The 72,089-nt window shown below is 42.5% G+C and overlaps 1 protein-coding gene across 1 annotated transcript; it reads left to right on the forward strand.

Annotated features, from left to right (window-relative positions):
- Positions 1-28,794: 28,794 nt before the first annotated feature.
- fgf8b (fibroblast growth factor 8 b) lies at positions 28,795-54,796 on the forward strand. The gene is made up of 5 exons (XM_041209967.1): positions 28,795-28,826; positions 28,978-29,014; positions 30,034-30,211; positions 50,109-50,215; positions 54,515-54,796. The coding sequence occupies exons 1-5, from the start codon at positions 28,795-28,797 to the stop codon at positions 54,794-54,796; spliced, it is 636 nt and encodes a 211-aa protein (XP_041065901.1).
- The last annotated feature ends 17,293 nt before the right edge of the window (positions 54,797-72,089 follow it).

Genomic DNA, 72,089 nt, shown 5'->3' on the forward strand with positions numbered 1-72,089 from the left:
CTGCCATCAGGCAAGGAAACCACAAGGGCAGAGAGTATTTCAACAAAGTTAGATGATAATCTGATGGTTTGACATGTGGGAGAGTCTCAGAATTTTGACTTGGCATGTTGGTGTGTGGCTCTTGGCGTCTCAGGAACATTCCGGAGTAAACATTTTACTCACATTCTCCGGAATGTTGGCTCTGTTTTGTCTCATGGATCATCGGACCGAAATTTTAAAAAAAATTTCCAGAGCTTTTCAAAGGGGGATATTCTGGCCACCCAACATGTTGGAGCTCAGCACAAGCACCTGCTCGCATGGGCTCAGTCTGAAGATTGCCACCTTCCTTCCAATAAACATTGGCTACGCTTAGTCAGTTTTTATTTGAGTTGTTTTCAGAGGGGAAAGATATTTTCCATTTATATAGTCAATGCTTTTGTTCAACGACAACAATATATTATATTTGTATAGCATGTTTAATGTAGAGAAACATCCCAAGTTGCTTGACAGAGCAATTAGGACAACTGGACACTGAACCAGGGGGAAGGGTAACCAAAAGCTTAGACCAAGAGGTGGATTTTAAGAAGGGTCTGAAAGGAAGACAGAGAAGTGGAAAGGTTTTGGGGTTTATGGAGGGAATACTAGAGTCTGGAGTCTAGATGGCTTGGAAAGGAATGCTCAAAAGGCAGGGTTCAGGTTAATGGAGAGTTCAGGGGTATGGATGAAGTTATAGAAATTGGGAGGGATGAGGCCATGGAGGGATTTAAACACCAGGATGAGGATTTTAAGGCTGAGGCATTGGGTGAATAAGAGCCAATTCTCTTTCCCTACTGAAGATGTCAACTCCTTGCTGAGTGTGGTTTCACTTATTGATCCCTAAACAGACATCCTTCATCCGTAGACAGAGTCCTGGAAGGAGGGGAGAGCCCAACATTGTCACATAGACAGACAGATACACACACACACACAAACAGACACACACTTAGACACACAAACACACACACACACAGACACACTCACAAACATATAAACACACACATATAAACACACACACACATACAGACAGTCACACTCACAGATATACAAACACACTCACAGATACACTCAAATACAGACATACTCACACATATACACAAACACACACCCACTCACAAACACAGACATTCTTACGAACACACACACACAGACAGGCACACAGACACACAGACATGCTTACAAGCACACACAGGCAGAAAAACAGACACACTCACAGACACACATACTCAGACAAACTCACAGGCACAATCAGACATACACACACAAACAGACAAAAACACACATACTCAGACATACTGTCTCACACACACAGACATGCTCACTGACACACACAGACATATATATATACACACACACTCACGGACACATGCACACACAGACATGCTCACAGACACACAAAGGCAGAAAGACAGACACACTCAGACACACACACACACTCAGACACACTCACAGGCACAGTCATACTTACACACACAAACAGACACACACACACGCAGACATGCTCACAGACACACAAAGGTAGAAAGACAGACAGACACACATACACACACCACAGCACCACAGACACACAGACATGCATTCACATTCACAACACACACACATATAGACTCACATGGACACATTCACACACACAGTCACACACAGACACGATCACACATACACACTCATCATACATACACAGGCACACATGTCCATCACTCACACAAGGACACGCAGACACAGATAAATACACATAGTTACAATCAAATACATACTCATGATGGATATACAGATGGATACAAATGTCCATGACACACGCACACACATACAGACACACTCATATGCACTCAAACCCACACACACACACACGCGCACACAGACACACACACACACACAAACACAGACTCATACAGACGTTTACAAGCATATTCAAATATATACCGTGCACAAAGACACACGGGACAACACACAAGTTACATCGAGTCACTGGACAATGAACAAGAGAAGGAACCTGGTTGTTTTTTCTCCTTCCTAACTTATGGGGTTGAGACCAATTGTAGCACAACCCCACCCTCGCTACCGCCCTTCCAGCCCTTACCTTGCCCAACCTATCATGAGCTACCTCAGGACAGACCAGGGAAGTAAGTCAGGATCATTCCTACTTCTTAGCATACAGTGACAATCTGGGAGGTGCATTTAACCCAAGGAGACACAGAGGGAGTTTGAAGTCTAGAAACTAAATGCAGTTTGGAAATTTATAGCTGGAATATAAAGGGCCATTGAGAGCAGGGGAATCAGAGCAACATTTAATGAACAATTGTCTGCTCTGCATGTAGCGCAACGGGAATAGACAGTCTGGAACTTCAATCGGTGTCTATTTTCCCTTTATTGAAAGAGAGAGAGTGAAAGAGACGTGAAAAGTGGGCCAGCACTAGGCACGAGCACTAGGTCTAATCTGACTCTCATGAACTGAAGAAACATTCATTACAGGCTCAGAGGTGACTCCTCAGTGACCTCCACCTCTCTCTGGGGACAGTTTTACTATCACAGAGGGCATAGCTGAAATTTTCCTCTCACTCTTCCATCTCGCTCCAGTGTTCGGCTAACCTCAAAGGAAACCGGGAGGCTAGTGGTTAATTTTAGATGCCATGGAGTGTGCATGGGGGGGAAGTGGGGAGGGATTCAGACATAGAATGTGTCCCATCCTTGTGTGTACTGCCCATAAAGTGAAGGGAGAAGGGTTGACTAGGTGTTGGGAGTTGGCAGGAGGTTTGTGTGGGGGGAGAGAAGGCTGGTTGTGATTTTTTCAGTCCCATACCTGAGTTAAAGCTGACATTCCCCTATTTCTGTCTCGATCACTCTACAATTTGTTTGTTATTCCTGACTTTTTTTTTCAAACTTTGCACAGAATGGACTTGTATCTGTGAGCCATTGTAGATTCTTTTACATTTCTTCCCCTCATTCTGTGAATTTGTATTCATTTAAAGCCCATCTGCTTACTAATTGGTTAGCCATGGCTCAGTGTGGGAAGCACTTTGTCAGAAACTTGAACACACAATCCAAACTGGCACTCCAATATTGTACGAAGGGAGTATTGCACTGTCTTTTGAATACAGTTTTAAATCAAAGTCCCATCAAGAGTCATACAGACTCGAAACATTAACTCTGTCTTTCTCTCCACAGATGCTGTCAGACCTGCTGAGTTTTTCCAGCGTTTTCGGTTTTTGTTTCAGATTTCCAGCATCCGCAGTATTTTGTTTTTACCCATCTGCCTGTTGACAGGCAGGGTAAAAGATCCCCAAAGCTCTATTTGAAGAAGAACAGGGGAGTTCTCCCAGGTGTCCAGGGGTCAATATCTATCCCTCAACGAATGTCACTGAAACAGATTATCTGGTCATAATCACGTTGCTGTCCGTGGGAGCTTGTTGTGCGCAGGTTTGCTGCCACTTCCCAAGCATTACAACAGCGTCCGCGCTTCAAAATCAAATCTTTGGCTGTACAACACTTTGGGACGTCCTGAGGCCAGGAAAGGTGCTATAGAAATGCAAGTTCTTTATTTCTCTTTTCACTGCACTCAGGTAAAATGTTTTTCTTGCAAATTTGTCGAACTGACAATGCTTGTCTAAAAGTCACAGATACCTTTGCCTGGGGGCGCTTCTGCCTCGGTGTGTGAGTGTGAACTGAAACTCCCACAGAACTGACCCCGCGTAGGCAGGGAGCCCGCCGCTGAAGCCAGCCAGCCAGCCCTACTCACTGAGGGACACCGAGGGAGTTTGGGCGTTGGAGACTGTTAAATGGACCATTAACGCAAGGGGTCGGGTTTTGTCGTTAAAAAAAATAATAATAATTTGCTGGGGAAAGAAGCACAAGCGATCTGAGAAAGATCAAAAAAGCTGGAGAATCAATTAAAAACCGCAACAAGAAAAGTGGGCCCATGTTTTGTTTTAGTGTTATAAACAAAATGTTATTTACAGGAGCTGCATTTTTAATTGACTCTTTTAAATACAATTTCCCTCCAAATGATCAGGGCATTGCTTAACATGCATAAAACGATCCAGTTATATAGAGCATGGGGACACTTAAAGTGATTGCGGGGCTGTCTCTTATATACGGGTTTCCTGCAGAATGATGACCACCCAGCTTCTGAGCAGCAACAGCCTCAAGAATGTGAACAATTCAGATGCCTTTTAAACTATTCTGTTTGTCTCTGCACACCTCGTACCGCGAGAGCTGATGTAACAGCTAATAGCCCAGCTGTGCGATGGGCTTACAAACATTTAGCACATTCTACTGAAATGTCTGCTATTTTCACCAAGACATTGCCTCATTTAACCATAGACAGTCGATTCTCTCTGTCTCAAACTAATATCATACTCAGGTGTTTGTACATCAAAGATCACAGAGCAAGAGATCAAAGATGTATTATTCATTGTGTAAAAAAGATCTGTTATTTATTTTTTCTCTGCCGCTGCCACGTGCTGGAGTTTGGGTTCCACAAATGTTTTTTGCTGCCTCACCCAAGGGGCATTGAGCCCAGACAGTGACCTTGAAAGGGTTCCCTACCATAGGAAAAGTTGCTTTCAAGCTCTTAGCCAATGTTCACATACAGCCGCATTTCATCCACCAGCAGGTGTGGGGAACTCTGGCTGAAATCTGCTCAGTCAGCAAAGGCTCTGAATTGAAGTGAAGCCCCTTCCAAGTTCACCTGGCTCAGTACCGACCTGGTCAACACATTGCCAATCAGAATTTGGGACAAACAAAACAAATGAATGAGGGGAGCTGGTACCTCTACAATCCATTAGGAGACTTGGGAATTAAGCTATGAATAGGAGAGTTGGTAAAGTTACGATCATGGAGAAAAGACAGTGGCCATTCAGCCCATCGTCCCTGTGCCAGCTCTTTGGTAGAGTTATCCAATTAATCCAGTTCCCCTGCTCTTTCCCCATCACATTACACATTTTTTCCTTCAAATATTTTATCCATTTCCTTTTTGAAAACTAATATTGAATGTGCTTCTACTGTTTTTTCAGGCAGCATATTCCAGATCCCAATAACTCACTACGTAAAAAAAATTTCCTCATGCCACCTTAGGTAGTTTACCTTAAATCTGTGTTCTCTGGTGTCTATCAAAACTATTCATGATCTTGAACAAGCCCATCAAATATCTCCTTAAACTTATCTGCTGTAAGGAAAATAATCCCAGATGCTCCAATTTCTCCACAATGAACTCACTCATCCTTGTTGCCATTCTTGTGAATCTTTTTGCACCCTGTCTAATGCCTTCGTATCAACCTAAAGTGTGGTGCTCAGAACTGGACATGATATTCCAGCTGTGACCTAACCAGTGTTTTATAAAGGTTTAGCACAACTTCCTTGCTTTTGTACTTTGTGCATCTATTTATAAAGCCAAGAATCCCAGATGCTTTTCAACAGCCTTTCCAACTTGCCTTGCCATTGAGTCATAGAATGATTATAACACAGGAAGATATTCGACCCATCGTGTTCATGCCAGCTCCTGCAAGTTAAACTCACCCAATCCCAAAACAGCCAGTTAATAACTAGTGACCTCTGGTCTGTAAGGTTCATCATCTCTCTACAGCTTTAGGCATTCGGTTTCATGGATCATCCCTGATACAGATATAGATTCCAAAATGTAACTCATGTGGCGCAGGTGACTGAGAAAGGATGTGGAAGAGTGGGACTCAGATACAGCTCACATCTTCTGATCACTCCATACCACAGTCATTCATTATATTGGCAGCATTGTCAAATGTCCTGAGTAATTTGATAAGATGCATAACTGCAAATTCTCCTGTATCTCTGAACTCAACTACATCAGAGTGCGCTAACTCCAGATCCAGAGAGACAGGGATGGACTCACCATTCTGTGCAAGATTCCAATTAAGGCAACTGTTTTTAAATTTTAGGGAAAATATAGGCAAGATCACAGTTTAACTGCAAAAGCACCAGAAAATCAAGCACTTTATGTAATAAAGACAGCAGTACAGAAGCAGCTGGTATTAGTTCCAGATTCTTATCCAGAGCTACTGATACCAGATCTGGATTTATATAAGGGGCTGCTGATACCAGATCCAGACTCATGTCCAGATTTCCTGGTACTAGATTCGGATTCATATCCAGAATTTCTGGTGCTACAAGTATTAGATCCATCTTCATATCCAGAATTGTTTTTACTTGATCTGGATTTATATATGGAGTATCTGGTACTAGATCCAGGTTCATATCCAGAGTTGCTGGTGCTAGATGCAGATTCAGATCTGGAGCTGCAGGCACTAGATCCAGATATACACCCAGAGTTGTTGGTACTAGATCCCGATTTATATCCAGAGATATTGGTACTGGATCCAGATTCATGTCCCGAATTGCTGGTGGTGGGGGTTGTTGGTACTAGTTCCAGATTCATATCTGGGGTTGTTGGTACTATATCCAGATTTACATCCAGAGTTGCTGGTACTAAATCCAGATTCATATCAGAATTTCTGGTGCTGGATCCAGATTCATACCCAGAGTATTTTTTTTATTCATTCATGGGATGTGGGCATTGCTGGCTAGGCCAATATTTAGTGCCCATCCCTAATTGCTCTTGTTCATAGGGTATTTAAGAGTCAACCGCATTGTTGTGGATTTGGAGTCACATGTAGGCCAGACTAGGTAAGGGTGGCAGATTTCCTTCCCTAAAGGGCATTAGGGAAGGAAAACCATATGGGTTTTTATAACAATCAACAATGGTTTCATGGTCATCATTAGACTTTTAATTCAAGATTTTTATTGAATTCAAATTCCACTGGGATTCAAACCTGGGTCCCCAGAGCATGACTTTGGGTCTCTGGATTACTAGTCCAGCCACAATACTACTGTGCCATAGCCTCCCCTAAGTTGCTGGTGCTAGATCTGGATTCATATCTGGCAATGCTGGTGCTGGATCTGGATTCATATTTGGAGTTGCTGATACCAGATACAAAAACACCAGGAAAAAAATCAAGTACTGTTGTAATAAAGGCAGCAGCACAGAAACAGCTGGTACTAGTTCCAGATTCCTGTCCAGAGCTACTGATACTGGATCTGGATTTACATATAGAGCCACTGGTACCAGATCCAGACTCATGTCCAGAGTTGTTGCCACTAGATCCAGATTAATATCCAGAATTGCTACTGCTGTATCCAGACTCATACCCAGAGTTGCTGGTACTAGAACTGGATTCATACCTGGAGTTGCTGGTGCTAGATCCAGATTCATACCTGGAGCTGCAGGTATTAGATCCATGGAGCTGCTGTTGTTGCACCTCAACATTCTACACCAACTATACAGAGCTATATAGAAATCAAGTATCACACAATGTCTCTCCGAGTTTAGAACTCTCTCCATGTTTCTTTTGGAAAAGGGGGAAATCAGCTAGACCCCATTTCGATATCTATACAAAAATCCTTCCCTCCTTTCTCTCCACGCCCCCTCCCCCGCCCCCCAGTCTGCTAGTAGGTGCAGGAGTTGGCATCGGCCAGGAGCAGGATGCAGATCAACTGCTGCAGCCACCATGGTCGAATTGCCTACTAAAATTTGCTGTGTGGAGCCGGAGATGAAGAATGGAGGAAGGGGTGCTGATCAGGACAGAAAGGGACATGGATGAGCAGAACGTTTATTTGAAAATTGGCTTGCAGATGATTTGAATTAAGTCACATCTGCCAGGTTTCCAGATGCCAATGTAGGGCTATGCCAGAACCCAGTGTCGCCCTCTTGTGGGCCGTGCGCGTGCTGCATTTAACCTTCTGTTCCATTTTCGTGTTTCAATTAATTACATTCATTCAGCAAAAACATCCCAGAATTGTTGAACCGGATTCAAATTCCTTTCTCAATTAAAAAAAAACAAAATATGCTGCCGACAAACTGTTACTTATTTTGTTCCAGCATAAAAGATAAAAGTGTTAATAAATAATTAACTCTGAATAAAATAATTCGATTTTCAGTTTGTTTATTTGATAAACTAATTCTCTGATTTAGTCCGTATCGCTTTACCTCGGTTTATTTGAGTGGTTTAGACCTGAGTGATTTCAGAATCAGATCGTTTCAAAAGTTAGCAAACGGGAAGGTTACTTAATCTTCTTGTCTATGGATTATTTGCATATTTTAGCTAGGTTAGTTTTATAATTTAGCATTTCGGAGTCAATATTCACTGTTTCAGAAGCTGGTTCGCAATCTGTCAGATAACTGACAGATTGCATGGTTATTTTGAATTACAATGGTGGTAATTTTAGAAATAACTGGTGAATTCCCCTTTTGACTGAGGCGATTACGAATCCTATATTCAGGTATTAAGATCTGATAATAATATTAAATATTTACAGTATCGAAACCAGCAGTCCCCCACACCACCCCCCCCACCCCCGCCCCCGTGACACATTTCGCTATCTGAATCGGTGGTGTCTGTCTGAAGAGGTCGGATCCTCCTAAACTAGCTCTGGGAGTGTCACGCTTAAAGAGTTTTTACTTTGAAGAGCAGGGCATTTCTCAATGGTCATTCACAGATTGGTGAGAACATGTAGAGGTGGGGTCCTTACACTGAAATTTTTTCTCTCTCCCTCTCTCTCTCTCTCCCGGCGTGTTTTCATTTTCCCCTCTCGCTCTCTTACCCTGTCTCTCTTTTTTCTTTCTCACTATCTGTCTTTTCTCAGTTATTTTTCTCCTCTTCATCTGTCCATCTCTCTCACTTGCTTCTCTATCTCACACAAATACTTATTTCTCTACATCTATGTCTATTTCTCCATACCTATGTTTATCCTCTCAGGTTTTTGTTTCTCTCTCTTTCCTCTCTATTGCTGTCTTTTTCTCTCATGCCATTTATTAATTTTTTTCTCTATATATCATTGTCTACCTTTCTCCATCTCCCTCAGTCTTCCTCTCTTTCTTCCTCTCTCTTTCTCTCCATCTCTTCCTTTGTATCTCAGGTTCGTATTCAAGGGAGCTTTGTGGCCTACCTTGTCTGGGGTATTTTGGTACCTTTCCAAGGTTCAGTTCCTGGGACAGTCAATCAGACTCTGTCTGAATTTTAAACAGGGATAGTCAGCCACAGATAGGGTCACTCCTCTGTAACACTGAGCTAGTAAACACCATTAAATACTGACCACATTAATATTAAGTTTCAGAAACTCTATAATTCTTTCATTCAATTAATCTTTAGTGATGGTAGAATGTAATGTTATTAATACAGCTTTTCCCCTTTGTATAATAATGATAAATATTAATAACCAGACCCTAGGCTCTGCATTATGCCAGTTGCCTAAAGGAGTGACCAAGGTTTGACAGAGTAGATGTTGGGAGGATGTTTCACTTGGCAGGGGAGTCAAGAACTGGGCATCAGACTCTGAGTAAATGGTAAGCCGTTTAGGACTGAGATGATGAGAATTTTTTTCATTCAGAGGATTGTGAATATTTGGAATTCTCTACCCCAGAGGGCTGTGGATGTTCAATTATTGAGTATATTCAAGACTGAGATCTCTAGATTTTTGGATATTAAGAGAATCAATGCATATGATGGAAAGGTGGCTTTGAGGTAGAAGGTCAATCATGATCATACTGAAGGGCAGATGTATCTGTACCTGAATATATCTGTGGCAGTGTGTTACATAGCACTCAGAGAGTCTAAGTTGCTGTGGCAAAATGTACTTTTAAATGCATGTTGTAGTTTGGAGCTAATGGATAGTGATGGTAGAGACTCTAAGGTTCTTTCCATCGCATGGCTAACCAGGAATCTCTCCCACTCTTTTTGCCTACCATTGGCATGTGTTGGAAGGATTTACATGTAGATACTCAATCTGTTTAGCTGTGTTATGAACGCAACTTCCTTGGTCATCAAGTCCTGGGGTGGGACACGAACCCAGACCTTCTACTTCAGAGGAAGGGACACTATCCACTGCATCATAAGACCCCCTTGCGTATATCTGGACCTGAATGTACCTATACCTGAGTGTACCTCCGCTGAATATATCTGTTTCTGAATATATGTGCACCTGAGTGCATCTCTACCTGAATGCAACTGTACCAGAGTTTATCTGTACCAGAGTATATCTCTGCCTGAGTGTATCTCTACCTGAATGTATCTGTACCTGAGCATGTCTGTACCTGAGTATATCTCTACTGAGTATATCCGTACCTGAGTATATATCTACCTGAATGTATCTAACCTGAGTATATCTCTACCTGAGTATATTTCCACCCGAATGTATCCATACCTGAATGTGTCAGTACCTCAGTGTATTTGTACCTGAGCATACCTATCTGAGCATATCTCTACCTGAGTGTATATGTTTTTAAAATATTCATTTTTGGGATATGGGTGTAGGCCAGCATTTATTGTCCATCCCTAACTGATCTTGAGAAGGTGATGGTGAAGCAGTTCAGAGAAGGTTCACTCAACAGATAGACTGATACTTCAGATGGTAGGGTTATGAGGAAAGGTTAGACAGGCTGGGCCTGTATCCATTGGAGTTTGAAGATTGAGAGGTGATCTTATTGAAACATTTAAGATTCTGAGGGGACTTGACAGGGTGGGTGCTGAAAGGATGTTTCCCCTTGTGGGAGACTAGGGGACACAGTTTAAAAATAAGAGGTCTCCCATTTAAGATGGCGATGGGGAGAAATGTTTTCTCTCAGAGGGTCGTGAGTCTTTGGCATTTTCTTCCCCAGAGAGCAGTGGAGGCAGGGTCAGTGCATATTTTTAAGGCTGAGGTAGATAGAGGAAAGTTGAGAGGTAGGTAGATTCCTGACTAACAAGGGAATTCAAGGTTATCAGGGATAGGTGGAATTTGGAGTTGAGACCACAATCAGATCAGCCAAGATCTTATTGAATGATGGATCAGGCTCGAGGGGCTGAATGGCCTATCCTGCTCCCAATTTGTGTGTTCGTAAGTACTTCATGTATGTAGGTACACTGACAGTAATGTTTGGGAGGGAGTTCCAGGACAGTGACAGTGACAGTGAAGAAACTGCGGTATATTTCCAAGTCAGGATGTTGTGCAACTTGGGGGGATCTTTCAGGTGGTGGTGTTCCCATGCACCTAATGCCCTTGTTCTTCTAGATAGTAGAAATCACAGGTTTGGAAAGGTGCTGTCAAAGGAGTCTTGGTGAGTTGCTACAATGTGTTTTGAAGATGGTACACACTGCTGCCAACATGCGCCAGTGATGGAGGTAGTTTAAACTAGTAGATGGGGTGCCAGTCAAGCAGGTTGCTTTGCCCTGGATAGTGTCGAACTTCTTGAGTGTTGTGGGAGCTGCACTCAACCAGGCAAGTGGGAAGATTTCCATCACACTCCTGACTTGTGCCTTGTAAATGGTGAACAGGCTTTGGAAAGTCAGGAGGTGAGTTACTCATCACCAAATTCCCAGCCTCTCACTTGCTCTTGTAGCCACAGTATTTATGTAGCTGGTCCAGATCAGTTTCTAGTCAATGGTAACCCACAGGATGTTGATGGTGGGGGAATCATCGGTGGTAATGGCATTTAAGGGAAGACGGTTAGATTCCCTCTTGTTGGAGGTGATCATTGCCTGGCATGTATGGCGTAATTGTTATTTGCCACTTAGCGGCCCAAGTCTTAAGGTTGTCTCGGTCTTGCTGTTTGCGGGCACGGATGCTTCAGTATCTGAGGAGTTGTGAATGATACTGAACATTGTGCAATCATCAGTGAAGCCCAATGCAAACTGGAGGAACAATACCTCATCTTCCGACTAGGCACTTTACAGCCTTCCGGACTGAATATTGAATTCAACAACTTTAGATCTTGAACTCCCTCCTCCATCCCCACCCCCTATCCGTTTCTTCCCCCTTCCTTTTGTTTTTTCCAATAATTTATATAGATTTTTCATTTCCCACCTATTTCCATTATTTTTAAATCTTGTATGCCCTGCTAGTCTTTCCACCCCACCCCCACTAGAGCTGAACCTTGAATGCCCTGCCATCCATTCTTAATTAGCACATTCGTTTAGATAATATCACCACCTTCAACACCTCTTTGTTCTTTTGTCTGTGACATCTTTTGATTATCTGCTCCTATCACTGCTTGCTTGTCCCTACAACCACACCCGCTCCCACTTCTCTCCCCCCACCACCCCCCCAACCTTAAACCAGCTTATATTTCACCCCGCTCCTAATATTCACTCAGTTCTGTTGAAGGGTCATGAGGACTGGAAACGTCAATTCTTTTCTTCTCCGGTGATGCTGCCAGACCTGCTGAGTTCTTCCAGGTAATTCTGTTTTTGTTTTGGATTTCCAGCATCCGCAGTTTTTTTGTTTTTATCATTGTGCAATCATCAGTGAATATCCCAATGCTGACCTTATGATGGAAGGAAGGTCATTGATGAAGCGGCTGAAGATGGTTGGACCGAGGACACTACCATGAGGACCTTCTGCAGTGATATCCTGGGGCTGGGATGGCTGGCCTCCAACAATCACAGCTATCTTCCTCTGTGGTAGGTATGACTCCAAACAGCGGAGAGTTTTCCTCCTGATTCCCATAGACTTCAGTTTCATTAAGGCTCCTCGATGCCACTCTCGGTCAAATGCTGCCCCGATGTCAAGGGCAGTCATTCTCACCTCTGGAATTCAGCTCCTTTGTCCATCTTTGGACAAAGGCTGTAATGAAGTCTGGAGCTGAGTGATCTTGATGAAACCCAAACTAAGCACCTGTGAGCAAGTTATTGGTGAGTAATGCCCCTTGATAGCACTATCAACAAACCTTTCCATCACTTTGCTGATGCCTGAGAATGGGCTAATGGGGCGATAATTGACCAAATTGGATTTGTCCTGCTTTTTGTGGACAAGACTTATCTGGGCAATTTTCCACATTGTAGGGTAGATGTCAGTGTTGCAGCTGTACTGGAATAGCTTAGCTAGAGGCACAGCTAGTTCTGGAGCACAAGTCTTTAAAAATATATCCTGGATATTAACAGGGTCAATAGCTTTTCCTGTAATCAGTGACTTCAGGCATTTCTTGATATCACTTGGAGCGAATCGAAATGGCTGAAGGCTGGCACCTGTGATGCTGGGAACTTCAGGAGGAGGTTGAGATGAATCACTTGGCACTTTGGGCTGAAGATTGTTGCAAATGCTTAAGTCTTGATGTTTGTACAGATGTGCTGGGCTCCTCCATCATTGAGGATGGTGATATTTGTGCAGCCTCTTCTTCAGGTTAGTTCTTTAGTTACCCACCACCATTCATGACTGGATGTGGCAGGACCACATAGCTTAGATCTGAGCTGTTGGCTGTGGGATTGTTTGGCTCTATCTAAATCATGTTGCTTCCATCGTTTAGCATGCAAGTAGTCCTGTGTTGTCGCTTCACCAAGTTGACACCTTATTTTTAGGTATGCCTGGCCTTGTTCCTAAAATGCTATCCTGCACTCCTCATTGAATCAGGGTTAATCTCCTGGTTTATTGGTAATGGTAGAATAAGGAACATGTCAGGCCATGAGGTTAAAGATTGTGGTTGAGTACAATTCTGCTGCTGCTGATGGCCCACTGTATCTCATGGATGCCCAGTTTTGAGTTGCTAGATCTGCTCTAAATCTATCCCATTTAGCACGGTAGCAGCGCCACACAACATGGTGGACAGTATCTTGAGTGTGAAAACAGGACTTTGTCTCCACAAGGACTGTGCGGTGATCACTCTTACCAATACTGTCAAGGACAGATGCATCTTTTTAAAAATGTATTCTTTCATGGGATGTGGGCATCATTGGCAAGGCCAGCATTTATAGCCCATCCCTAATTGCCCTTGAACTGAGTGGCTTGCTCGGCCATTTCAGAGGGTAGTTAAGAGTTAACCACACTGCTGTGGGATTGGAGTCATATGTAGGCCAGACCAGGTAAGAACAGCAGATTTCCATCCTGAAAGGAATTTTTTTTTTGTATTCATTTATGGGATATGGGCATCGCTGGCTAGGCCAGCATTTATTGCCCACACCTAATTGCCCTTGAGAAGGTGGTGGTGAGCTGCCTTCTTGAACTGCTGTAGTCCACATGATGTAGGTACACCCACAGTGCATTTAAGGAAGGATTTCCAGGATTTTGACCCAATGATAGTGAAGGGACGACAATATATTTCTATGGTGAGTGGCTTGGAGGGGAACTTTCAGGTGGTGGTGTTCCCATGTGTCTGCTGCTCTTGTCCTTCTAGATGGTAGTGGTCGTGGGTTTGGAAGGTGCTGCCTAAGGACCCTTGTTGAGTTTCTGCAGTGCATCTTGTAGATGGTACAAACTGCTGCCACTGTGCATCAGTGGTGGAGGGAGTGAATATTTGTGGAAGGGGTGCCAATCAACCAGGCTGCTTTGTCCTGGACAGTGTCAAGCTTCTGGAGTGTTGTTGGAGCTGCATTCATCCAGGCAAAGTATTCCATCACACTCCTGACTTATGTCTTGTAGATGGTGGACAGGCTTTGGGGAGAAGACAAAAACAGAAGAATACATTAGAAGGAATACATTAGAATAAACCAGAGCGAAGGTTGAAGTGAATGGTGTCGCACTGGAACAAGTAGGTAAGTTTGTCTATTTAGGACAAATGACAACAGAAGATGGCAGATGTGATGCTGGAGTTAGAAGAAGGATAGAGATAGCCAGAAGCAATTTTGTGAAGATGAAGAATGTGTTAACAACAAGAAATCTCAAGCTTGTAACAAGGAAAAAACTCACAAGATGCTGCATTCTATCCACTTTCCTATGCTTCAGAAACCTGGACAATAAATAAAGATCTGTGGAAGAAAATAGAGGTCTTTGAAATGTGGACGTTAAGACATCCGCTAAAAATTCTACCTATAGACCATAAGGCAGATGAAGGGGTGCTTGAAATTACAACAGCAAAAAGAACCCTAAAAAGTGACATCACAAAAGAAAATGCCTTGGTTGATTCTGGGCAGTCCATCCAGTTTTATTATTTGATACAACTGAATGGCTTTCTAGGCCATTTTGGAGGTCAGTTAAGAGTCAACCACATTGCTGTGGATTTGGGGTCACAAATAGACCAGATCAGGTAAGGAAGGCAGGTTTCCTTCTCTAAAGAACATTAGTAAAGCAGATGAGTTTTTATGACAATCCAGTAGTTTGATGGTCATCATTACTGAGACAAGTTTTTAAATCCATATATTATTAATTCAATTTAACTTCCAGCAGCTGCCATGGTGGGGATTCAAGCGTATGTCCCTGGAGTATTAGTTCTGACCTCTGAATTACTAGTCCAGCAACATCACCACTACAATACCATCTCCTGAGTGTCTCTGCCTATATCTTACCTGCATGTTCCTGTACCTGAATGTACCTGCACCTGGATATATTGTAGATGAATATATCTCTACCTGAGTATATATGTGTATCTGAACACATCTCCACCAGAATGTAACTCTAGCAGAAAGTGTATCTGTAACCTGAGTGCATCTCAGGGAAAGTAGGGGTTGGTAATAAATGCTGGCCTTGTCAGTGCACTCAGACCCCAGGAACAAATAAAAAAATCCATATCTGAGTACATATCTACCTAGGTGAATCTGTACGTGATCATTACTTCAGTATATCTATAAATGAGTATATCTAACATCGTAACCCTCCTAATCCCTTCTCCCTCTTATGCTTGAATAGCTCCCCCTTAAATGTATCCATCATAATTGCTTCAACCATTCCCTATGCAGGCGAGTTCCACATTCTTACCACTCTTTGAATAAAGAAGTTTTTCCTGAATTCCCGATTGGATTTCTCTGTGACTATCTTATATTGATGACCTCTGGTTGTGCTCTTCCCCACAAGAGGAAACATTCTTTTTGTATCCACTCTATCAAAACGTTTCATCATTTTAAATATCTTTATTAATTCACTCCTCAGCCTCATATTTTCAAGAGAAAAGAGACCCCAGCCTGACTATCCTTTATACCCATATATTTCTGGCATCGTCCTTGTAAATCATCTCTGCTCCCTCTCTAGTGCCCCTATATCCTTTCTATCACATAGCAACTAGAATTGTATGCAGTACTCTGTAAGTGTGGTGTAACCAAAGCTCAATGCAGGTTTAGCCTAACTTTCTAACTTTTCAATTCTATCCCTCTAAAAATAAAACCTAAGGCTTGATTTACTTTGTTTATGGCCTTGCTAATCTGTGGCACAACTTTTAGTGATTGTTGTATTTGTGCTCTGAGATCCCTTTGATACTCTACCCCAACTAGACTTACACCTTCCAAGTAATAAGTGACCTCCCTATTCCTCCTACCAAAATGTACTACCTCACACTTATCTGTGCTGAACTTCATTTACCAATTAATGGCCAATTCTACAAGTTTAATAATGCCCTCCTGTAATTTGTTGCAATCCTTCTCAGTATTGACTATTCCCCAATTTGGTGTCCTCTGCAAATTTACAAATTGTGTTTTTGATTCCAAATCGTAAATGCAAATTGTGAACAACAATGGTCCCAGCATTGATCCTTGTGGAACCACTTCCCATCTTCTGCCACTCTGAATAACTGGCAGCAACACAACAATGTGGAATATTGCCCAGATATGTCCAATTGACAAAAAGCAAGACAAATCCAATCCACCAATTACCACCCCTCCCAACCTACTCTCGGTCATCAGCAAGGTGATGGAAGGGGTCATCGACAATGGAATCAAGCAACACTTACACAGCAAAAACCTGCTCACTGATGCTCAATTTGGGTCCCTCCAGCTCCTGACCTCATTACAGACTTGGTCCAACGTGGATAAAAGAGCTGAACTCAGGGAGGAAGGTGAGAGTGACTGCCCTTGACATCAAGGCAGCATTTGACCGAATGTGGCATCAAGGAGCCCCAGCAAAACTGGAGTCAATAGGAATCAGGGAGAAAACTCGCTGCTGGTGGAATCACACCTAGCTCTAAGGTTTTGGTTGTTGGAGGCCAATCATCTCAGTTCCAGGACATTTCTGCAGGAGTTCCTTAGAGTAGTGTCCTAGGCCCGACCATCTGCAGTTGCTTCAACAATGATCTTCTCTCCATCGTAAGATGAGAAGTGGAATGTTCACTGATGATTGCACAATGTTCTGCACCATTCACAATTCCTCAGATACCGAAACAATCTGTGCCCATATGCAGCAAGACCTAGACAACATTCAGACATGGGCTGATAAGTGACAAGTAACATTCAGAGCACACAAGTGCCAGGCAATGACCATCTCCAATCAGAGAGAATCTAACCATCTCCCCTTGTCATTCAATGGAATTACCATCGCTGAAGCCCCCATTATCAACACCCTGAGTGGATTAACATTGACCAGAAAACGAACTGGACCAGCCATATACAAGAGCAGTTCAGAGACTGGGAATTCTGTGGTGAGTAACTCACCTCCTGACTCCCCAAAGCCTGTCCACCATCTGCAAGGCACAAGTCAGGAGTGTGATGGAATACTCTCTACTTGCCTGGATGAGTGCAGCTCCAATAACACTCAAAAAGCTTGGCACTGTCAAGGACAAAGCAGCCCCTTGATTGGCACTGCATCCACCACCTTCAAAATTCACTCTCTCCACCACCAACGCACAATGGTAGCAATGTGTACCATCTACAAGATGCAGTGCATTCACCAAGGCTCCTTCATCAACACCTTCCCAAACCAGCAACCGCTACTACCTAGAGGGATAAGGGCAGCAGACACATGGGAACATGATCACTTGCAACTTCCCCTCCAACTGACACACCATCCTAACTTGGAGCTATATCACAGTCGCAAGATCAAAATCCTGAAACTCCCTCCCTAACAGCACTGTAGCTGTACCTATACCATGTGGACTGCAGCGGTTCAAGAAGGAAGCTCATTACCACCTTCTCAAGGGCAATTAGAGATGGGCAATAAATGCTGGCCTTGCCAGTGATACCCACATCCAACGAAATAAAAAAGGAAGACTACCTTTTACTCTCTCTCTCTGCTTTCTGTCTTAAAGCCAAATGGCAATCCATTCTGCCACTTGTTCCCTGACTCCAGTTTCATTAACCTTATTCATTAGTCTATTATGGGGCAATTTCTTGAAGATCTTTTGAAAATCCAGATACACTGACTGCATTACCTTTGTCTAATCCCTCTGTTGCTTCCTTAATAAGCTTGGTCAAGCAAGATTTTCCCTTTTGAAATTGAAAGTGATGTTGACTATTCATTATTATATTTCTCATTTTTAGATGTTCTTCTATTCTCTCCTTCATTAAGGATTCCACTATGTTTTTCTACTACTGACATTAAGCTCACCGGTCTATATTTCCATGGACATGTCCTGCTCCTTAAATATAGGAATTACATTCGCTATCTGCCAGTCCTCTGACACTACACCTTTCTCTAACAAATTATTAAATATGTGCAGTACTGCCGCTATCTCTTCCCTAGGTTCTTTTAAAATACATGAATGCGATCCATCCAGACCAGGGGCTTTATCTTCTTTGAGTTTGTAGATCCCCTTTTTACTTTAAATAGACTTATCTCATTGCTCATCTCATCATTCAAAGTCATGGTTACCCATTCTATCTTCCTGGTATCGTCACCTGTGTGATTATCCCGTCATTCCCTTAATGGCGCTATTCCTATCACAGCCTTCCTATTTTTTTTATCAATTTTGCTTGTAAAATATTTTACTATTTTGTTTTACCAGAGTGTATCTGTACCTTATTGCATCTTGCCTGCACATTCCTGTACCTGCATGTATCTGCATCTGGACGTATCTGTAGGTGAGTATATCCATAGCTGAATATAAGTAAATTTGTACCAGTGTACATACCTACCACAATGTATCTCTGACAGAATATATTTGTACTCTAACTGAGCATTCAATAACAACTAGAGATGAGCAATAGATGTTGGCTTTGCTAGTACGTTCACATCTCAGGAACAAGTTTCAAAAAATCTGCACCTGAGTGCATCTCTACCGAGTGCATCTCTTGCTGAGTAACTGTGTATACCTTTACCAGAGTGTAGTTTTACAGGAGTCTACCTTTACCTGAGTGTATCTGTAGCTGAGTATATCTTTACTGAGTTTTTATTGACTTATGAGTATTTGTAGCTGAGAGTGTCCATGCCTGATTATATCTATACCTGAGTGTATCTGTACCTGTGTATATCTCTACTGAGTTTATGTGTCCCTGAGTTTATCTCTACCTGTGTGAGTTTGTGCCTGAGAATATCTTCCCTAAAAAATCTTGTCTGCATGTTCCTGTACCAGAACGTACCTCTACCTGCGTGTATTTCTACCTGAGTTTATTACTACCTGAGTTTATTCCTACCTGAGTTTATTCATTTATGGGATGACATAGTCACTGGAAAAACCAGCATTTATTACCCATCCCTAAGTGCTTGAGCCAGCTGCTTGACCTGCTGCAGTCCCTCTCATGTATCTCTACCTGAGTGCATCTGTATGTGAGTGTATCTGGCCAGCATGTTCCTGTACCTGAATGTATATACACCTGGATGTATCTGTAGATGAATATATCTCCACCTGAGTATATCTGTACCTGAGCACATCTCTACCAGACTGTATCTCTAGCTGATAATATTTGTACCTGAGTGCGTCTTTACCTGGCTGTATCTGTACCTAACTGTATCTTGCCTGCATGTTTGTGTATCTGAATGTATCTGTACCTGAATGTATTTTCATCTGTATGTCTGTTGCTGAATATATCTCCCTGAGTATCTCTCTACAAGAGTGTCTCTGTACCTGAGTGTATCTATTGCTGAGAAGCAACTAAAGATGAACAGTAAATGCTGGCCTTGCGAGTGATGTTCACATCCTAGGAATAAATTTTAAAAATACATAATAAATGTATCTCTACCAAAGTATCTGCACCTGAGCATATCTTTAACAGAGTGTACCTTTACCTGAGTGTATTCTTACATGGTTGTATCCTTACCTGAGTATATCCCTACCTTAGTGTGTGTATGCCTGAGCATATTTGTACCAGAGTGTATTGCTACCTGAGGGTATCTCTGCCAAAATATACCTGTAGCTGACTGTATCTGTGCCTGAGTTTATCTGTACCTGGGTGTAGCTGTACCTGGGTGTAACTGTAATTGAGCAAATTTGAAAGTGAGTAGATCTAAACCTGAATGTACCTCTATCTGGGTGTATCTGTACCTGATTATATCTGTACGTGAGGAAATTTGTACCTGATGGAATCTGTAACTGAAGTTATCAAGGTTTGGTTGAGTACAGCATAACTGTGAGTGTTGCTGGAAGGGTTGTATTTCCTGGTATGAGTTATGTGTTATTAATTTCCATCTGGTCTTACTCCCCAGCAGCTGATTCACTGCTCTCCAACAATAATGTGTCGAGGTTTAGTTTTCACCTTTACCAGTGATGATTTCCGTGGATTCCAGCCTCAAGGAACTGGGACCCTCAACTTTCAAGATGCATTTACCTGCTGGGGGCAGGTTTCAAATTACGGAGATTGGATTCAGGGCCAGTGGGCTGTCAAAGCAGGGCAGCCAGGATAAGGCACTGTTTGTTGTGGGAACGATTTGTATAGTGATTTGGGTAAATAAAGCTTTAGGGCCTCTAAGTGCCTTCATTTGCTACCAAAAATCCTGGATTGTTTCAACAGTTTAATGTCCAGGTATTTGGAGAGTTGGCAGCAGTTGCCTGCTGACAGAGAACGGGTCTCACAGAATAATCTTTGGATCCAGGAGATCAGTGCAGCTGCAGAGCATCTAAGTGTGATTGTGTGTTTAAGTGTGAATGCATGAACGTGTATATGTAAGAGTGATTATGTGCGTGTGTAAACAGATTGTATATGTGTGTTAGTCTGACTGCGTGTGTATCTCTACTTTGTAGTGTTTGTGCCTTTTGGAGTGTGAGTAGGTACTAATATGTCTCCTCGTCAGCGTGTATTTTATTGTTTGCAAGTGTAAATGTATGTGTATTTGTGGATTTTATTAAGTAAGGGTGAGTGCGTCTTGATATATGCATGTTTTAGTATCTGGGTGAAAATGTACAGTGAATCTCCCTGGCCAGTAAATTTGTAGTGAATATTCCTCCCCCTGTAAAATGTACAGTGAATATATCTGTGAGGAGGAATGATATGCTAGAAGGATCAGCAAATGGGAACACATGGGTTGAACTGAGGAATAAAAAGGGGGCAATCACACTACTGGTAGTATATAATAGAGCCCCAAAAAGTCAGAGGAAGATGAATAGCAAATATGTAGGTAAATTGATGAGAATTGCAGCAACAAGAGGGAAGTAATAGCAGGGATTTCAATTACCCCAACAATAACTGGGATAAATTCATGTGAAAGGTTTAGAGGGCACCGAATTCTTAAAATGCAATCAGAGCTTTTTTTTAGCCAATATATAACAATCCCAACAAGAGAAGGGACAGTTCTTGACTTAGTTTTAGGGAATGAATCTGGATAGATGAAAGGGGTACCAGTGGGATAACATTGGTGGCAGTGGTCAAAATTCAGTTAGATTTAGAATAATTATGGAAAAGGACAAAGTTAGAACAGGATTAAAGGTTTTAAATTGGGGAGAAGCTAATACTACTAAGCTGAAATGTGACTTGGAAAAAGTGGGCTTGAAACAGTTACTAGAAGGTAAATTGGTGCCAGAGCAGTGGGAGGTATTCAAGGAGCAGGTAAGAGGCTTCAGAACAAATATGTTCCCAGAAATAAAAAAGGTGGGACCCCCAAATGTAGTCTTCCCCTGGATGTCAAAGAGCAGAGGGGTAGGATAAGGTAAAAAGGAAGCTTATATCAAATACCAAGAGCTCAGTACTGCAGAAAGCCTTGAAGAGTATAGAAAGTGCATGATTGAAATTAAAAAGGAAACTAGGGGAGCAAAGAGAGGGCATGAGAAAATATTAGTAAGTAAAATCAATGAAAACCCAAACATGTTGTATAAAAACATCAGAGCAGGATAACTAAAGAAAGAGTAGAGCCAATTAGAGACCAAATAGGAGGCAGAAGACATGGCCATGATTCGTAATGAATACTTTGCATCTGCATTTACAAAAAAGGGGACAATGCAGACATTGTAGTTAAGGAAGGGGAGTGTGAAATATTAGATGGGATAAACATAGCAAGAGGAGAAATATTACGTGGTTTAGCATCTTGTAAGTGGATAAATCACCAGGTCTGGATGAAAGTCCAAGCTGTTAAGAAAAGCAAGGGAAGAAATAGTGGAGACTCTGGCCATCATTTTCCAATCTTCTCTGGCTACACTCTGATGTCAGAGAATTGGAGGACTGCTAACATTGTACCATTGCTTAAAAAGGGAGGAAGGGACACTCCAAGAAATTACAAGCCACTCAGCTTAACCTCAGTGGTGGGCAAATGATTGGAAAAAATTCTGAGGGACAGTATAAATCGTCATTTAGAGAGGTACAGATAAATCAAGGAGACTGTGCATGGATTTGTTAAGGGAAGGTCATATCTGACTAATTTGATTACATTTTTCCAGAAGGCAACAAGGAAGGTCAAAGAGGATGTTGCATTTGATGTAGTCTTTTGATAAGGTCTCACATATTAGACTGATCAGAATAGTAAGAGTCCATAGTAAAAGAAAGTGGCAAGTTGGATCCAAAATGGACTCAGTGGCAGAAACAAAGGGTAATAGTTGATGGGTATTTTTGTGACTGGAAGGCTGTTTCTGGTGGGGTTTGGCAGGGCTCAGTTCTATGTATTATTTCCTCTAAGCTCCACAGCAATACAGCAATGCAGCAACCCAAAATTTCCCACACAGGACACGCACAAGTCAGTCTCTTAAGTTATCATGCTTGTGCAGCTGCACAAAAAAAGTTTACAGAGACCGCACACCTAAATAAATTGCCCACCCGCTCGCACATTGGTCCTGGGTCCATTGCTTTTCATGGAACATAGCAATGATTTAGACTTAAATGTAGGGGGAAAATGACAAGTTTGCAGATGATACAAATTGGCTGTGTAGCTGATAATGAACAAGAAAGCTGGAGACTGCAGGAATGTATCAATGGACTGGTCAGGTAGTCAGGAAAGAGGCAAATGGAATTCAATACAAACGAACATATGAATTAAGAGCAGGAGTAGGCCACTTGGCCCTTGAGCCTGCTTCGCCATTCAATAAGATCATGGCTGATCTAATTATAACCTCAACTTCACATTCTTGCCTACTCCCGATAATCTTTCACCTCCTTGCTTATCAAGAATCTATCTATCTCTACCTTAAAGATATTCAAAGACTCTGCCTCCCAAGAAGTGTGAGGTAATGTATTTGGGGAGGACAAACAAGGCAAGGGAGTACACAATAAATGGGAGGATACTGAGAAGTTAGAGAAACAGATGTACCTTGCAGTGCACATCCATAAATCCCTGAAGGTAGGACAGGTAGATAGGGTGGTTAAAAAAGCATACGGGATACTACCTTTATTAGTCAAGGCATGGAGTATAAGAGCAGGGAGGTTATGCTAGAACTGTGTAAAACATGAATTCACAGCTAGAGTACTGGGTACAGTTCTGGTTAGCACATTACAGGAAGGATGTGATCTCACTGGAGAGGGTGCAGAGGAGATTTACAAGAACATTGCCAGGACTGGAGAACTTTAACTATGAGGAAAGATTGGATAGGCTGGGGTTTGAATCCTTTGAAATAGAGGAGGTGGAGGGGAGACTTAATTGAGGTATAAAATTATGAGGGGCCTGGATAGAGTGGATAGGAAGGACCTATCCAGCAGAGGTGTCATTAACCAGGGGGCAAAGAATTAAAGCAATTAGCAGAAGGATTGGGGGAGCTGAGTTAAAAAGAATAACTCAGAGGATGGTGGGTGTCTGGAACTCACTGCCTGTAAGGATGGTAAAGGTAGAAACTCTCACTGCATTAAAAAAAAACTTTGGACACGCACCTGAGATGCTGCAACCTACAGAGCTATGGACAAGAGCTGGAAAGTGGGATTAGGCTAGATAACTGGATAGCTCTGTTCTTGCTGGCACTGACACAAAGGGCTGAATGGCCTCCTGTGCCAGAAATTTTCTGTTTCAATGTTTACCTTCCCATCAAATCTATAATGAATATGCCTCCTTCTGAAATATATAGTGACAAGAGTTCCACATGAAATGTAAAGAGAATATACCCCTCCACTCCATGAGATGCATAGTCAATATACATCGCCCCATCAAATATACAGTGAATATACCTTCCCATCAAATGTACAATGAAGATACTACCCCTGAGAGATGTACAATGGAATGTACACTGAGTATCCCACTGTGAAAAATGCAATCACTTTATCTCCTTGTGAAATGTACAGTTTATATATAATCTCATTAAACATACAGGGAATATACTAACCACCCCCCCCCCCCCCACCCCATACAATGAAATATATGGATACCCTCATGTGGAATGTATGGTTCATTTAAATCCTAGTGAATTATCTCCCAGTGAATTGAACAGTGAATGCACCTCACTGTGAGATGTACTGTGAGTATACCTCTTCCACGAGAACATAAGGAATAGGATTAAGAATTGGCCACATGGTCCTCAAGCTTGCTCTGATATTCATGGGTAATCCACTGCATCAACTCAACTTTCCTGCTCAACCAACAAGATCCCTCAATTTCCTTAGAGCCCAAAAATCCAGTGATCTCAACCTGGAATATATCCAATGAGTGAGCAGCTCTAACCCTCCGGAGGAGAAATTTTACAATCCTCTATGTGAAGAACTTTCTCATCCCTTCATTCCTAAACAGCTGAACCCTAATTCTGATACTATGCAACCCCCCCCCCCCCCCCCACCTTGTTCTAGGTTTTCTATCTAAGGTAAAAGAGTCTCTCAGTTTCTCTCCTGTCAATCCCTCTCAAAATCTGATACGTTTCAATGAGATAACCTTTCATTCTTCTAAAGAGAATAAAAGTCAATTCAACTTAATTTCTCCTCAGAGACACGATCTGAAATAGTCTGATCCCTGGTCAGTTCCATGATGCATTGTTCTAGGAAAATGTCTTGAATGCATTCCATGGATTTCATCCTCCAAACTACTTGTGACAATTTGACTGATCCAGTCCATATAACGATTAAAGCCCCCATAATTATTGCATTGCCGATTATTGCATTTCTTGATTGATACTCTGTTCAATGATATAGCTTCTGTTAGGGGCTTGTAAACTATTCTCACCTTGCTTACTGCCCCTTGTTTTTTTTTTTATCTTCCCCCACACTGATTCGACTTCCTGATCTTCTGAGTCAAGGTCCTTCCTCACTACTGCTTTTATATCACCCTTCATTAGCAGGGCTACCCCTTTTCCAGTTTGCCTATCTTATTGAAACTTCAAGTACCCTAGAATATTTAATTCCCAACCTTGGTCACTATGCAGCCACCTCTCTGAAGTGGCTTTAGATCAGAGCTATTTATCTCTATTTGTGTCAATAATTCATCTATCATGTTACCAATACTTTGTACTTTTCGATAAAGAACTTTAATTTTAACTTTTTAACCATTTTATCCAGTTTTGACCTTATCCACTGATGCACTTTTACTGTTAAATCCTTTGCCCCGTCCTGACAATTTATTTGTACATAAATCGCTACCCTGCTCTCTGCAGCTGTGACTACAGATTTATGCATTTTCCCTCACCTGACCCCAACACCGCCCCTCCCACTCCCGTCAGATGTTCAGTGAATATACCCGTTGTGAAATGTACAGTGAATATCTCCTTTGAAATGTACACTGAATTTGAGATGGACCCCGCGTGAATATACCTCCCCATCAAATGTAGTGACATACCTCTCGCGCGAGATGTACAGAAAACATCCCCCCATGGAAGCCACAGTGAATACACAATCCGCCGTGTAATATACAACCCATGGGAAGTGTACAACGAGTAAACCTCCCTGTGAGATATGCAGTCAATATACCTGCTCCTGCCGTAATGCCAAAACCCATGGGTTTCCCAACCTTTTCCAGATTCCACTCACTAAATGCAGAGTGCAGGAGAATTATGTAAATTCGGTTAATACCCGTCTTCTGGCGAAATACTGGCAGAAAGAACCTGAGCTGGCTGTGCGCTCCTGTCTGCCCTGTTAGAAAGTATTTTCCGTTCCGTTTTGGTTGTAGCTAACATTTTCAATTAAGAATCAGCACTGCAGGGTGCTCGAACCCGAGAAATTACCTTTAAGTATTATCGCCTCTCACCGTTCGTGTTGAGTCCTTAATTTGCTTTATTTCGTGTGTTTTCGTTTTCTGACTTATTTACAATTACTTTCTTTCATTTAAGCCTTCGCGATAGAGCATCCCTTCAACAATATTACAATTCGTGCAGGATCTCAACCTCGTAAATAAACGATTGAATTAATATTTGGCACAAAGTCTTTAAGGTGTATCTGACCCTCCCCCGCCCCCACCCCCAAGAAGTGTGGATACACACACATAGTCACACTCACACACACCCATACACACTCACATGCACACACATTCACATACACACTCACATACCCGCACACTTACATACACACACTCACATACCCACACACACACTCATACACATACCCACATACACACACACAAACTTATACACGCACATTTATATACACACACACTCGAACTCACACACACATTCACATACCCACACACACACAAACACACACACATGCAAACACATACACACACACTCGAACTCACACACACACTCATATACCCACACACAAACACACACACATGCACACACACATACACTCACAAACACAGATTCACACACATAAACATTCACATGTGGATACACACACGTTCATGCAAACACACATATATATACTCACATATGTCCATACACCCTCTCATGCACTCAAACACATGTACTCACATATACTCACACTTACAGACACACTCTCACACATTTATACACACATACTCTCTTACGTACAAACATACACGAGAACACACGCCTCCATGCTGGGACACGAACTCATGCACATTCACCCACACAATCCTCCGCATATACGCACTCAGATTATCACTCAGAAAATATTCATTTATACACATGCATACTAATTCACATATACGCACAAATTTACCAGCTCATTCACAGGTTGAGAGACATACTCGCTCGTGTGATACAAATGCGTTTACATTCAGGAATGCTTAGATTCGTACCCATTCACACATACTCCTCTCTCACACATACACACACACACACACACACACAGACGAAGTCCCGGCACATGTACACAGGCACCTGAGCACCGCTTTCAAACGTTGAAAATGTATATCCAGGTCAAGAACGCCCGCCTAACCTGAGACACCCCAATAAATACAAATCCATTAATTGTAACATGACAAGTATATCCCTCTGTCTACCTATATATGATATAGTGTATGCGTGCGTGTATACTATTTTTAATAAATATTGCTGAATGTGTGTGATTATGTGCTAAACTGTCACATTTTCAATCACACTGAGTTATTCCGTGAAATTCCAATGAATAAGCAGTTTCCTGCAAATTTACTGAAACATGTCGATTATATGAGGACACTTGAGCCGTTGCTGAGGCTGATCGAATCCAACCTCCCCATTACCACCCACCCCCAACCCCCCCCCCCCCCCCCACCCCCCCACCCCCACAACACCACCCATACCCCGCCCCCTTCCCCTTCTGCTCTGAAATGTCATTCCCAGGAGCAGTAAACTCTTGGTCGGCTACATGGGCCGGCAGACAGGTGTGCGGGATCTATTTAAACCATTGTTCGTCTCGGAGGGGGCAGGTCCGCTCGCTGGGTCTTAGCTGGAAGATACAGCGCGGAAAGCTCACAACCAGAGAGAGAGAGAGAGAAGGAAGGAAGGAAGGAGGACAGGGAGCGAAATTAAGGAAGTGGGGAGGGGGGAGAGCGAGGGATAGGAAATTTCTACTCCCGGAATGAACGTGTGAGAAGATTTTAGCTCCGCTGAAGGTGACCAGCGAGATCAATAGCAGGAGATTGCGGAAAAGCTGCATTCTGAAACTGATCAGCGAATGTGCCCAGATTTGGGGGAAATTCTCAGTCCTGAGAGCGGATTTGCTGCAAAGCAGCTGCCTCGTTAAAGAAGGCGAATTGAAGGAGAAAAAAAGAATTACAGACAACGGTGTAACTCTCTCTCTCTCTCTCTCCAGGAGAGAGAGAAAGTGGACGGAGATTGCCGCGGACCCAACCGCTTAAACCGGCGGTTCTCTGAGAGAGACATTTACAGAATAGCGGAGATTCGTCATCTGGACACCGCTCTCCCCGAGAGAGATTCGGAGTAGATCTGTCCGCAAAAATCCCCAGACTTCATCCATCGCAAGAGAGAGAGAGAGAGAACACAAGAGAGAGAGAGAGGCGGCAGCGTTTTACCCAAGCAGTCCTAACCAGTCCTTCGCTGGCTCCCGACATTAGTCTGCTGCTCCGTCTTTCTAGTCTGGACCAGTCCTTTTTCTGTGACCTGACTGTTCTCTTTCACTATATATATATTTTTTCCAACTCCAAGTTCCCTGAATCACAGAACTCTCTCTCTCTCTCCTTCCCCTGCACCCCCCTCAACAACAACCGCCCCCCCCGCCCCCCCCAACCCCCAACACCCCCCACCCTGAAAATATCAGGACAGCGGGAAACTCCGGGGACCCCGGCCTCAAGGTCTCTTGCAACCGGTCACTCGCTCAGCCTCTCGGTTACGGGATCGTGCTCGGGATTACATCGGCTCCAGGGATTCACTTTGCAGGTTACAGGAATACCGTCTGTGATTTTTTTTCTCTCTCTCCACCTCTTTCATTGACACTTAAATCATTCAATTAAAAACCGGCAACAAGCAAGATTCATCTAAAATCCACAATGCGTCTTCCATCCACACGACTCAGCTACCTGTGAGTTCATTACTGGATGGGATCTTGGCTTATTAAAATATATACCATGTTTAATTTTTTTTAATTATTGTTTGGACTTGTGAAGTTTTGAGCCAGTAAAACTCCTGGTTGTGAATATCCGAGCTCGCTAACTGTATCCTTTCATCCTCAGGTGTCTGCAGTTATTGGCTTTCTGCTTCCAGGCTCAGGTCGGTGTCATTATTTAACGTTTCTCTGTATTTATTTGTCTAAAATAATGCAAATATTGATCGCTTGTCTATGAAAGAAATGTGACAAAGTGACGCAGAGGTTTTTTTTTAAGCTGTGTTTTCGGATGTTTGTCTGTGTCAGGGTGTGAGGGTCGATGTGGAATGAACTTTGCAGGAACGGAAGATGGAGCAATAACTGGCATAAAAATACAACCGCGAGAGGAGGCTGAGGAAGAGAAAACGAGAAAGAGCGCGGCAGGAATGTAGAAAGAGACAGGGAGAGAAAAGGGTGGGGGGGGGGAATGGAGAGAATGGATAAAAGAGAGAGAAATTGGATGAAAGGGTGTTAAAAAAAAGAGATGGAAATGAAAAGGTAAATTAGGATCGGGTGAAAAGTGGACAGATTGGGAGTTACCCAGCGGCAGATAGGCGTAGAGAAAGACAGATGCGAAGCTAGAAACTACAGTCTCGGCCTCTTCCACATGTTTATCTCATTAGCAGTCCGCCGTATAAATTGATGGCATTGTGCGAGCTTTGGGACAAGTCCAACTGTAATTGAAGGAATGGCGAGATGTCAGACAGCCCAACACACTCGGGCAACAGGCTCTCTGAACCGACCCCAAACCCTCCCTGTCTGGGACCAGGGACCTGCTGCCCCGAGGTCATCGGCCCAGGGAACCCAGTGACTGAAATACATTTATTAAACCAGCAAAATAATTCCAATATTTCACAGAGAAAGAAAAAAAATCCGAGGGAAACGAGTCCATTTTTATTTATTAAACGATTGGCACCAACTGGGTCCTCTAATCGAAACGAAACTATTCTAAGAACGAGGTTTCTGCTCATTGATTAAACTATTTTAATATATACATATATTTTAAACAAGCAAAGAATTGAGGAGGAAATATTCTTGGACCGAAGGAAGTTCCCGTGCAGACGGTGCCTCGGTCTGAAGGCGGCTGTCTGGATCTGTGATTGTTTAATGTACACGTGTATTGTATATTGTATTTTCTTTAAAGGTAACCTATCAGTCACCGCCTAATTTTACACAGCACGTAAGGGAGCAGACCAGGCAGACGGACCGACTCAGCAGGAGGCTAATCCGCACCTACCAACTCTACAGTCGCACCAGCGGGAAACATGTGCAGGTCCTGGGCAAGAAAATCAACGCCAAAGCGGAGGATGGGGACAAGTACGGTAAGACAGAGAGAGCGAATCTGTATTTGAGGGAGTGTGCGTGTGCGTATATGTGAGAGGGAGAGTCTGTCTGTGTGTGTTGGGGGGGGGGGGGGGGCGGTGTGAGAGAATGTTGTGTGCGAGAGAAAGTGTGCGTGAGGGTGTGTGCGCTCAGTGTAAGAGAGTCTGTGTGTGTGTGTAAGCGTGTGTGTGTAAGAGAGTGTGCGTGTGTGAGTCTGTGTGTGAGAAAGTGTGTGAGAGTGTGTGTGTCAGAGGGTGTGTGAATGTATGTGCGTGTGAGAGAGTGTAAGAGAAAGACTGGAGAGTGGGAGGGAGAGATTGGAGAGAGATATTGGAGATAGGAGAGAGAGATAGGAAAGAGACGGGAAAGAGATTGGAGAGAGGGATGGAGACACTGGAGGGTTAAGAGGGTGAGAGAGGGAGGGAAACTGAATGGAAGCAGCGAGACATTGCAGAGGGAGACTGGGTAAGGTGAAGTTAGGATAGACTGAGAATGGGAAAGAGTAAGGAGCGCGAATGTGCGCAGGTAAAGAAATGAAGAGGAACTTTGTGAGACAAGGCAGGAAACAGAGATGGTAAAAGAGAAAGTATAAAGGTGGAGACGGAGAGACTGGGTGAGGTGAGAAATAATTAGCAATGATGAGTAAAAAGGGAGAAAATACTGCAATTCAGAGTCTCCTCAGTCAGATACAAAGCTAAACACTGACCGGGACCTGACTCCGCGACCCAGGCAGATGAGCTGTGATAGATATTTGGCTCCCAGACCTCTCCCCATACACCTGAGACAATATGCGTTTTGTTTTTAACTATTTTCTGTTCACTCGCTGCTTCATGATTTAAATCCACTGAGGCGGGCAGAGGGGATTGAAAATCTCAATCAACCCCAATTTAGACCTCAGGGTATGAAAGGACTAACGGATGAAACTGAGCGCGCAGAGAAACAGTAACCCAAAGGCACCGTTTCCAAAGAGTGACGGTGGCCGCTGTGATGGGGAATAATCGCGATTCACTGTTGATGTTTAATTGACGCTAACTTCTGATCTCCACATTCTGCTTGTACCTGAACCGGATTCCGGTTGGCTGGAATATCAAATGTTAAGGTATATGCACAGCAGTGAAATGGACTCAATTCACTTCGTGTTTTGTTCGAGGAGGCAGCGAAGAGCGAGACGCGTTAAAATAATTTAATTTCTTCTTCTGTTCCGTTCACTGCTTAGGGAACTGGAGCTTCTGTCTCGATTCGCCTAGAGAGGTGGAATCCCTCCTGAATGTACTTGTCTGTTTTTTCCATCCGTGGATTTCTCCCCTCCTGTGTCTCTGGACAATCCACTAAATCAATACTCAAACCTATTTACTGCCGGACGGATCGATTGATTCCGCCCCTCCCCTGAATGAATGGTCCTTCTCGCGCTTTATTTAATTAAAAGGAGTCACTCTTTCAGCCTGCTCTCTTCTCGGGACGATATTGGTGGCTTTAATCCTCAGCTTTCATCAAGGGCGAAGGCTTTTCCAGATGTTTGGGGTGATTGGGTATGCTGGCTGGTTGGTTTGTGGGTTGTTTTGGTTATTTTGTTGGTTGTTTTGGGATGGTTGTGGTAATGAGTTGAGGGGATTAGTTGTGGTAATTGATTTTGGTATTTATTTGTAGTACTTGCTTCTCTTGCTGAATAGTCTCAGCAATTGCTTGTGGTGAACAGTTGCCATGCTTAGCTGCTTTGGTTGGTTCTGGTGTCTGGTGGTGGTGATTGAACACAACAACCTAACAAAACAACAGTGGGCTATACAGCCCCGGGGTCTGCTCCACTATTCAATAAAACCATAGCTGAATTTTTACACCAACTCCATTTCCCAGCCCTATCCCATGTCCTTTGATTATCTTTGTCCCAGAGAATCTATCGCTTTCAGACTTGGGTATACTCACTGACTGAGCATCCACAGCTCTCTGGGGTAGGAGAGTTTCAAAGATTCACAACTCTGAGTGAAGAAATTCCTTCTCATCTTAGTCCTAAATGGCTGTCCCCTTGCCCTGAGATTGTGGGCAGAATTTTACCTTATCGTTACAACTTGGGCACAGTCGTAAAGTGTGGCAAGACGTTCAAAATCCATTAACTTTGGCAGACCGTAAAATCCTGCCCACCTAAAATTCCCTATGACACCTAGTTCTAGATTCACCAGGCAGGGGAAACAATCTCTCAGCATCTACCCAGAAAAGCCCTCTAATAATTTTATATATTTCAATGAGATCACCTCTCGTTCATCTAGTTCCAGAAAATAAAGGGCTTTAGTCTCACCAAAGCCCTGATTAATTGCAGCTAGACTTCCTTCTTCATACTTAACCTCATTGAAATAAAGGCTAATATAACATTTGCCTTCCTAATCGCTCGCTGTACCTGCATGTTAAATTTCTGTGATACAAGGATGCTCAAATCCCTCTGAAAATGATCATTAATCCAGTCTTTTGCCTTTTAAACAATATTCTGCTTTTCCATTCTGGATTATTTCACACTGCTCCACAGTATATGCCATCTGCCACCTTGATGCCCTCTTAACTGGTCTATATCGTTTTACAGGCTCTTTCTGTCCTACTCACAGCTTACTTTCCAACCTCAGATTGATTATGGTGAGTGGTCCTGGTGATCGTATTGGTGACAATTATGGTGATTCTCACTGGTGATTGGTGCTGTAATGGTCCTGAGCCCCTAAGAAAATATCCCAACTATGTACCTGCCAATGTGTAACTCAGAAAATGCAGCTTGTTCTTAATCAGAGATTAAGAAATATTTATTCAAATAGTATCACAGAATCTTTACAACTCAGGAAGCCATTTGGCCCATTCAATCTGCACTGTCTCTCTGAAAGAGAATTCCACCTAATCCCACACCCCTGCCTTATCCCTGTAACCTTGCACATACTCTCTTTTCAGGTAATAATCCAATTCCCTTTTGGATACCTCGATCAAACCTGCCTCCACCATTCTCTCAGGAACTTCGTTCCAGACTCCAACCACCCTCTGGGTGAAAACATTTTTCCTCACATCACTTTTACTCCTTTTGCCAATTATTTTGAATCTGTGCCCTCTAATTCTTGATGCTCTTTTGAGTTGGAACAGCTTCTCACTATTTACCCTGTCCACACCCCTCAGGATCTTGAATACCTCTATCAAGTCTCCTCTCAGCCTTCTTTTCTCCAAGGAAAATTGTCCCAAACATTCCAATCTATCCTCATAGCTACAGTTCTTTATCCCTGGAATCATTCTTGTGAATCTCCTCTGTACTCTCTCCAGTGCCTTCACATCCTTCCAGAACTGGATGTAGTACTCTAGATGAGGCCTAACTAGCACCATATACAAATTCAACATGACCTCCTTACTCTTGTACTCCATGCCCCTATTAATAAAGCCTAAGATACCATATGTTTTATTAACTGCTTCCTCAACATGCCCTGCCATCTTCCATTACTTATGTACCTGTAGACTAAGGTCCCTCTGTTCCTGCACCTCCTTTAGAGTTTCTCCCTTTATTTTATACTGTCTCTCCATATTCTTCCTGCCAAAATGAATTACCTCACACCTCTCTGCATTGAACCTCATTTGCCACTTGTCTGCCCAAACCACCAACATGTCTATGTCCTTTTGAAGTTCAAGACTATTCTCATCACAGTTGACAACATTTTCAATCTTTGTATCATCTTCAAATTTTGAAATCATGCCCTGGACACCACAGTCTAGGTCATTAATATATATCAAGAAGAGCAATTGTTCCAACACTGAGTCCTGGGGAACTCCACTACAAATCTTCCTCCAATCTGAAAAACAACCATTTATCATGCCTCTGTTTCCTGTCATTCAGCCAATTTCTTGTTCAAGTGCCTACTTTCCTTTTTATTCCATGAGCTATAATTTTGCTCACAAGTCTGTTGTGTGGCACTGTATCAAATGCCTTTTGGAAAATCCATATACACCACATCAACAGTGTTGCCCTTATCAACTTTCTCTGTTACCTACTCATAAATTTCCAGCAAGTTAGTTAAACATGATTTTCCCTTAATGAATCAATGATGGCTTTCCTTAATTATCCTGAAATTGTCTAAGAATATTGATTTTGTCCCAAACTATAGTTTCCAGAAGTTTCCCCACCACTGAAGTCAAACTGACTGGTCTGTAGTTGCTGGTTTTATCCTTGCACCCCTTTTTGAACAAGGGTGTAACCTTCGCAATTCTCCAGACCTCTGGCACCACCCGTGTCTAAGGAAGACTGGAATATTATTACTAGTGCCTCTGCGATTTCCACTCTCATTTCCCTCAGTACCTTGGTTGCATCGCATCCAGTCCTGGTATATTATCTATTTTAAGGAAAGATAGTCTTTTGAACACGTCCTCCTTCTCAACTATAAATTCTTCTAGCACACCAGTTACCTCCTCTCTCACCTCGACTTGGGGAGCATCTTCTTCCTTTGTAACTACACATGCAAAATACTCGTTTAATACCTCCGCTACTTCTCCACATGCAAGTTCCCTTTTTTATTCATAATTAGCCCTACTCTTTATTTTACCACCCTTTTATTATTTTTGTGCTTATAGAAGACCTTGGGATTCCCTTTTATGTTAGCTGCCGGTCTCTTTTCATGCTCTCTCCTTGCTTTTCTTATTAGTTTTTTTCACTTCCCGTCTGGTCCTTCTGTATTCAGCCTAATTCTCCATTGTATTTTAAACCTGACATCTGTGTTAGTACACATCTTCCTTTTCATCTTCACCTCTATCTCTCTCATTATTCAGGGCGTTCTAGATTTATTTGTCCTACCTTTCCCCTTCAAGGGAATATACCTTGACATTGCCTGCAATACTGTTTCTTTGAAGGTGGCCCATTGTTCAGCCATCATCTTTTCTGCCAACATTTGATTCCAACTCACTCGACTCAGATGCATTCTCATCCCATCGAAGTTGGCTTTCTCTTAATTAATTATCCCTGTTCTAGATTGTTCCTTGTCATTTTCCATGGCCAACCTAAACCTTATGATACAATGGTCACTGTTTCCTAAATGCTCTCGCTCTGATATTTGATCCACTTGGGCCAACTCATGGCCAGAACCAGATCCAACAGTGCCTGTCCTCTCATTGGACCAGAAACATACTGCTGCCGAAAATTATCTTGAACACATTCCAGGAACTCTCGACCTCTTTTCCCTTTGTACTATTCTTATCCCAATCTATATTTGGATAATTGAAGTCTCCCATCATAATTACTCTATAATTCTTGCACCTCTCTGTAATTTCTTTGCAAATGTGTTTCTCTATGTCCCATCGACTAGTTGGTGGTCTATATACTACATCAGTCAATGTTATTGCACCTTTCCCGCTCCTTACCTCTAGCCAGAGAAATTCTGTCCTTGGCCCCTCTGGAACATCCTCTCTCTCCAGTACTGTAAGGCCATCTTTAATCAATAATGTCCCTCCCCCCTTCCTCTTCTTTCTTTCCTGTCTCTACAAAACACCTTGTATCCAGGAATATTTAACATCCAGTCCTGCCCTTCTTTGAGCCAGTGTCTGTTATAGCAATAATATATTTCCATTTGTCAACCTGTGCCTGTAGTTCACCAATCTTATTAACCACACTCCATTTACATACGTGCACATTAGCCCTGATTTAGGCTTTTTTACTTTCTCCTTTACTCTGACCTAATCTAATGGCTTACTATTGCCTACTCTAGTTCTATGAAACTCTCCAAGTATTCTATTTACCTTGACACGACTTTCTGATATGTCTTCCTTATCAGTTAATACCTCTCTACTTCCCACTGCCAGCTTTTCTCCTCTCCACTCTGAATTTCCCCTCAGGTTCCCATCACTCTACCAATCTAGTTTAACTTCTCCCCAACAGGACTAGTAAGCATCCCCATGAGGACATTAGTCCTCATCCTGTTAAGGTATAACCCATCCTTGTACAGGTCCCACATGCCCCGGAACCCCAGTCCCAATGCTTCAGAAATCTAAAGCCCTTCCTCCTACTCCATTTCTTCAGCCATGTGTTGAACTGCTCAATCTTCCTATTCTTATGCTCACTAGCGGATGGCACTGGAAGTAATCCTGAGATTACTGCTCTTGAGGTCCTGCTTTTTACTTCTCTTCCTAACACCCTAAAATCTGCTTTCAGGGCCTCATCCCTTTTCCTACCTATGTCATTGGTCCCAATGTGGATCATGACCTCTGGCTGTTCACCCTGAATGTCCTGCAGCCACTCTGTCACATCCTTGACCCTGGCACCAGGGAAGCAACATACCATCCTGGAGTCACGTCTATGGTTGCAGAAAGCCTGTCCATTCCTCTAACTATGGAATCTCCTACCATTATAGCACTTCCACTCTTCCTCCTCTCCTCCTGTGCAGCTGAGCCACCCGTGGTGTCACGAACTTAGCTCTTGTTACAGCCCTCTGAGGAACCATTTCACTCACCAGTATCCAAAGTGGAAAAGCGGTTAGAAAGTGAGACAACCTCAGGGGATTCCTGCAGTACCTGCCTGTTTCTCTTAGATATTCCAGTGGTCACCCATTCCCACTCTGCCTGTGTACTTCTTAGCTGCAGTGTGAACACCTCTCGAAATGTGCTATCCACATAATCCTCAACCTTGCGGATGCACCATAGTGACTCCAGCCACTGCTCGAGTTCCAAAATCCAGAGCTCAACTTTCTGCAGCTGGTGACACTTCCTGCAGATGTAGTCATCAATGGCATAATGTATATAAAGGCATAATGGCAGTATGGTATAATGTAATAACTCACGTTGTCACTCACCAATCGTCTCATCTGTGCCGAGTCCAGAAAGGCTTATACTTACCAACCAATCAACTTACAGGACTCACTTTTAGATTTTATCTGTAAACTCCCAGCTCTCTCTCTCCATTGCTTTAAGCTCTCAGGCCTCTCCAGTTAATTACCAGTTACTGATTAACTTATTCCTTCTGCTGAACCAAAGTGGAAATCAAATGCTGGAGGCTGAAAAAGAGTAGAAGAAAGGAGCACCTCCTTCCCCCTTCAACAAACTCCCAACTCAGCATGCTCTACCTCTTGCAATAAACCTTACCTAAAACACCCCTCTCCCCTTATGCACCGAATTCCCACTTTGAATCAAATTCCCAAGTACTCACTCTGTCTCTGTCTCATTCAGGCATAGTCTCCCTTACATGCCCCAAACTGACCAAGTTAGAAGATTTCACATTATTATTTTAAGCATATTTCAAGATTAGAAGTTATTTTGTACAAAAAATAGTTTGGTAACTGAAGATGTATTTAAGATGCAAGGTTTTTCTTGTCTCTAGGTATGGGCCACACTTGCTTGGTTGCAATTATTTCTCAACCATAGTTTTTTTTTACTCATTCATGGGATGCGGGCTTCGCTGGCTGGGCCAGCATTTATTACCCATCCCTAGTTGCTTTTGAGAAGGTGGTGGTGAGCTGCCTTCTTGAACTGCTGCAGTCCATGTGGTGTGGGTATATCCACAATGCTGTTAGGAAGGGATTTCCAGGATTTTGACCCAGCGACATTGAAGGAATGACAATATATTTCCAAGTCAGGATGGTGAGTGACTTGGAGGGGAAATTGTAGGGTGGTGGTGTTCCCATTTATCTGCTGCCCTTGACCTTCTAGATGGTAATGGCTGTGGATTTGGAAGGTACTGTTGAAGGAGCCTTGGTGAATTCCTGCAGTACACCTTGTAGATGGTACACACTGCTGCTACTGTGCATCAGTGGTGGAGGGAGTGAATGTTTGTGGATGTGGTGCCAATCAAGTGGGCTGCTTTGTCCTGGATGGTGTCAAGTTTCTTGAGTGTTGTGGGAGCTGCACTCATCCAGGCAAATGGGTAGTATTCCATCACACCCTTGACTTGTGCCTTGTAGATGGTGGACAGGTTTTGGGGAGTCAGGAGGTGGGTTACCCATCACACTATTCCTAGCCTCTGACCTGGTTCTTGTAGCCACAGTATTTATATGGCAAGTCCAGTTCAGTTCTGGTCAATGGTAACCCCCAGAATATTGACAGTGGGGGATTCAGTGATGGTAATGCCATTGAACATCAAAGGGCGATGGTTGGATTTTCTCTTATTGGAGATGGTCATTGGCTGACATTTGTGTGGTGCGAATGTTACTTGCCACTTGTCAGCCCTAGCCTAGATATTGTCCAGGTCTTGTTGCATTTGAACATAGACTGCTTCAGTATCTGAGGTGTCGCGAATGGTGCTGAACATTGTGCAATCATCAGCAAATATCCCCACTTCTGCCCTTATGATGGAAGGAAGGTCATTGATGAAGCAGCTGAAGATGGTTGGGCCTAGAACACTACTCTGAGGAACTCCTGCAGTGATGTCCTGGAGCTGAGTTGAGTGAACTCCACAACCACAACCATCTTCCTTGTGCTATGTATGACTCCAACCAGCGGAGAGTTTTGTCCCTGATTCCCATTGACTCCAGTTTTGCTAGGGCTCCTTGATGCCACACTCAGTCAAATGCTGCCTTGAGGTCAAGGGCAGTCACTCTCACATGGCATGAGTAGGTAACATTGCATCTTTTTCAAAGGTCTTGGTGCTGGAGTCACCTGTAGGTCAGAACAGGCACCAGTGGTAGGTTTCCTTCCTTGAAGGCAAACTAGTTGTGTTTGTAACAGCAATTCAACAGCTTTCATGGTTTGTCCTGGCGCTGATTTGCAATTTACGTTTATTGAGGTGCCACAGTGAGATTTCAACTCATTGTCTCCAGGTTTTAGGTCTAGGATACCAAATCTATTCCTAATGCTGTATTTTACATTAAAATAGAATGATTTCAGGTGTGCATGCACATAAAAGTGACCATCTCACATCTTAGGTTGACACTGAACCTACAAAAGCAGCATTTACACCAAAAGCATAGCACAGCTGTTTTCCTTCACACCAATTCTACAGTTGCAGTGTAAATCCAGATGTACTGCTGAACCTGACTCCAGAGTGAAGCAGAGTGGGACTTCACCAAATCACTTCTCACAAATGCTCTGGTTGTTGTGTGAATGCAATCTGAAACCTTGTGGTGTGAGGTCCCACTTGGGCTGTCTCACATCAGATTGAACTCACACTGTCTGCAGTATAGCTGCAGCCCAGTATGAAGTATCCAGGAAAAGGACCACATTAAACTGTCTACAAGTGGTAGGATATTTCTAAGTTATTAAAACACAGTTTCCGACAATAAAAGCTTGGCAAATACAACCATTGAACTATTTTATGGTTTACTTTGCCTGTGGGTGAGCACCTAGCAGCATAATTCTAGCCTGCCAGCTATTCTTAACACTCCACAGATAGCATGTAATGGGAGGTGCATGTGTGTAGGTATGAGTGTGTTTAAGAGAATGTCTGAGTGTATTTTGTGAGTGGCTGAATATACGTCAGTATATATGTGTTACAAGTGCTTGTGTGTCTGTAATCACAAGTTTGCAAGTAATTTCAGATGAATAAGTCAATCAGCACATCTTAGATCATCTAGACAGATTTTCAAAATTACATTCTCTGTCACCTTAGCTAACTGTCTCTTGAATAAGTTGAAGGTTTTCACATCCATTAACTTTACTTGGACAATCAGCCCAATTGTTTATCGCTCTTCATTTAAAAAAATCTTACTGACATCAGTCCTAAATTGTCCTTTCACCAGCCTATGCTGGCTCATTCACACTTGACATATTTAGCGGCTATGCAGAGCATAAATTGAGTACAGCAGCCCAGATTCCCAAGTGAAGCAGAATGAGACTGCCACCTTTGGGATGTCTCAAACCACTTTGTTCCAGGGACAGGTCAGGCCCTGACGCTGGAGTCAAGCTGCATTTACAGTGTAACTTCAGCATCAGTATGAAATGAAAATACTCATACTAACACTACAATTGTAATGTGTGTGCATCCTGAGTATCTTGAACCTATCTTGGAAGAAAGATTTTGTGTTGTGTGTTTGTGGCTTCTTGAATCACTGCAGTCCATGTGGTGTAGGTACACCCACAGTGCTGTTAGGGAGAGAGTTCCAGAATTTTGACCCAGCGACAGTGGAGGAATGGCAATATAATTCCGAGTCAGGATGGTGAGTGACTTGGAGAGGAACTTGCAGGTGGTGGCGTTCCCATGCATCTGCTGCCCTTGTCCTTCTAGGTGGTAGTGGTCGTGGGTTTGGAAGGTGCTGTCAAAAGAGCCTTGGTGAGTTGCTGCAGTGCATCTTATAGATGGTGCACACTGCTGCCACTGTGTGTCAGTGGTAGAAGGAGTGAATGTTGAAGGTATTGGATGGGGTGCCAATTAAGTGGGCTGCTTTGTCCTGGATGATGTCAAGCTTCTTGATGTTGTTGGAGCTGCACTCATCCAGGCAAGTGGAAAGTATTCCATCACATTCCTGACTTGTGCCTTGAAGATGGTGGACAGGCTTTGGGGAGTCAGGAGATGAGTTACTCATTGCAGAATTCCCAGCTTCTAACCTGCTCTTGTAGCCACAGTACTTGAATGGCTGGTCCAGTTCAGTTTCTGGTCAATAGTAACTCCCAGGATGCTGATAATGGGGGATTCAGTGACGGTGATGCCATTGAATGCCAAAGGGAGATGGTTACATTCTCTCTTGTTGGAGATGATCATTGTTGGGCAATTGTGTGGCACGAATGTTACTTGTCACTTATCAACCCAAGTCTGAATCTTATTCTGGTCCTTCGGAAGCTAAACACTTTTATGTAAAAGAGAAATCACACTGCCTATGCTAATAGGCAATGATTAGAAATTGGCATATCTAAAGCTTGATGATTTAGACCAGTGTATCTCAAACTGGGGTCCACAAACCCCTGGAGCTAAACAGAGACCTCCTAGGGGATATGCAATGCAGGCCAGCCTTTCAAATGGGCGACTGCCCAGGGAACAGTGGTCAAGAGTAAGCAGTAAGTGTTGATTGCAGGTGCTCTCAGCTCCCCACATGCTCCTGCTTTCCCCATGATCTGTCCTCTCTGTGTTTTTACACTGTACATGCTCCTGCTCTCACCATGCTCCTGCTCTTACTGTGCGCTTGCTCTTCTCATGCTCCTGCTCTCTCCATTCTCCTTCGTTCTCCGTTCTCCTGCTCTCTACGTGCTACTGCTTTCTCTGTTCTCCTGCTTTCTCCATTCTCTTGCTCTCTCCCCATGCTCCTGCTCTCCATGTGTTCCTGCTCTCTCTCCGTGATCCTGCTATCTCAGTGCTCCTGCTCTCTCTCCATGCTCTAGCTCTCCCTGTGCTCCTGCTCTCCCCATGGTCTTGCTCTCTCCGTGATCGTGCTCTCTCCGTGCTCCTGCTCTCTGTGCTCCTGCTCTTCCCATGCTCTTGCTCTCTGCATACTCCTGCTCTCCACATGCTCCTGCTCTCTCTGTGCTCCTGCTCTCTCTCCATGCTCCGTCTCTTCCCCTGCTCCTGCCCTCTCTGTGCTCCTGCTCTCTCTCTCCATGCTCCTGCTCTCCCCATGCTCCTGCTGTCTCCGTGCTCCTGCTTTCTCAACTCCTGACCAGGGGAGACAGGTTCTGCAATGGGAAGCAGATACACTGATATCTGCCAATAATTACCTGTCTTATTAAAAGCTTTATTAAAACAATCTTTCATTTCATGTTATGATCAGAGTATGTTAATTTGGATGGGGAATCTGTGATTACAAATCTATTTGAAAATGGAGCTTTCAATGACAATGTTTGAGAATCAGAAATTTAGACCAATCTTTTACATTAGTGTATATAGGTATAACTAATGACCAAGCAGAGCTCCAAAAGAGATTTCACTTCACATCTTACTCCATTGTATTGCACCATTTGTTGCATGTAAGCAGTGCCTCACATATGAAGTATCAGTAGTGTCAACCTAGAGTCAGCAGGCTGTGGGTTTGAGCCCCAATTCAGGACTGGGGCAAGTATTCTTGGCTGTTATTCCAACATAGGACTGCAGATGAAACATTAATTTGAAGCTCCACCTGCATTCTCAGCTGAATATAAAAGACCCATGGCATTGTATGAAGAAGAGCAGGCAAGTTCTCCCCTGGCCACCATTTATCTCTCAGTCAAAATCATTGAAACTGCACAATTAGTCATGGCTGTTTCTAGGATCTTATTGTACACAAATTGGCTGCTTCATTTCCTACATCACAATTCAAAAGGAGCTTTATTGGCTTTGAAGCCATTTAGAATGTCCTGAGGTCATGAAAAAGTCTGATGAGTTGGCTACCTCTGATGAAGCTTAATGGCAGATTTCTCCTGCCTTTGAATTTTTCTCCCAGGCTCTACTGTTACCTGGAGCTCTGTCCCCTGGAAATGGAGATTCAAGCACAGGGTTGACTAGAACATACATGAAGCTTTGAGATAGTTGTCCCCTACCTGTTGACATTCCAGTATAATATCTCCAAGTCTTTCTGTGCTCTGGATAGGGAGAAGTGGGGTGGTTGGAGGTGGTCCTCACTACAGCTGGCCCAAGCTGTGTCCTCTTTTTTGTCCTTAATATAAGAATATAAGAACATAAGAAATAGGAGCAGGAGTAGGCCATTTGACCTCTCGAGCCTGCTGCACCATTCAATAAAATCATAGCTGATCTGATTGTGGCCTTAACTCCACTTTCCTGCCTGCCCCACATAACCTTTGACTCCCTTGTCAATCAAAAATCTGTCTAACTCAGCCTTGAATATATTCACTGACCCAGCCTCCACTGCTCTCTGGGGAAAAGCATTCCAAATGCTGACGACCATCTCAGGGAAGAAAGTCCTCCTCATCGCCGCAATAATTGAGAGACCCTTTATTTTGAAACTCTGCCCCCTAGTTCTAGATTTCCCCACAAGGGGAAATATCCTCTCAGTACCTATCCTGTCAAGCCCCTCAAAATCGATATGTTTCAATAAGATCAACTCTTATTTTTCTAAACTGCAATGAGTATGGGTCCAAGTTGCTCAACCTGTCCTCATAGGACAAACTCCTCATCCCAGGAATCAGTCTAGTGAACCTTCTCAGATCTGCTTTCAATGCAAGTACGTCCCTTCTTAAGTAAGGTGACCAAAATTGTACACAGTACTCTAGGTGTGGTTTCACCAATGCTCTGTACAGTTGCAGCAAGACTCTGCTACTTTTATATTCCAAACCCCTTGCAATAAAGGCCAACATTCCATTTTCTTTCCTTGCTGTACCTGCAAGCTGACATTTTGTGATTTATGTACAAGGACACCCAGGTCCCCCTGTACTGCAGCATTCTGAAGATATGAAGATATCTTTAATATACAACAAAAAGAGAATGTTCAAATCTCACTCAGAGTGGCCCCTTTACATTACCTACAGAGGCAGATGACAGTTGTGATCTGCTGAGCCTCTTATACAAGAGTTTAGATATGTTACGGGTGTCTATTTTCCTCTTGTGTAATTCCCAGAAGCCAAATTTTCAATGGTATGCAATTTAATCTTTTCAGTGCCCATGTGCTGACTTTTTAACAGGAGAAAGGAATGTCTGGTAGAATAAGGCTATTGTGATGCATACAAAACAAACCTGGTTGAGGGTGGTGTGAATTTTTATCGAAGTGAGTCAGGCAAGTTTGAAGTGCAGGACCAAAGCTTAAATTGATGATACAATGAAGAACAAATGGGTTGACATCAAGCAGTGTGATATTTGTCTTCTTCTTAGGCAGTCCCTTGGGGTTAAGGATGATTTGCTTTCACTCTGGTTCGATGGGTTCTGATGGTGGCTGATAACTCCAATGCATAATCTTCAGACTCTGCCACGTGCGGAGCAGGCAGTGCTTGAAGGAGCAGGTAGATGAGGTGTTTGGAGGTTTGTGCACTTTCTCCAATGCCTCAACTCCCCCAATAAAGTTTCAATAAAGTCCCTTGATGTGTTTGATGCCTTCCCGAATGAACCTTCTCCATTTTGATTGGTCACAAGCCAGGGACTCCGATGACTCAGCAGAGATGTTTGAACTCTTCAGGGATGCTTTGAGGACATCCCTAAAGCATTTCCGCTGTCCTCCTGGGAGTCTCCTGCCACGACAGAGTTTCAATATTAGTAATGAACACATGAACCAGCCTGTATAAAACGGCAATGCCAATTAGACAATTCCTGGGCATCCTGCCAGCAATAATGGACAAACTTTGGGGATGTTCTGCCCAATGCCAATCCAATGTATACATGTTGTTAAAATCAACTCTGGAGTATCATCAGGATACTGTACCATTGGGATGGATATTGTAGGGTGGGATATTGTATCATTGGGTAGATTATTTAACAGTGGATGGGATACTGTATCATTGGGTATGACATTGTGCCATTGGGTAGGATATTGTATCATTGAGTGGGAAACATTAGGTGGGATTCTGTATCATTGGTTGGGATATTGCGCCATTGGATGGGATACCATCATTGGGTAAGAAACTGGATCAGTGAGTGGCGCACTGTCTCATCGGGTGGGAAACCATATCATTGGGTGGGTATTCTATCATTGAGAGCAATACTGTATCTGTTTTATGGAATAATGCTTGATGGGAAGAAATGAACGCCTTTCATTCCTAGCATTTTCCTTTTTAAACTCTGATCATTCCTATTTTAATGCAGCAAGATAATGAAGACATAGGAGTTTTAAAAAACATTAAGTCACTAACTGAAAGGGAAAATTGTAGAGCTATAGGGAAAGGACAGGGATCGGGACTAATTGGCTCTTTCCTACAGCTAGCACAGTCATGATAGGGTGAATGATCTCCTTTTGTGGTGAATGCTTCAATGATACTTACCTTTCACACAGGCCAGGAAGGTGGCAGATATGATGCCCAGTTCCAAATAGCTGATCTCAGCTGTATTGTAGTGTTTAATAACCAAGTTCAATTTCCAGCTTCTGCAATATTTTGCTTTCAATTAGATGACCAAAAGTTAGCTTTGGTGCTCTGAGCATACATAGGTGGAATTGTCATGTTGGAGGTTCCACCGCTGATCAATATCAAGTGTTCCCTGACACTAAGTATGTGCTTGCAGATGTTAGGAGATCAGACAGTCAGGCTCGGTAGTGATTTCTTCAGAATGAGCACAAACAGGAAATATGGTCACTTGGGTGAGTTACCTGAAGAATGCAGCTGGTCCAGCAAGAGTCAGGGTCTTTAGAGAGAAGACAGGAAACTGGAGAAACAAGTCACCAATTCAGTTACTTTTTTGATGATGAATCTCAGTTACTCAAGTGGTCCTTCTTCATTAACCAAGATAATGATTATTGGAAGCTATTTGAATTTGGAGCTGCACAGCTGAGTCCATCCAAAATCCATGCACATGTACCTCTGGGACCTTGCTATCTTGAGTTATAACCTCATCTGAACTGTTCAAAAAGATTATGGTGTTATTCTATACATAAGGGCCCCAATTCCCTATAAAATAGGCAGGGGTTGCTATACTCAATAATTTATGGTCAAATAAAATCCAGGATCACATTTTCTTAATCATTTATGCTTTAATTGAAAACCTATGTTATGATCCCAGCTGATGTTACTACAGGCAAGCCTGATCCCAGGGTGAACCCCGGTTTGGTAGATCCTAACTTTTATTTTTTGTTCAGATACATGGAGAGTAGCTACTGAACAGAGTCACAGAAGTCCGCTGATGAACTTTTAACAAAAGAATAAAACATTTATTTAACAAGAAAAGATGAACTATATAACAAAACTCCTTCATTCACAGCTATACTTTTACAGATATATACAGGTTCGTAAGGATGACACAAGTTACAAAAACTACCTTAAACCCTAGCAAGTACACAGAACATGTAAACCAATTGGCAACCCGTGGTCAGGCACACCACACTCTGAAACCAAGTGGCAGATGCTACCCGAAACAGATGCTATGAATCTCTCATCAAATCCCCTCAGGTACTGTCACACTATGAGCCTACCAGTCTCATTGAACTCCATCTTTCACACAGGGGGTTTCCAGTTTCCACTCTCAAAGAACTCGCTCTGGAATCTTCTCCCAAACCGACACTTTCTCTCAGACATCCTCCGCAAGGATCTGCCTTCAGGGTTTCGAACTCTTTTTCTGAGGGTCCTCTCCCTGGATTGCCATGTGCATTCAAGCTTTCGTCCATGCACTCTCTCTCACTGACTCAGCCGTTAAAAGTACACCACTGCTTCCCATGCCCAAAGCAAAGAGTTACAGACCTTCAGCCATCTCTTTGGAACTTCTGGCCTCTCACTTTAAGTCTGCTTCCTGTAGCTTTTCTTCCTTTAAGCTTGAAGCTTTGAGCCTTCCTTTGCTCCTCAGTCATAACTTCACTTAACAGGACCTTCTTCAGGTTCCTGTCCTTCCTTTGAGTAGAAGGTCTTCTTGGGACTTTCTCCTGTTCCACTCCCCTGGATTTGGGAACTTGGTTCTTTAGCTGGGGACTTGCTATCTGTCCCTTTCCATGTCCTGCTTGTCCTGGCACTTTCTTCCATCTGCACTCAAACTGCTTCTTCTAGTCTTTTTCTGTCTCTGTATATGTGGGGGTGGGTCCTGCCTCTCTGGACCCCTGTTGCTAGGCAACAGCAGTTTTTTCTACTCGTGTTTGCTTTAACTTCTCCCCAAGAGTCATAAAACTCATTAGAAATGCAGGTAGACAAACAGCTTTAGACCTGCTGTCTCCCTCAAAAATGAAACAAATCCCAGGTTTCACCTTTTAAAGTGAAACTAAAACTCAATTTGACCCTTTTCTTAACACACAAATACAGAAATACAAATCAAACTTAAACTTCAAAGTTAAAACTCATTCCTAATACCCACAAATACAAATTTAACTTACTTAAACTGTCTCTATTTTCTAACACTTAGAATAAAGGAAGGACTTTCCATCACATTGTGCCCTTCTTGACTTCCCTAAGCACTTTACAGTCAATGATGCACTTTTGAAGTGTAGTCACTGTTATAATGCAGGAAATGCAGCTATTAGTTTGCGCACAGCAAGGTCCCACAAACAGTAATATGATAAAGAACACATAATCTGTTTTAGTGATGTTGGTTGAGGGATCAAAATTGGCCAGGGCACAAAGGGAACTCCCCTGCTATTATTCGAATACTGCTATAGGAACTTTTACATCCACCTGGGAGGCCTCGGTTTAACGACTGTTCAGAAAGATGGCACCTCCAACAGTGCAGCAATCCTTCAATATTGCACTGGGAGTGTCAGCCTAGAATTATGTGCTCCATTTCTTGGAGTGGTGCTTGAAGATGCAACTTTCTGGATCAGAAACAAGAGTGCTACCCACTGAGGCAAGGCTGACACCCTAGCAATCATTGATACAACAGCTGGTGCAACCACACAGCCTGCTGTCTATCACTGCCTTTGTGACTGGTAACTCAGTGCTTTCTCCAGTGTGTTGTAGTAAAGGCACTGACTCTGAGTCATATAGATCTTAGAAAATCCTTGATAAAAACAGGAGAAGAAACAGTTCAGCTCAATGTAAGGTCTCCACAGATGTTGCCAGACCTGCTGAGTATTTCCAGCATCTTCTGTCTTTGCTTCAGATTTGCAGCATTTGCAATGATTTGCTTTAGGATCCCCTAGCTTGGATCGTCAGTCTGTGCTGAGTTGGCTGATGTCAGATGGAGCATGTGTATGGACATCAGTTAAGGCCAGGATCAGCTCTGCTTGGTTTGTCCTTTGCTGTTAAACAGTCAGCCATAAATCACATCCAGGTAGTGAACAGCAACCACCACCCATGGTGCCCCAAAAAGTCAATCAACTGCTTCAGGAGGGAAAATAAAAGGGAAGCAATACTAAAGCTGAAACTCAATTCATTGGAGAGCTCCACATGTAGAGCGTAACACAAGTTGGAATGTATTTAAGGACAGGGTTTGGACTGATAAATTGCTGAAGCTTTCCCCTTAAGTGTCCTGGCCAATATTTATCCTTCAGCCAACATTGCTAATTCAGATTATCTGGCCTTTATCTTCCTGCTGTTTGTTGGACCTTGCTACGTGCAAAATTGATTGCTGTGCCTCCCATATTAGGGTAGTGACAATATTTCAAAAGTGCATCATTGGTGTAATGCTCTTTGGAACAACCTGAGGTTGTGAAGGATGCTATATAAATAAAAATTCTTTATTTCCTTTATATTTAATAGGTTAGTACTGTACTTGGTAACATACTTTTGTCTGTTGTGTGATGCTGCTTCTTAAGATGTATTGCTGCAGGGGTGTTCAAACAGTGTCACCCAAGTCTTGGCAACATCAGTCTCAAAGAGGAGGCAACTTGTTTCTTATTTGTTGCTTGTCCTATCTAAAAGAGATTGATTTTTTTTGGTGCTCTTAACATGAGCAACATGGGGTACATGGAGCTTAATGGGAGCATGGATTTAAACTTTATATATGACGCAAGAATAGAAGTTGGCAATTTGACCCTTAGCCTTATCAGCCATTCTGTAAAATTACGGCTGATCTTCCACCTCAACTCCACCTTCCCCACATTATCCCTATATCCATCAATTCCCTTAGTATCCAAGTATCTATCAGTCTCAGTCTTGAATACAGACAATGGCTGAGCATCCACAACTCTCTGGGATACAGAATTTCAAATTCCTCCTAATCTCAGATTCTGGTAGACAGACCCCTTATTCTGAGACTGTGGACCTTAGTTCTAGACTCCCCAGACAAGGAAAGCATCATCCTATCAAGCTCATTAAGAATTTAATATGTTTCAATGAGACAATAAGATAAATGGCCTGCAGGCCCCATGTTACGTAGTTATGTGGTCGATGAAGATGAGAATTTGGAGAGCCTGATGTGTTCCTGGATTGTACCACCTACACCACCTGGTGCAGTCATACCATATTTTCAGCTCAGGGATCTGGGTTCAGTTCTATGTCAGATTGATGGCTGTAATGGCTCAGTGTGAAATCAGTTTGACAAGTAAATTGCTGGAAACACTTAGTAGATAAGCAGCATCTGTAGAGAATGGGTGTGTGAGATATATAGTAGACCATTTGATGAAAGCATTGAGGTGGAGCCTGAGACAACTTGTTGGGACAGTGTAGAGGGAGCTTTACTCTGTATCTAACCCCATACTGTACCTGTCCTGGGAGTGTTTGATGGGGACAGTGTAGAGGGAACTTTACTCTGTATCTAACCCCATGCTGTACCTGTCCTATGTTAATCACAACAAGAGGTTATGTTGGAAGAATTAATCCAGGCTGGTCTCTTGGTTAAAACTGGTTTATTTCCAAGACAACTCTTCAGTGCTATTAACTTCCTAGGAGCTTCCACACAAAGTGTTCCAGCTGTACCTTTTTATTCTATTTAGATGGGATAATTAATGTCCATCAGCTGTTTAACTATCAATTGGTTTTAACAAGATGATTGCCATATTAACATTCTGGGAGTGTTTGATGGGGACATTATAGAGGGAGCTTTACTCTGTATCTGCTTGGCCTAAATAGCCAAGTGGTTATAGTACTGGGCTTATAACCCCAAGATCAAGAGTTCAAATCTCACAATGGCAAACTATGGAACAATGTTACTTCATCTGAATAGGAACAGATGGAAATGTGTTTGTACTCGAAAGAGTTACTCTCTATCTCACCTCATACTGTACCTGTCCTGGGAGTGTTTGATGGGGACAGTGTAGAGGGAGCTTTACTCTGTATCTAACCTGTCCTCAGTGTTTGATGATATTTGGTCGGTGGAATAATAAAAATGTTACTTTTTCTGGGACTAACATTCCACAACTTTATTAAGTGTAGAAGTTTGCCCATTTTTTCCTTCCTGATACTTTTGCTACTGAGGTAATGATGAATTTTATCTGGGACTGTAAAAGTTTCCCAACATTCTGTGTTAACAGGCTGAGAATGGATCACTTGCTTCATGAATGTAAAATACTGTGCTGATCATACACTCACTGCTGCAACCCTTTGTTTTCAATGCAGCCAAACTAATTGTGGAGACAGATACTTTTGGCAGCAGAGTCCGCATCAAGGGAGCTGAGTCTGGGTTTTACATCTGTATGAACAAGCGAGGAAAACTGATCGGAAAGGTAAGGGTTAATTTGAGAGTGCATCAAAACAAAATTGCAAGTATTTTGGAAGTGGTGTTGGGACAAACAGAAAGGAACAAAACAAGGCAGAATGAGAAATTGAGAAAAATAGGACAGATAGAGATAAGTAGTGAAATGGGCAGAGACAATGTGTAAGTGACATTTCTTTGTCTGACATCTTAATGGAAGCAATGAAATGTTTTAAATAATCCAGAATAAGTAATTGTTAGTTACTAATTTAAGGGAAAATAGAGTAGAGAATGTTAGTGAGACAGGTGGGTTTACAGTAATTGAGAGGCACAGTAGGGAGGGAGCCAGACAGAAATGGAGAAAAAGGGGGCAAAATAGAAGCAGAAGCAAAAAAAAACAAAAGAAACAGTAATAGTTGGAAATGAAAATAGATAAAATTTAACAGTGAGTAAAGGGAAAGGAAAGGTTAATGAGTGAGAAAAACAATAAAGAAAAGATAGGGAGAGCCAAATCGTGAGAAACAGTGAGTGAGAAACAGAGTGGGAGAGGAGGCAATGGCATAGTGGTATTGTTGCTGGACTAGTAATCCAGAGACCCAGGATGATGTTCTATGTTCTAGGGACCCGGGTGTGAATCCTGCCACGGCAGATGGTGGAATTTGAATTCAATAGAAATCTGGAATTAAAAACCATTATCGAACAAACCCCATCTGGTTTGCTAATGTCCTTTAGCTGGTTTGGCCTATATGTCACTCCTGGTTGACTCTTAAATGCCCTCTGAACAAGGGCAATTAGGGATGGGCAATGAATAAAAAAATAAATAATAATATTGGGAGGAACAGTGAGAGTGTGAGAAACAGGAGAAAAAGTAAGTGTTAGTTATTAATTTAAGGGAAAATGAATCAGGAATAGAGAGTAGAGAATGTTAATGAGACAGGAGGTTAATTGAGAGGCAGAGGGAGACAGACAGAAATGGAGAAAAAAGGGGGCAAATAGAAGTAGAAAAGTGAGGAAATGGGGAGAGTGCAAAACAGTAGACAGAGATAGAAAGAGACAGTGAGAAAAATAGAACAAATTTGGATAAGGGAGAGACAAAGGGAGTGAGTCAAGCAGGAGAGAAAGAAAACCGGCAATAGTGACAGAAAAGGGCGAGAGAGACAGAAATGGAGAAAACAAATGTCCCAGAACTGTACACAATACTCCAGTTATTAAATATTAATATAAATTTTCATTTATTACCTCATATATTAAATCTTGGTGTGCAGGGGACAATTTCAAAGTTTGTGGATGACACAAAACTTGGGAGAATTGTAAACTGTAAGGAGGTCAATATAGAATTTCAAAAGGACATTGACACATTGGCGGAGTGGGCAAATAAGTGGCAGATGAAGTTCAATGTGGAGAAGTGTGAGGTGATACACTTTGGGGAGACAGTATAAAATAAAGGATAATATTCTAAAGGGTGTGCACAAGCAGAGAGACCTGGGTGTCACTATAGTAGCAGGACAGATAGAGAGAGCTGTTTCTAAAGCATACAGTATTCTAGGCCTCATTAATAGGGACATGGAGTACAGTAGCAGGGAGGTTTTGATGAACTTATATAAGACACTGGTCAGCTGGAGTATTGTGTACAGTTCTGGGCACCACACTTTAGGAAGGATGTGAATGCATTAGAAGCATGCAGAAGAGGTTTATGAGAATGGTTCCAGGGATGAGCCACTTCAGTTATGAGGAAAGAGGTTGAGACTATTTTCCATGGAGAGGAGAAGGCTAAGAGTCATGGAGGTCTACAGCACAGAAAAAGGCCCTTCGGCCCATCGAGCCTGTGCCAGTCAAACAAGTACATAACTATTCTAATCCCATTTTCTAGCACTAGGCCCATAGCCTTGTATGCCATGGCATCGCAAGTGCACATCTAAATACTTCTTAAATGTTATGAGGGTTTAAGCCTCTATCACCCTTTCAGGGGTAAGTTCCAGATTCCCACCACCCTCTTGATGAAAAAATTCTTCTCCATATCCCCTCTAAACCTCCTGCCCCTTACCTTAAATCTATGCCCCCTGGTTATTGATCCCTCCACCAAGGGGAAAGGTTCCTTCCTGTCTACCCTATCTATGCCCCTCATAATTTTATACACCTCAATCATGTCCCCCCTCAATCTCTTCTGCTCCAAGGAAAATAACCCCAGTCTATCCAATCTCTCCTCATAACTAACACTCTCCAGCCCAGGCAACAAGAGGAGACTTGATAGAAGTTTTCAAAATCATGAGAGGTCTGGATGGAGTAGATAGGGAGAAACTGTTCCCAATCTTAAACTGATCAAGAACCATAGGGCACAGTTTTAAAGTGTTTTGCAAAAGAAGCAAATGCGAGGTGAGAAAAGACTTTTTGACACAGCCAGTAGTTCGGGTCTGGAATGCGCTGCCTGGAAGTGTGGTGGAGGCAGGTTCAATCGAGGCATTCAAGAGGGTGTTGGATGATTATCTAAATAGAAACAATGTGCAGGGAAACCGGGGAAAGGCAGGAGATTTGGACTTAAGTTAAAATGCTCAGAGAACCGGTGCAGAGACGGTGGGCCGAATGGCCTCCTTTCTGCACCGTGATTTTGTGATGAGAGGGGGAGGGGGGGTAGGAAAGGAAAGACAAAAGTTGTAGATAGTGGTAAAAACACAAACGTGAAATGTGAATGAAACAGTTGGGAAAAAGGATGCGCTCCTAGGTGCGACAATCCCTGTTCCTATTGCACTCTGCTCTCTGCAGAATGTCAGCACATAGTCTTAAATGTATCATTTTACTGTAGAATTATTAGACTCCTGGATTAGGGGCATGCTTTCTACCATTAGCAGGGAGTTAATTTCTCCGCTGTGGGGAAGGGGATTAAGAAAATGGTGTTGGAAAACTCGGTGCAAAAACACCCGCATCTCCTCATCCTATCCCTCCCCCCCTCCCTCCCTATCTTTAGCACTTTAAATCTTGGCATGAAGATGTCACCTGTGATTCAGAACTTTTCCCCAGTAGGAATATTACTGTCTGTCAACCTAACGCCCGAAAATCTTAACGCCAATTCCTGAGGACGCAGAATTCTGACTCTCTGTATTCGGTTCCTCTTTGCTAATACAGGGGATTAAAATTTTAAATGTGAACTGAAAACTGTCCCGCCTCCTCCCGGGCTGGTGAGTTTTAAAAATTTCCCAGTTTATACCCATACTGACACAGTCAGCGGGAACTGCCGACATTACAGTTATAAAATAATTATAACGACCGTTTTACGTTAGTTGTTAATAATCCGGAGAGCTGGACAGATCGGTGGATAAAATAACTAATTATGGATACATTAAAAATTATTGACCTTCTGTTTCTGTAATGGAGTAAATATTGAAGGGACATGGGCGTTCTGTGTCTGATGCTGGGAGCTGAAGGTTAATTTAAAGGCTTGTGTTCGCTTGGAGTGGAGGGCCTGCCGCTCTCCCCTTCCACTTGTCTAATTCTGTGTCACATCGAAGCGCTGAGTCCCGGATCCTTGCAGCTTCACTGTGACCAACAGCAAACACATATATACGGGAGCCTCGCGCCCCCGCTTGCTCCGCCATCTGTTTGTTGAGGAGGTGACATTATTCCTTGTGACAAGTTGTAATTCACAGTGCCCAATACTGGGCCGTGCACACGGGCTAGGGAGGGGAGTCGGCGGGGGCTGCTGTTTAAACCGCAGATGGAAATTGACACCCGCTTAACGAGGGGCCGCAGGTTCCAAACTTCATGGGTCAAGAATGTTTGTACGTCGCGCACACCTACCCTGCCATCCTCTCATTCATATCTTAGGAACCAAAACGGCAATTTCCAAACACAGCGAGGTTACAAAAGCCTCGAAATACTGCCTGTTCTCTAAAATCATCTTTCTTCTCCTCCTCTTTCTCTCTCTTTCTTTATATTTCTCTCACTTCTATCTCTAGATTCCCTTTCACTCCAATCCTTTTTCCTTCACCTTCTTCCCTTCTGTACTTTCCTTTAAATTCCACTCCGCCACCACCCACCCTCTCTCTCTCTCTCTCTCTCTCGGTCCATCTTTTCCCGCTCTCTCACTCCGATTCAATCTTTCTATTGTTAGTTTTGCGATCCATGCCTTTTTCCAAGCCTGGGAACGACAGCGTGATCCTAACAGTCTGAGTGCCCCTCACCAATAATAATCAATCAATATCAATCTGCCGGGGTCTTAAATGTTACTTTTCATCTGAACTAAAATAAAGTGCAACGCCCACAAATTGGAAATGATTCTGTAAGCACGGGAAGTTGTGAATGGGACGTTTATTTACTGCCCTGTTTTTCTGTACAGCGAAGCGGGAAGAGCAAGGATTGTGTCTTCACCGAGATTGTGCTGGAGAATAACTACACGGCTCTGCAGAATGCCAAGTACGAGGGATGGTTCATGGCTTTCACCCGGAAAGGGAGACCCAGGAAAGGGTCGAAGACCAGGCAACACCAGAGGGAGGTACATTTCATGAAGAGATTGCCCAAGGGCCATCTGTCCTCTTTGGACACCCATAGACATTTCGAGTTCATCAACTACCCTTTCTCCAGCAGGACTAAACGCACCAGACACTCCAGACCTCGGTAGAACCAGCCACCGTCCCAACACCATCTCTCTCCGATAACAACTGCAACAGATAATGGATGAATCCACTCCGTTTTTTTTTAAAAAAAGAAATTAGATGCTTTATTTTTCTACTCAACTCCAACTGATGAGACTACACCACCAGGAGTATGGGATAAGAATTCAGTCAGAAGTGAAGTTAAATAATTTTCAGAGAAGGACAAAAGACAAACATGGATTTGGTGACAGAGAAAGAGAAATCATTAGGACGCCAAACCTGAGCTATTTAGTGCTCACCTGATCAACCCCTAAGTTGAGACGAGCCCGAGACTGGTATAACGTTGCATATAATAAGTTAGTTAGGTATTGGAGTGAAAGTATAAAAGACTGAAGGTACACTTTTATTCTTCCATGGTCCTCTTCAAATGCTGCTTTTGGAACTTCTTCACTTAAGGGTGATGTCCTGAAGAGTGAATCGCCAAGAAATTTACCGAAAATGCTATCTGTGCTACCTGGGTTTATCCCTTTAACTCTATCCCTGGATGTTGTTACCAGTCATTCACTGTCCAACAACTGTATTTACTGAATCTTAGAAGAGACTCACACAGCAAAGGATTATAAACTCACCTCAAACTGTCTTGTTAATATTTCTTCATTTGCTTTATTACCTATTTTAGTACAACACTGTATTGTTCCCAAGAAACTGGCATAACGTTTTTTTGTATTCAGTTTTTTTTTGGAGAATTGTGTAAAATAATTTTAATGATGAAACTATTTATTTAATAACTGTATTAAATTTGTATTAGAATACAGGAAGCAATTTCTGTGTGATGTCACTGTAACAAAGATAGTGCAGGAAGTCAGGGATTGTTGTGTGAGGCATTAATGCACCAATAGTTAGACAAAGGAACCAAGAGAGCACAGAAAGAAAAAACAGAGACAAAAAAAGGTAGAGAGGGGAAACAGAAAGAGAAAGAGGGGCAGAGACAAGATAAAGAATGAGAAAGGGAAACTGAATAGAATGACAAATAGAAAGGAAGAAAGATAGAAGAGGTTAAGAAAAGTCAGAGATGGAAAAGGCCACTCAGTCCATTAAAGCCTATCAATGAGTGACTGTCCCACCCATACATTACCTCTCCCATCATGGAATCCTATTGTATTTTGAATAACATCCTATATTTTCACCTTTTACCTATTTGGCAGATCATTCCAGTTAGCACTACATAATCTCTATTCTAAATTCACTTTTTGGAGAGAGGGAGGGATAGAAAGGTGTCAAAGAGACAGAAATACAATTAAAAAGAGGTAGATATATGTGTAAAGATAAATATTTCCATCACACTGGGGAGGATAGACAGACAGATAGATAGACACAGATAGATAAACTGACAGGCCAATGACAGATAAATACCACAAATCTTTTAGTATAATGAGTTGGGGAACGTTTCCTCTTGTTACCTTTAGCAAAATCATGAACATATCTTCATATGTTTTATATGAGTTTACAATTTCATATTATAGTAGATAGATAGATAGGTGCACAGATCAATAGAGCTAGAATCAGACAGGCACAATTACTTGGAGGAACACAGCTCAGCTAATTTGAATATACTTCTGACTGGTGACTTTGACTAAGGCAACTGGTCAGTGTTATCTGTGTATAAATCCTACACTTTTCAACATTGTTTGAGATTGCCTTCTTTTTGCTATTACCCATCTCAACAAAGCAGTGGGATTAAATGCTGCATTCTGCAGCAAGCTTCCATGCATTCACAATTATAAATATCTCTGTAAATAGCTTTGTAATTTATATGGAGTACAATTGCGGTGTGAAATATTAGCCTATAGCCTATCCATGTGACAGTATAGGGGAGCTTTACTCTATGTCCAACTCTGTGTAAACTCTGTGTCGTACCTGACCTGGGAGTGATGGATACGACAATGTAGAGGGAATTTACCCTGTATCTAACTGGTGCTGTACCTGCCATGAGAGTTTTTGATGGGAAGTGTAGAAGGAGCTTTACTGTCTATCTAACTGGTGCTGTACCTGCCATGGGAGTGTGATGAAACAGTGTAGAGGGAGCTTTACTCTGTTTCTAATCTTTGGTATTTTAACAAAATTACTGAATAATTTAACATCCCATAGCAGTATTTCACCCCAATCCAATGCGTGGGAACTCTGCTGATCAACCTGGACTGTTTTGTCCCCGTTTAAAGCTGCTGATTCAGTCTCAGGTACAACTCCACAATTGTCCATAATCATCCACTACCTGATCCAAGTGACCATTCTTCCTCTGCTAACCTAGACAATGAGTGTTGGCAGGTATTTTAACTGGGTGGATACTTTCCACTTTCGTGCAGGATAATCAACAGGAGTGGGAAGCCTGCTTCATGTTTCCTCTTCTGAACCATGGGGTCTGGAAGCTAACTCCTACCCAAAGTGGGACTGTTTAATCGCTCAGGTCACATAAAGAACCTTGGTCACGGCTCAATACTAACTGAGAAACTTACATCATGTAGGCCATCGGGAGCTGAGTTTTATTTATTGATGTATTTTCAAATACCTCCTATAGATCAATCAAAAAATTGGCATTTTTTCAGCATTTTCAATGTTAGAATTCTAACATGAATGTTGTCAATGAAATAATGACAGAGAAGAAGCTTAAAAATATTTCTTTGTGCTTGGTGAATCTCTACTGCTTTACTAATGTGCGGCAAATTAATGTTTCTCATTGGTAGGAAATGCGGTAGGTATGGATTATCGATCACATCCATATAAAAATCATCTACCCTATGATACAGTTACTGTATCTGTAACATAAGAAGATAAGAAAAAGAAGCAGGAGTAGACCACATGGCCCATCGAGCCTGCTCCACCATTCAATATGATTATGGTTGATCTCAGGCTTCAACTCCTTTCCCGCCCGCTTCCCATATCCCTTGATTCCCTGAGAGACCAAAAATTTGTCTATCCCAGCCTTAAATGTATTCAACAATAGAGCATCCACAACCTTCTGGGGTAGAGAATTCCAAAGATTCACAACCCCTTGAGTGAAGAAATTTCTCTGCATCTCAATCCTAAATGATTGGTCCCTTATGCTGAGACTATGCCCCTGTGTTTTAGATTTCCCGACCAGCGGAAACAATCTCTCAGCATCCACCCTATCCAGCCTTTTCAGAATGTTATAGGTTTCAATGAAATCACCTTTCATTCTTCCAAACTCCAGCGAATATAAACCCTGTTTGCTCACCCTCACATCATAGGACAACCTCCTTGTCCCAGGGATCAATTTAGTGAACCTTCTCTGTACCACCTCAATGCAAGTATATCCTTTCTTAAATGTGGAAACCAAAACTGCACACAGTACTCCAGATGCAGTTGCACCAAAACCCTGTAGAACTGTGGCAAGACTTCTTTATTCTTGTACTCCAATCCCATTGCAATAAAGGCCAATATGCCATTTGCACCTGCATGCTAACTTTCTGCATTCCTTGTACCAGCACACTCAAGTCTCTTTGATCATCAACACTTACAAATTTCTCACCTTTTAAAAAATATTCTGCTCTTTTATTTTTACGGCCAAAGTGAATAACTTCACATTTCCCTATGTTACACTCCATCTTCCATCTCGCTGCCCACAGACCTAACTAACCTGTCTATATCACTTTGCAGCCTTTCTGTGTCCTCCCTGCAGCTTACCTTTCCACTTAGCTTGGTATCATCAGCAAACTTAGATACATTACTCTCCATCTCTTCATGTAAGTCATTAATACAGATTGTAAATAGCCAATCTGCTATTTGCAGCGGTTCAAGATGGCAGCTCACCACCACCTTCTCAAGGGCAACTAGGGGTGGGCAATAACTGCTGGCCCAGCACTGATCCTTGGAGCACTTCACTAGTCTCTGCCTTCCAACTTGAAAAAGCCCCGTATATGCCCACTCTCTGTTTTCTATCCATTAACCAATCCTCTATCCATACTAATATATTACCTCCAACTCCAGGAGCCCTTCTTTTGCCTATTAACCTTTTGTGCGGCACCTTATCAAATGCCTTCAGGAAATCCAAATTCCCCTTTATCTACCTTACTAGTTACATCCTCAAAAAACTCTAATAAATTTGTCAAACAGGATTTCCCTTTAGTAAAACCATGTTAATTTGTTCTAATCATACTATGCTTTTCTAAGTGCATTGTTAAGACATCCTTAATAATATATTCCAGCATTTTCCCAACAACTGTTGTTAGGCTAATTGACCTTGGTTCACTGCTTTCTCTCTCACTCCTTTCTTGAAAAGTGGTGTAACATTTGCCAACTTCCAGTCTAGTTAGACCATCCCTGAATTTAAAGAATTTTGGCAAATCATAGCTAGCACATCCACTATCTCTGCAGCTTTCTCTTTTAGAACCCTAGGGTGTAGGATTTGTTGGTTTTAGTTGTTTAAGTTTCTCCAATGCTTTTTCTCTGCTGATATTAATTTTCCTGATTTCCTCACTCTTTTTAGCTTCTAGGTTATCGTTTATTTCTGGTATGAAACTTGTGTCTTCTACTGTGAAGACAGACACAAAATATTTGTTCAGTGCTTCGGCCATTTCCTCATTCCCCATGATAATTTCTCCTTTCTCTGCTTCTAAGGGACCAACATTTACTTTAGCTACTCTCTGTCCTTTTTATATACTTATAAAAGCTCTTACAATCTGCTTCTATAGTTCTGGCTTATATTTCTGGCTAGTTTACTCACATGTTCTATTATTTTCCTTTTTTTAATCAGCTTTTGGTGGCCCTTTGCTGGTTTTTAAAACACTCCCAATCCTTTGCCATGCTCATATGCAATCTTCAACTTAGTGAAAGTAATTTATAGGTATAACTATAACATATTAAAAATCTTAAATTCATGCATAATTACTGTTAATTTTTGCAATTATAAGTTCTTCTGTTCACATCTATAGTGCAAATTTCCCACATAAACATGTCATATCAGAATTACACCTTGCCCTGCAGTGCTACCATGGTTGGAGGGCATAATCACATCATGGCAAATTTACGAAGTCACGACCATACCATCTAGAAGGACAAGGGCAACAGATAGATGGGAACACCACCCTCCAAGTCGAGCACCATCCTGACTTGGAAATATATTGCCATACCTTCACTGTCGCTGGGTCAAAATCCTGGAACTCCCTTCCTAACAGAACTGTGGGTGTACCTACACCACATGGACTGCAGTGGTTCAAGAAGGCAGCTGACCACCACCTTCTCAAGGGCATCTAGGGATGGGCAATAAATGCTGGCCCAGCCAGCAAAGCCCACATCCCATGAATGAACAAAAAAATGCTATTATAAATGTGAACATAGAAATTTATTATGGAAATATAAAAATAAGCTATCATGTATGATATTAAACGGGGACTGAATTATGTCTGGGTATTGTAGTCCAATTTCTTTATTCATTCATGGAATGTGGAGTGTCACTGGCATCCCTATACAACTGAGTGTCTTGCTAGGCCATTTCAGAGGGTAGTTAGGATGTCCAAAATCACTTTACAGCCAATTTTTTGAATAATTTTTGAAGTCACTGTTGTAACAGGAAACATGGCAGCGAATTTGCGCACAGCAAGCTCCCACAAACAACAACGTGGTAATGACCAGATAATCCAGGTTTCCTTTTGTGATGTTGCTTGAGGTATAAATGGCCGGGACACCGGTGAGAACTCTGCTCTTCTTCTTTGAATAGTGGCCGTGAGATCTATTAAATCCCTTAAAAGGACAGACAAGGCCATGGTTTAAAATATCTGAAACACTAGGAGTGTCAGCCTGAATTATGTGCTCAATTTCTGTAGTGGACCCTAAACCCACAACCTCAGAGTGACTCCTAGGTGAAAGCATTACCAACTAATCACAGCTAACACCGATATTATTAATTAGATCAAAAAAATACTTAAAAATAGGTCAGTAATTTTATCTTAAAGTTACCTATACTACTGAAATTCAGTCTGCTCAGCTAGGGTCTTACCTACATCAATGAGCTGAATGACCAGTTAGCTGTTTCTTGGTTGGTTGAGGGAGAATATGGGACAGAACACCGGGAAAAATCCCTGCTGCTCATCAAATAAGGGAATGGGACTTTTAACATCCAACTTAAACAGTGCAATGAGCAGACAGACCTTGCCTTATTATCTCAATTTAAGCATGGCACCTTCAACAATTCTGCACTTTCTCTCTGTACTACACTGGTTGGATTACATTCTGATGCATCAACAGCTCAAACTCATAATGTAATGAGAAGGGTCATACGGGCTTGAAACCTTAATCTGTCTCCAAAGATGCTGCTAGACCTGCTGAGTTTTTCCAGCATTTTCTGTTTTTGTTTCTGATTTCCAGCATCTGCAGTATTTTGCTTTTATCACAATGTAATGTCTTGGGCACGGACCTACCAACTGAGTCAAGCTGATACATAGTTTACAGCTCCCTATTTACAGTTTCTAATCGGGAACCAGAAGACCAAATTATACAGGTCATAATACCACAACAACTTGCATTTATATACCACCTCTCATGTAATGGAACATCCCAAGATGCTTCACATGAGTGATACCAGACAAAATTTGAGACTGAGACACACGAAGATGTATTATGATAGACAACCAAAAGCTTGGTCAAAGTGGTAGGTTTTAAGGAGCATTTTAAAACAGGAGGATGTAGAGAGCCAAAGATGTTTTGGGAGGGGGTAAGAGCTTAGAGTTTGGAGCTTAGACCTAGGCAGCTGAAGGCACAGCCATCAATAGAGCTTCCAATTATCAAGCACAGCAGCAAGAGACTTGAAATAGCAGTGAATCCTGCACCTCAGCTGGACAGGTGGATCACTATGGTTGGTCATCTGCTACAACTGAGGATGTAATTGTTTTTCATCTGACAGCTCTCCAAAACATTGCTGTGAATAAATTAACATTGTTTGAAATACCGACATTTGTCCTCTCTCCTTCAGCTACTGTCAGACTGTCCCACAGGGTCCATCAGCATCAATAAATACAAGTGGAAACTTGACTATCATCCATTATAGCTCATCCAGGTTACTCTGAGAGATCATAGGGATGCCTCATCCATGAAATAGCAATGACAGGGACACAGTAAGGGGTATTCTGAGCTGTGGCTGTGATACATTGTTGGAGGCACTTTATGCTGCTTCTAACTAAGAGCATAGCTGACAATAGAGTGCTCATGAGAGAGTGTAGAGGGAGCTTTACTCTGTATCTAAACTGTGCTGTACCTACCCTGGGAGCGTTTGATGAGACAGCGTCGATGGAATTTTACCAGTCAATCTGATCATTATTGTATTGGTGTTTGTGGAAGCTTGTTGTGTGCAAATTGGCTGCTGTGATTCATACAGATCAGCAGTGTCTGTATTTCAAAAGTGCTTAATTGACCATAAAGGATGTCCTGATGGGCGTTATATAAATGCAAATTCTTTCTTTGCTTTACCACTTAGCCGAGGCACTCCTGCATTGAACAAAATTCAAAGGTTTTGAGCAATATTAGTGTGGACTTGATATGAGCCTGCAGTAATGTTGAATATGAGCTGCACAGTTACTGTGCAATCGTGGAATACATTGAATGGAAAAAGAAATTGCTGGGAACAATCAGAAGCTCAGTTAGAATCTGCGAAGACAACAAGTGTAGGCCCTTTGTCAGAACTCAACCATTTACTTTTCTATAGTGTTCCTCATGTATTTATCTTGTGACTTTAATATAATAAAATTCCCCAAGGTGCTTCACAGGAGCATTATAAAGCAAAATTACACATCAACCCACATAAGGTGATTTTAGGGCAGATGGTCAAAAGCATGGTCAATGAGGTAGGTTTTATGAAGCATCTTAAAGGAAGGAAAGAAGGTAGAGATGTGAAGAGATTCATGGAGGGAATTCGAGAGTTTAGGATCTTGGCAGCTGAAGGCACAGCTACCAATGGTGGAGCGCTTAAAAATCAGAAATGCTGAAGAGGCCAAAATTAAAGGAGTGCAAGCTTTTCGGAGGGTTGTGGGGCTGGAGGATATTACAGAGGTAGGGAGGGACAAAACCATGGAGGGATTTGAGAACAAGGATAAGAATGAGCCATTGCTGGTCAGCGAGCACTAAGATGATGGTTGAACAAGACTTGATGTAAGGACATGAGCAACAGAATTTTGGATGGCCTCAAGCCTATGAAGTGTAGCATGTGGGAGACCAGCTAGCAGTGCATTAGAATAGTCAAATCTGAAGTTAACAATGGCATGGATGATGTGCTGAGATCGGGGCAAGTCGGGTGATATTACTGAGGCGGAACGAAAACTAATTCTCAGCATGGACACTGAGTCTGAGAGAAAGAGGAGAAGGAAAAGCTAGCGTTCATGTGGGGTGAAATCAAAGGTGCAACTTTTCTACTGTTCTTGTACTGCTCATGCATGTGGGTGCAGTAACTGAAAGCTGGACTCATAATCCAGAGAACATGAGTTCAAACCTCATCACAATTTGAGAATTTGAATTCAGCTTTTAAAAAGTTGAAAATAAAAAGCATGTCTCAGTAAAAGTGACAATGAAATAGTTGTATCATCCTAAAAACCTAATTGTTTCACTAACGTCCTTTAGGGAAAGAAACATGCTGACCCTACCCAGTCTGGGCGAATCCCCCGCACAATGTGGTTGACTTTTAACTGCTCTCTGAAATGGCCAAACTAGCACTCAGTTGTGTCACCATTTCCTTAAAGAAACTAAGGATGGGCAATAAATGCTGCCTTTGCCTGGTGGCACCCAGAGTGTGACCATGGATTAAAAGAAAACAGTACTTCGCAGTTGCATTGCTGGTCATTCCTGTGATGCAGCATACAGAAAACCACACACACGCTTTGCCATCTTTCCAAAGAGACACCAGAGCACCATTAATCTACAGCTGCAGCTAGGCTGCTCAAGTGTGGGTTATGATTTTAATAGAGTGTGGCAGCACTGTTCCTGAAAGCTGAGAACACAAAAGCTGTGCCCTCTGAATCGATGCTTTTTTTGTATATTCCAGAACACTGCAGACAGCAATAAGCACTCCTCTTAAACCTTAATTAATTCCAGTTTAAGAAAGTCATTGGAGCTGTGAGATGAGAGATATCAGACACCTGTGGGAAATGTCACACCTCCAACTTGCACCCGCTCACCAGCTTCTCCTCTCATGTAAATGAGAGCTGTTAAATCCCACCCCGCATCTCAACACCCCCACTGACCCTTTCATCTGCCTCTAAAATGCTGCTGCTTTGGTATTAAACACCACAGTCTAATTTGATTGTGTGCAATTCATCTCAGGATAGTGTGAGTACCAAGTGTCGGTCCATGAAGACAACAATTAGCCTTTTTACTGCAGGGAGTTTGGGAGTGGGGTGAGAAACAAACAGTAGGCTTGCAGTAAACTCCACTTCTTCGCACCTGTGGAGCTAGTGGGGGGTCTGCAAAAAGGTGTAAAGTTCTGACCAGGAATCCTGCAAATGTTTAAACTTCTATTAGATGTGTCAGCAAAAGCCAGCGGTAGTTAACAATCAGGACTAAAAAGAAGTGTATTCTTTCCAATTCTCCCATAATCCCAAATGTTACAAAGGGAGATATCTGAAGACTCACTGATGTTTATCTCATGGTCTGATGGTATGATGAGAACCACCCCAAATTCAGTGGCATTGTAAAGTAAATGAGATGAGGCAGCTGCTTCCAGAGGGTCCCAAGGTGCTTCTATGTCAGAGGTCAAGCAACAGCCGCTGCATGGATTCCACATCATCAAATAAGTTGGGAGCACACTCGCCTCTGAGTGAGAACATTTCCAGGTTGAGTCTATAATCAAAATCTCTTTTTATATCCTGCCACTGTTGCATAATATAGTAAACCTCCAGCGCATAACTGAGGGGGTGCTGCAGTGCTGAAAGTGTTATCTTTTGGATGTGATTTTAAACAAAAGTCGCATTAGTCCAGATGGATGTGAAAGATCCCATTGCACTATCTGAAGAAGAGCAGAGGTGTATTCTGATGTCTTAGCTAACATTTCTCCCTCAAACTACACCATTAGCTGATGAACTGGTCATTCATTAGATTGCTGTCTATGGGATCTTACTGATCTTACTTGCTTTTCTGAGACATGTGATGTAACACTAGCAACTCTAACTAGCAACACTAAATGCAAGTTTTATTTTATCTTTCATGACCTCAAGACCCCCCAAAGCACCTTACAGCCATGACATACTTTGAAACATAGCCACTATTGTAATGTAGGAATCACAGCAGCCAATTTGTGCACAGCAAGCTCCCCCAAGCAACATCAAGGAATGGGCAAATGTGAGCTATCAGGAGGCAGTAAGGACAGTTTACAGTAGAAGTGACTGGTGCAACATTGCATCCAACCCTCAACAAGATGAAAGAACCTAAAAAATAGCTCGCACAATCAGAAATGTAACCAATGGCCAGACCATCTCTTTTAAATGTCGGTTGAGTGATAATCATTAGCCAGGACACTTGAAGAATGCCTCTACTCTTCTTCACATAGTGCATTGATATCTTACATCCACCTGAGGGGCTTGCCAGAGCTCAGTTTAATGCCTCATCCAAAAGACAACATTTCAGGCAGCACAGCACTCCCTCAATACTGCTGCATTGCTTAGATTATATGCTCAAATTCTGTGCTCACGATGGTAATTACTTACGGTGCTTTAGAATCTGATCTCTAGGATAGCCATTCATCTGGTTTTATACTGGACTGTCCAGTTTTCAGCTGGTCTGTCCACTGTCCAGAACCGGACACCTTTATTTTTATTATAGGCTGACTAACAATACAAATGGTCACTGCAGGATCCTGCCTGTGCCTCACACTGACTGTTCTGTTGCAGTGAAGCACTGCACTCATTCCTTTCCTCCTCGAAATTTACATGGTTATTACTATTTAGTTGAGGGCTACACACAGACTTGTGGATGGGATGCTCATGATGACATCATTCTGGTGTGTGGCACAGCGACAATGACACCTTTCTCCCCTGCCACAGTGCTGTTGGTCTGTGTCTGGTATTCTTGACCTCCGTCAGTGTCTGGTATTCGTGACCTCCCGTGTAAATGGTGTGTACCCCACAGCATCAATGGTTTGAGACAATCTTTAAAGTAAAATGGGTTAACCTCTTGTCATTTGTGTAATGGGAAAGCAATATAAATGCTACTTTTCCAGTGTTTAAGCATAAACAGGCAACAAGTCTCCACAGACAGACCAAGAAATTAACCCTGACATTTTTTGCTCAGGCAGACCTAATTGGGCCAGTTTGGTCACGGGGCACATTGATATCAGCAACAAGAAATAGAGTAGCAGCTAGATCACTCACTAAATCGCTTATTCCTCCCACATTTACTTTTATGGTGACTCCACTTCAAAAGTACATAATTGGCTGAAAAGGCTTTGGATATCCTGAGGTCGCAAAAACGACACTGTATAAATCCAAAGATCTTCCTCCTTTGGTGCCTAGAGTCAATGTGCCATCACAAGCCATATAAAAACTGTGGCTACATGAAAAGGTCAGAGGCTAGGAATCCTGTGGAAGTAACTCACCCCCTGACTCCCCAAAGCCTGTCCACCATCTACAAGACACAAGTCAGAAGTGTGATGGAATACTCCCCATTTGTCTGGATGAGTGCGGCTCGAACAACACTCAAGAAGCTTGACACTGTCCAGGACAAAACAGCCCGCTTGACTGGCATCACATCCACAAACATTCACTTACTCCACCACTGACACACAGTGACAGCAGTGTGTACCATCTACAAGATGCACTGCAGGAACCCTCCAAAGCTCCTTAGACAGCACCTTTTAAACCCATGACCATTACCATCTAAAGGACACAGGCAGCAGATAAATGGGAACACCAAACTTGGAAGTTCCCCTCTAAGCCACTCACCATCCTGATTTGGAAATATATCACCATTCCTTCACTGTTGCTGGGTCAAAATCCTGGAACTCTCTCCCTAACAGGTTGTACCACACAACATGGACTGCAGCGGTTCAAGAATGCAGCTCACCACCACCTTCTCAAGGACAACTAGGGATGGGCAATAAATGTTGGCCTAGCCAGTGATGCCTGCATCCCAGGAGTGAATTTAAAAAAAAAACATGTTATGGATCCACTAACTAGATCTGTGTTGGGGCTGTTACTGGTGCCTTGATGACCAGCGGCTGAAAGATATAACCAGTAAGAAAGGGTTTCTGCCTACTACACAAGACCCCACGCCTCATGAATGAGTGGTATTACAACAACATGTAGCAACACATATAGCACCTGTAATGTTCCAAGGTGCTTCATAGGAGCTTTACAAAACAAAATATGACATCCAGTCACATAAAGAGATATTAGTCCAGGTGACCAAAACCTTGGTTAATGAGGTAGGTTTTAAGAAACATCCTGAAGGAGAAGTGGAGAAAAAGAGAGGTTTCAGGAGAGAATTCCAGAGCTGTGGACCCCAGGCAACTGAAGGCATGTCTGCCAATAGAGGAGCAATTAAAATTGGAGATATGCAAGAGGTCAGAATTGAAAGTGTGTGAAAATCACCTCAATCATGAATAACTTCAGGCAATTGCTGTATCTGTTGCATTTAAGTGTAATACATTGTGATATGATTAGCAATATTATTAATTCAACGTGTAAACGTTCAACAAGTCTGTTCCTCCATGCATTTTAATACACATTGTGTTTTAATGGATCAAGAGTTGGGGGGGAGCCCTGAATGTTCTTTTTGATTGTTACACAGCTCTATCAACTGGTGCTGGAGAATGAAGGTCCAAAGTGAGTTTGTGTCTTCAGGAAAGCAGTGAAACAAATAGCAAAACAAAAAACTTTCATCAGCAAGCCAGGTCACAAATTCTCAGAAGTTTAAGGACATGAAAATGAAAGGAATTCCTCTGTGGGACAACACCTCTTTAGGAGTTATTTGCTAAATCATTTTCACAATTAATGCCATGCTGGCCTTAATTACTGGCCTTTATGTTCTGCTTTCCACTTTTAGGATGGATTCCAGTTTTGCTGCCTATGCTTTTAACTGATTACACCTCCAATGTGGATTGAGTTTGTGTACACTATAGTCACTTTTACAATGGGGGAGTAGATTAATAGATTAAGCACACAGTATGACTATCATCAACCGAATTATTTAAGTAAAGGAGTTGTTTTCTGGGCTCCCAATAGCATCAGAGAATCAAGTTTTTTTGTGAGGCTTGCAAGCTGCAGGCTGGTTCACTCCCTGGTGTATTACTGTTAGTCTTGGCTCAGTGGGTTGCACTCTCGTCTGAGTCAGGAAGTTATGGATTCAAGCAGGAGGAGGAGGAGAAAGCTCCACAAGTATCCCCATCCTCAATGATGGGGGATCCCAGTACATCATTGCAAAAGGTAAGGCTGAAGCATTTGCAACTATCTTCAGCCAGACGTGCCGAGTGGCTGATCCATTATGGCTTTCTCCTGAGGTCCCCAGCATCACAAATACCAATATTCAGCCAACTTGATTCAATCCATGCGAAATGGTTGAAGGCATTGGAAACTCCAAAAGCTAAGGGCCCTGACAACATCCTGGAAATTGGCCCCTAGCCATGCTGTTCCAGTATAGCTACAACACTGGCATCAACCTGACGATGTGGAAAATTGCCAAGGTCTGTCCTGCCCACAAAAAGCAAGACAAATCCAAGCTGGCCACTTACAGCCCCACCAGCCTCTTCTCAATGATCAGCAAAATGATGGAAGATGTCATTGACAGTGCTATCAAGTGGCACATACACAGCAACAATCTGTTCACTGGTGCACAGTTTGGGTTCTGAAGGGGCCACTTGCCTCCTTCCCTCATTAAAGTCTTGGTCCAAACATGGACAAAAGAGCTGAACTCAAGAGGGAAGGTGAGAGTGGCTACACTTGACATCAAGGTAGCATTTGACCGAGTACAACATTAAGGAGCCTTGTCAAAATTGAAGTCAATGGGAATCAAGGGGAAACGCTCCATTGGTTAGGGTCATACCTAGCTCATATGAAAATGGTTGCAGTTGTTGGAGGCCAATCATCTCTGCCACATGACATTGCTGCAGGAGTTCCTTAGGGTAGCATCCTCAGCCTAACCATCTTCAGCTGCTTCATCAATGACCTTCCTTCCATCATAATGTCAGAATTGGAGATGTCCACTAATGATTGTACAATGTTCAGTATCATTTGCAATTCCTCAGAAATTGAAGCAGTCCATGTCCATATGCAGAAGTCCACTACTGCATGGACTATAGTTGGACCAAATGGCCTGTTTTTGTTCTGTAGATATTTTGTAACATTTTTCCCTCAAAATGTCAGTCAGAGTTCAGCTGGTAGTACTCTTGCCTCTAAGTCAGAAGAATCCCGGTTCAGGTCCAACCCCAGCACAAAATTCGAGATTGACATACCAGTCCAGTACTGAGGTAGTGCTGCACTGTTGGAGGTGCTATCTTTTGGATGAAAAGTTAAACTGAGGCCCCATTTGCCCTGTCAAGTGGAAATAAAATAACCTATGGCACTACTTAGAGGAAGAGCAGGGGAGATCTCCCCAGTATCCTGGTCAATATTTATTACATTAAACAATTCAAAAACAGATGATGTAGTCATTATCACATTGCTGTTTGTGGGATCTTGCTGTGTGTAAATTGGCTGCCGCATTTCCTACATTATAACAGTGACTACACTTCAAAAGTATTTCATTGGCTGTTGAGCACTTTGAGACATCCTGAGGTTGTGAAAGGCACTATACAAATGCAAACCATTTATCTTTTCTTTACCTGTTAACAATGTGCAGTTGTTCTGTGTCTGGATAAACAGATATATGAAAGAAAGCCTTCTGTTTATATAGCACCTACTTATGTCTCTCAGAAATGTTTCAAAGCACTTCATATGCAACAAATAACTTTGTTATTTGGGGTTATGTAGGTCATGACGTGGTTATTTTGCACGCAACACAACAAAATTCTTCACACAGCAATAGCTGAACAAAATTTTAATTTGTAATTTTAGTGGTATTAGTTTGGGAAGGAGTTATGTTTAGGACAGCAGGAAAATTTCCAGTTCTCTTTTGAATAATGTCATCAGATCTTCAATGCTCACCTGAAGCACTATAACAGGCAGGCAAAGTTTTGACTTAATGTCTCATCTGAAGGATGGTTTCTATGACAATAGAAAATTTCTATGGCAATAGTATTGTCATAGAAAATACAGCCCTCCTCCACCACTGTGCTGAAATGCCAACCACAGTTATGGGCTCAAGGACAGAACTGGAGATGTCAACTGAGCTAAACTGATGCTGATGCTAGTCAAAATTTCCACCTATTGATATGGTTCTCAGTAGTGAACCTTATCATATCCTACAATATAGAACTCCTGATTCAGTCTAGATGTATAATCACATTCCGACTGGTAATATTGAGCTCTGTGAGCCAAATCCACATCTGACAATTTTCCAACATTTAACTTTTAAAACAAGATGGGGAAACTACTTGAATTGCACTGCAAGTCAGTCAGTGTCTGAAGGGTGAAGTAACTGAAGGCCCTGGCTAGTGTATCAATGAACAATACATGTTGCTCATCTGATCCTTACTCTGTCCTGAATGAACTGATCTCACAAAGCAATTAACCTCGGTTCCTTTTGGTTAGGGAGAGAAAACATCAACAGGAGTGATGAAGATGTGGGGTTTGTGCTTTTAATCATTGTCCAGTCCTAGTTCCACTTCCTAGCAAGAGTCATTGGATAGCGTTCGCTTTCGTAGAATACTGCAAAGAAGGAGGTCATTTGGACCATCATGTCGGAACTGGCTCTTTAAAAGAGCTATCCAATTAGTCCTACTCACCCCATTCTTTCCCCATTTAGATGTAGAGTAGAATCGTAGAACATAGCAGGAAACCCAAGCCAATGTTTTCCTCTCGTTAGTCTCTAAGCATACGAACATATGAATTGGGAGCAGGAGTAGGCCACTTGACCCCTTGTGCCTGCTCCGCCATTAAATAAGATCATGGCTGAATGTAACCTCAACCCCACATTCCCACCTACCACTGATAACCTTTCACCCCCTTGTCAATCAAGAATCTATCTAGTTCTGCCTTAAAAATATTCAAGGACTCTGCTTCCACCACCTTTTGAGGAAGAGAGTTCCAAAGACTCACAACCACCTGAGAGAAAAAATTTCTCCTCATCTCTGTCCTAAATGAGCGACCCCTTATTTTTAAACAGTGGCCCTGAGTTCTAGATTCTCCCACAAGAGGATACATCCTCTCCACATCCACTCTGTCATGACCCCTCAGGATCTTAAAGGTTTCAATCAAGTCACTTCTTGCTCTTCTAAATTCCACTGGGTACAAGCCTACCCTGTCCAACATTTCCTCATAAGACAACCCACTCATTCCAGGTATTAGTCTAGTAAATCTTCTCTGAACTGCTTCTAAAGCATTTACATCTTTCCTTAAATAAGGAGACCAATACTGTACACAATATTCCAGATGTGGTCTCACCAGTGCCCTGTATAACTGAAGCATAACCTCCCTACTTTTGTAATCAATTCCCCTCACAATAAATGATAACATTCTATTAGCTTTCCTAATTACTTGCTGTACCTGCATACTAACCTTTTGTGATCTATGCACTAGGACACCCAGGTCCCTCTGAATCTCAGAACTCTGCAATCTCTCACCATTTAGATAATAAACTTTTTTATTCTTCCTGCTAAAGTGAACCAATTTCACATTTGCCCACATTATACTCCAACGATTGTGCCCTTACAATCACCCTGGCTGGTATTGGCTCAGTCTGCAGAGACAAGGAGACAAACCCTGTCGCTTCCCTTGTCTACATGGCTTGGTACCACACTGCACCCATGGGTGGGGCACCTAATATAAGGTTGCAGTACCACAGTGAGTTGTAGGGATTGGGGGAAGATGTCCCTTTAACAAGCTTGAAGGGTATGTGTGTGTGTGTGTGTGTGAGAGAGAGAGAGATAGAGCGGGAGTGAGTGACACATGGGGCAGCTGTATGTGCTCAGTGAGTTATGAAGAGGGTGTGACCATGTTGTCAGTGAGACCACTTTGAGTCCTCTCCTGAATGGAGTGAGGTCAAAGCTCTGCTCACAGGACAATCTGTGCCACCAGTGAGCGGCATTTTCTCCCCATTCATTGAGCATACGGCGTGATCAAACGCTCCTTTTGTAACACTAATATAAACCGTGTTATACAATGTCCAAGTGGCACAATAACACAGAGAGAGGCGAGCATTAAAACGGACGATCTGCAACTTGTCACATAATGA

The sequence above is a fragment of the Carcharodon carcharias genome, chromosome 17, assembly GCF_017639515.1.
Source record: "Carcharodon carcharias isolate sCarCar2 chromosome 17, sCarCar2.pri, whole genome shotgun sequence".
Classification (NCBI taxonomy): Eukaryota; Metazoa; Chordata; class Chondrichthyes; order Lamniformes; family Lamnidae; genus Carcharodon; species Carcharodon carcharias.

Bases quoted from the DNA above. Each gene is read 5' to 3' on its own strand.
- fgf8b (XM_041209967.1), top strand. From the start codon at position 28,795: ATGCGTCTTCCATCCACACGACTCAGCTACCT. The intron at 29,015-30,033 runs GTCGGTGTCATT...TTTTCTTTAAAG, and splicing joins CTTTCTGCTTCCAGGCTCAG to GTAACCTATCAGTCACCGCC. The intron at 50,216-54,514 runs GTAAGGGTTAAT...TTTTCTGTACAG, and splicing joins GAGGAAAACTGATCGGAAAG to CGAAGCGGGAAGAGCAAGGA.